Source organism: Sphaerodactylus townsendi, linkage group LG03 (assembly GCF_021028975.2).
Source record: "Sphaerodactylus townsendi isolate TG3544 linkage group LG03, MPM_Stown_v2.3, whole genome shotgun sequence".
Taxonomy (NCBI): Eukaryota; Metazoa; Chordata; class Lepidosauria; order Squamata; family Sphaerodactylidae; genus Sphaerodactylus; species Sphaerodactylus townsendi.
This window is the reverse complement of record NC_059427.1, coordinates 174,090,917-174,162,732: the sequence shown is the minus strand read 5'-3', so window position 1 is coordinate 174,162,732 and position 71,816 is coordinate 174,090,917. Positions and strand designations below refer to the sequence as shown.

Here is a 71,816-nt window from a genome sequence, read left to right as displayed (position 1 = left end):
CAACTATAATGGGGCAGTGGAGTCAAATGCCTTCTTATCAATCGATCCAGACCATACATCACGCGAAATTCGCTTCTTCGATTCTTGCAGTTCTCCATTATCATTTTATCCATCAGGATTTGATCTTTTGTACCCCTGCTCCTTTTTTTGTTCCCTTTTTGCTCCACTGGCAGGATGCTATTTTGCTTCCAAGTAGTCCATGATGTTATCTGCTATTATGCCAGTGAGCAGTTTGCGAACTATCGTGGGTAAACATGTTTATTGGCCTGTAGTTTCCAGGTGTTGCTACTTTTGGCTTGGATCTTTTCTGAAACAAAAGTATGTCTTCCTTTACAGTTGTTGCTAGCCACTGGTGATCGATTTCACCATTTTGCATGGCTTCGATTTGAACTGCTTGGCCATTGCCGGGTGCAAACTGGTTAGGTATTTGAGCCAGAAGCTACATGCAATTGATCATGTCCTGGTGCCGTCCAGTTTTTCACAAGAATACATTCTTGCTTTGAGTTTGTTATCATATCAGTTGTTATTTCCGAGCTCTTTAGCATTTTGTTTTTTTGGCCAACATCTTTCTCAAAATCTTTTATCCACTGTGCCTCTACTGTTGTAATCTTTATCGCTTTTCCCACAGATCTTTCCAAAGAGCTGAAGTGTTGCATTTTCTCTCTGGCTTTTTGCTTCTTCAACAATGATCTTTTATTGTTGAGTCTTTGGTGAGAAATGCCTTTGGTCTAAACAGAAATTGCTGATTTTGTGTCCTGTACCTGGATAGTTTTCTTGCTTCATATCTTTCAATTTTTTCGTCACTGTGGAAACTGTTATTTGTTGTTTTGTGGTCTCCAGTGCTTCTTCAATTGTTCTAGAGTCTAGCCAATACCCATTTCTAATTACTTCTTTCATGATCTTGCCATTCTTTTATCTTTGTTCCTTCATATTTTCAGGTAACTTTGGCATCTGATCTTGGTTTTCTCTGATCTTCTGTTCCAGTCCTAATTTTTTCCACTTTGGTTTTACTTCTGGTTGATTTCGATCCTGGGTTTAGGTATTTCAATGCGGATTCTCTTAGCGGTGACCACTAGTGCGCACTGTACGCAGGCTGATGAGTTTTGTTTTGATGGATGTTGTTTTCAGTTGTCATCAATGCCATGTTTACATCCCTCGTTATGGTTGCAGGTCTTTTGAGCTTTAAATCATAGCCGTTTGTCTTTCCTCATTTGATTATCCATACTGGATGATCTTGGTTCCCTTGGATTCTTTTGTCTTTCTGTCCAGTCCTATCAGTTTTTTTTTTTCTATCATGGGGACTTTCTGGTAACATACTATTATTTTTTCTTCTATTGCTGGCGTTTTCATCTAGCAGTTCTATTATGATCTCTCCTGTTGTTTCTAGGTTAATATACTGTTCTTTCTTTTGATGTTACAGTTGCTTTCTTTCACTGAATTTTCCTGGACTTCTTCCAGTTCTATCTCTGTAAACCACTTTATTCCATTATAATGGAATGCATGCCTTTGATCTGCCAGTCTTTTGCTCGATTGATATTTGAATCTGATGGTAGATTGTTTCCACCAATTCAGTACATCCGGCTTCAAAGTATCTCTCTTTCTGGCTCTGAGTTGTACTAACAAGAAAGCCATGATGCTTACGATTTTGCCTTAACTATAGCTCTTTCTTTTGGATGGATTTAGTCCACTTGTACGCTGCACTTATGGCCTTAAGCCCAGGACCCCAGCATGCAGCCTTGACCCTTCAGGTAACCCAGCAGCGGCGACCGATGCGGTATGGAATAATTTTTCGTTTGTATCACCTTGTTGTATGGGTTGGTGGACATTCTTAGACTGGTTTCTCAGTTGAGACCTGTCTGGCATGGGAGACCCTTCTAATTGGCATACCCTACCTCCAGCATATAGCTCTCAGCGATCATCGAAACGCCACAAGCCCTTCCCACGACAAGGGGTGCGTATTATTATGTGTTGTTGTTATTTGTTGTTGTTGTTGTTGTTATTGTTATCGTAGATTGCACAGCTGCCAGATCTTTACCTGGGTGTTGGCCTTCATTACAATTCGAGCCTCACCCAGAGGCCTAGGAAGTTGTAATGTATCGGCATAGTATTCATGCGGATCACAGCAGGGCTGCTTTCTGAATTTGACAGATGCTAATTTTGTCAATTCGAAGATGTTTCAAGTGCTGCCCTAGTGTTGATGATGATGATGATGATGATGATGATGATGATTCTTGTTCTTGTTGTTATTATTGTTGCTATTGTTATTGTTATTGTTATTGTTAATTCGACTTATTAGACCGCCCTACCCCCGAAGGGCTCAGGGCAGTTTACAGGCAACCAAACACAATACATTGCAGCTAAAACAATTGAATAATCCAAATTAAAACAATAAAAACAGTAGCAGCAGTAACCTTTCCATAATTAATTAATTAGGTGGATGACGTCTGGTACTAAACTATATTTATGCCATCTACCCCCAGACCACTGGCTTTTTAGAACTTGCCCTCTACCTGTGTCAGGGGGATTGCATCTAGGTCCGTGGTGGCGAACCTTTGGCACTCCAGATGTTATGGACTACAATTCCCATCAGCCCCTGCCAGCATGGCCAATTAGCCATGCTGGCAGGGGCTGATGAAAATAATGAATCCATAGCATCTAGAGTGTACAGGTCGCCACCATGAATCTAGATGATTGAGATACATTCCTACCGACATTGCTTATATGCTACTAATCCAGAGTGCTACCTAAAAGATATATATAACCACCCTGCTATATGTTACCACTGCACCATCTGGGGCATTGCTTATTGATCTTCACTTTATGGCTACTTTTACTTTGCTCGATAACTGAACTTGTTACCCTGATTCCATGCGAAGCGAGTGCAGCACCTGTTATCTCCATAGGGGCAGAAAGCCAGGTGGCTTTCTCTTACTAGCTGCCACCGACCTTGGGTGTCTGCTTTTCACAATTTCTTGGGATTCAGGAGGGGATTTACGGAGACAAGGGGGGTGGCAAAGTCCAGGTTCATGCCAAGAACCGGCTGTACTACTGCCAATTGACATATGGCCGGCTTCTCAATAAACGCTACTGATCAACTATACAGAGTCCATTTATTTGACTTAGGGTTTCAGAACCTGCAGCAACCTGCACCTGAGAATTAAATCCGGGATATCGGTTTTAATTGCCTGTAGGTATGTTTTTAGAAGATACTTCACATGTCAATGTCTATATTGTAATGTTTAGATGCATTGGTGTATTGTTAACCCGCCCTGGGATGTACCCTGTTTCCCTGAAAATTAGCCCTACCTTGAAAATAAGCCCTAGCATGATTTTTCGGGATTTTTGGAGGATGCTTGAAATATAAGCCCTACTCCAAAAAATAAGCCCCTGACTGAATTCCAGTGAGAGCTGATCTCTGAAGATGTGTGAGGCATGAAATCATGGGAAAAAATAAGATATCCCCTGAAAGCCAAGCCCTCAGCATCTTTTGGAAAAAGCCAATTTAATACTCGGACCCTGTCTTGTTTAAGGCTTCCATTTGCCCAGATAACATCGCCTACAAGCTGTTGGAGTACAATGTTCCATTCAGTTTATTAGTCTTAATAGGCCACCCCTTCCCCTGCAGGCTTGGGGGTGGGGGGGCAGCTTCCATCACGCTGATAAAATACACATAAATAAAACATCTAAACTTTAGAATGTTCCAGTAATCCAATCAGCTCAGCTGCTAGTCATCTAAGAGGCAATATCACAGCCCTGTAGGGGGTGTTAATGGATCTTCTGAGCAGTCCCAATAATGAAAAAACTAAAGAAGGAAGGACGAAGAGAGAAAAGGGAAGGAAAGAAAGAAAGGGAGAAGGCAGGCGGGGAAAAGAAGCAGAGGAAGGAGAGGGAATCCAGATGGCATACCGAGTCACCCTCCAGCCCGTATGTCCAGATGGAACAGCTCCATCTTACAGGCCCTGCGAACTGTAATTACGTAAGAGCTGTTCTCACCAGCTTCTCTTGCCTGAAGTCTGGTGTGGTAGGAGGCCTCCGGGTGCCATGCTCAATGGGGCAGTGGCTTCTCAAAGAATTCAGTGCTGTAAATAATTTGATCTGCAGTGACTTGCCCGAGAAATACCTGTCAGGGTACTGATCACAACCAACTTGCTATAAAGCACAAGGTTAATACCTGTGTGAAGTCCACTGCACTGAGAGCCAGCATGGTGTAGTGATTAAGAGCAGGTGCACTCTCATCTGGAAAACCGTATTTGAGTCCCCTTGAGGTGTGGAGACTTATCTGGGGAACCGGATTAGCTTGCGCACTCCAACACTGGGTGACCTTGGGCTAGTCACAGTTCTTTGGAGCTCTCTCAGCCCCACCCACCTCACAGGGTGTTTGTTGTGGGGGCGGGGGGGGGGAGGAGCTTGTAAGCCAGCTTGAGTCTCCTTACAGGAGAGAAAGTAGTGAGTAGCAAAATTCTGTCTATTCATTATGAAAAAGAAAAAATGATCTGAATATGGCATCCCCCTTAGATATTTTTGTTTTGTCTAGTTATTTTATGCTGTTTGGTGTGTCTACAAAGTATAATGATATATAGATGGATAGTGCTGGAATACGGGAGGGAGATCTGTATTCTTGTTTTGTTGTAGATATTTTGGAGATTTGTACTATATTGGTCATTGACTGTAAATAAAGTCGTCTTCTACAGGAGAGAAAGGGGGGATATAAATCCAAATGTTTCTTCTTCTCTTTGAAGAGGGAAAACCGCAGCTGTAATTACGGCTGGAATATTTATAATCTGTCCTTCACTCTCTTTTCTTTTAGACGTGCCAAAGAAATCATTCCTGTTCAGTCTCTCTTCTCTCTCCCACGCTTCAAATATTGTGAGATCTGATATCTTTTTGTTCCACGCAGGTACGAGAATAAATACGTGAAATTCTTCAAAAGTAAACCAGAACTACCTCCAGGCCTGAATGCAGAGGTCAGTGCCCCAGTGGCCAAGCAACCTGCAAAAGGACCAGAGGCGTGAGGCCGAGGACTCTCCAAGGCGGTGACCAAGAGGAACCTAAAAGCGCCAAGGAGAGGAAGCAACAGCAGAGAAAAAAGGAGCCTTGATGCCGGTGGCCTCATCAGTCAATGAGAGAAGATACCCTGTCGGCGATGGCGGGCAGCAGCAGAGACGGCCCGCTGGCTGGGCAGGCTGGCCGTGCCAGGCCCCCGGCTAGCAGCGGCGGCAGCCTGACGTCTATAGATGCACCCTCACAGAGAACCAAGAAGGTAAAAAACCTGAAAAAAATTGCGGCAGGTGGAGGAGGTTGCAGGTGCGGATTGACTCTGGGGAAGATCAAGCAGCCGACCAAAGAGCAGTTGGACAAGCTGGCTCGAAGGAAAGCTTTGGAAGAGGAACTCGAGGACCTGGAGTTGGATTTGTAACGGTGACTGGACATTAAGCGTGCGTAGGAACAAACCGTCCCCAGGGGACCATGTTCTGAGAACTGTGTCGCACAGACCAGAAGATGCTGTCTTCAGGCTCTCCTCGCTTTGCCACACCTGTTTTATTTTTTATGTTGGGTGCTGTGGAATTTTTTTGAAAGCCATAGCTCCCAGCTGTCGATGTGTTAGATACTCAAGGACTACTCTGCCTCCTCCTGACTCCTCTTCTCTTCCCCCTCCCTCCAGTGGTGTGAGTGGCTGTCTGGGAGCATCCCAGTGTAAGGTGCGGGGAGAGGGGGACGGCTTTCGAAGGCACCAGAGCGGGTGGAGTGTCCCATGTCTTCTCCCCGCTCCCATGTAGGTTTTTGGACACCATATTTCTCTGTAACTGACACTCCACCCTTACACCCATCCTTCCACTCCTCATTTTAAAAAAGATGCAATAAAAAATTGCAGTAGTGATCTCTCTGAATTAGGGATTTTTTTTTCCCACTTTGCCTTTAGCTGACCTTCCTCTTGGGATCAATGCAGGAAAGCTCTGTCCACCTCTCCATTCTTTAGGGCAGGGGTGTCCAACTCTGGCGCTTCAGAAGTTCATAGACTACAGTTCCCATCACCCCACTGGCCATGCCGTGAACATCTGAAGCGCCAGAGTTGGGCACCTCTGCTTTAGGGGCTTATCTAAGCACAGCTGCTCAGGAAAAACAAACCAGCTATACTCTTGAGTCAAGTTATCAGTTTGAGTCAAGACATTCTTTCCTTTTTTTTGGTTTAACTAGCTTTGTCTGTTGAATCAGTTTCTTTAGCACTCAACTGGAGGATTCTGGGAATGCTAAGAAGGAGCCCCTGGAGGGTTCCCCCCCTTATTATTTATTTATTTATATTTATTTCTTCAATTTTTATACCGCCCGATCCCCAAAGGGCTCTGGGCAGTGAACAACATAAGAAGAGGAAGAGTTTGGATTTATATCCCCCCTTTCTCTCCTGCAGGAGACTCAAAGGGGCTTACAATCTCCTTGCCCTTCCCCCCTCACAACAAACACCCTGTGAGGTAGGTGGGGCTTAGAGAGCTCCGAGAAGCTGTGACTAGCCCAAGGTCACCCAGCTGGCTTGTGTGGGACTGTACAGGCTAATCTTAATTCCCCAGATAAGCCTCCACAGCTCAGGTGGCAGAGCTGGGAATCAAACCCGGTTCCTCCAGATTAGATACCGCAGGCTCTGTAACCTCCCCTCGCCTGCTGCTCCTAATTCAAACAACGTAATTCAAACAACAAGCAGGAGCAGGTAATACACAAAATATAAATACATAGGCTCCATCCCATAATCATCGATAAAATAACCTAAAAACTCATATAAAACAGCGAGTAACAGTTAATACATAAATAAACAGGCGTCAAAAGAGCTGAATTTAAAACCTACCCCAGAAGGGATTGTGCAGACCCCCCTCAATATGGGGACCCTGATGTAATACCAACTTACCAAGGCAAAGAGCAGTAGGGGGGCACCATATCCAGCTGGACTGGTTTCCAAGGCCGGTGGAGACAGCTGCAGTCTTACAGGCCCTGCGGAACTTCGCCAAAGGTCCACTTGGGGGGGCCGGACAGCTCAGGAAGGGTGTTCCACCAGGCCGGGGCCAGTGCCCGGTGGTGGTGGGGGGGCTCTGTTCTATACTGGGGTGCTATGTAGTGTGAGTTAAGCTCCACATCCCTTTAGCATCTGAAACAGCCCTGGGATACTAGTAGCCCTGTGTTTGTTGCAAAGGGCCTTTCGCCTTATAGAAAAATTGTCTGGGACAGCTTCCCCCCTTGAGTCATACTCTCTCTGTTGAAATCCACTCTCTCATGATTTCAAAGGGGGGAAAAGTCCCCTTCTAGGGACTCCGTTTCTAGAACTCCTAGAAATTCCATCTCGATCTTCTTTTAGTATTTCTGAACTAATTATACTTTATTCCATCTGAGCAGGAACAACGCAGCCATGGAAGAAGTCTGAGGAAGAACAATTGGGATGTAGGACATTAACATTCTTGTTTGCCTTTAACACCTTTTAAAAGTTAAAAACTTATCACAGAATAGTGAGCAAGCTTCTGGGTTCTCCAGAACTCTTAAATAGGGTAAATATTTAGTACAAACCCCCTCAAAAAAGGGGAAAGAACAGTATATTTCAGGATGTGATGGAGAAGTCCACAATCTGTAGACTGTCCATCATTTCCAGAAACATCTGCCCCTTCTCCTGAACTTTTGCTTTTGGTCTACTGAGCATCCAGTTTGCTGAAAAGTTCTGGAGAACTCAGAACTTGCTTCTTGTTTCATTATTATTTTTGTAGTTCCTAGCAAAAAGCTATTATTTTTTATTGTTGTTTTTGGAGTCTTTCTGGCATTACCCGCCTTCTTCCTCATCCAGCAGGTGGCCGCTAGAAGTTACTCATTGGTAGAACTGCAAAAAAAACCCCATGTTTGACGCTCTCCCTGTTCCGTTGTTGGCAACATTTGGAGCCGCTATTTGCGGTCGGAGGGTGTGTTACTAGCAGCCAGAGCTGTCTGGTACTTTCAGAGGGAGAGACCGGCACTAGTGAATAGACTTGCAGCTGCTCTTTTTAGGTCAGTGTGGCTGGCAGTGGATTTGGGTGGTTGAAGCTGACCGGCTGGTTCACGGCTTGATCTGGTTTTTTCCACATGCAGCGTGCCACCCGTTCGCTTCAAGAGGCCGGCGGTTGCTCCATGTTCCTCGGGGATTATTTTGGCCAACCAAGGCCCTGGGGATGCTTCCCGTGAATAAAAACTGTAATTGCAGCACTGTGGAAAAAGCAAGCCTGTCAGTTTTGCACCCGTTTCACCCAAGGACGCCTGCAGCGGTTGCGGAAGAAAAGCGACACCGAATCCCCTTTCTTAACGCTTGCCATTAGCGCTGGCGTAGTGGCTGACAACTTGAGCTCGTGGAGTTGCTTTTGTTTTGTGTCAAGACCTTGGACTATCAAAGTCAATAGTGGTTCTTTCCACTGAATCCCCTAAAGAACTTATTTCCTAAAGTGAACCAACCCGCCCCGAAGTTTACGAAAGCAATGTCACGTGCATTTCACCTCAAAAAGAGGATTCCTGGCTGCCATTCGTGATCCCCCTCCCTTTTTTGAGCTCTGTATTTGCGCGGTACTAATTGGCTGCTTCACAACCTCATGCTGCATTCTCTACTCATATTCTGCGGCTTAGGCTTAAGAACGCTAAGCGCTAAAGCCAGCTGGATCGGACCAGAGTCCATCTGGTCCAGCTCTCTACTACTCGCAGTGGCCCACCAAGTGCAACTTTGGGAGTTCACATGTAGGATGTGAAAGCAATGGCCTTCTGTGGCTGTTGCTCGAGCACCCTGGAACTGTTAAGGCATTTTACGATCTCCAGATCAAAGAGGATCGAGATTGGTAGCCATAATCGACCTTCTCCTCCATAAATCTGTCCCAAGCGCCTTTTAAAGAAGCTTCTCCAGGTTCGTAATGCCATCACCCGCCACCTCCATAAATGGCAGTACATATTCCAAACACCAATCACCGCGTTGGCATTGAAGAAGTGTTTTCAGCACAGTAGTTCTAATTCTTCCCCAGCATTTTTCAATGAATGCCCCTGGTTTCTAATATTTGGCGTGAGAAAGAAAAATTTCTCTCTGTCAGCATTCTCTACCCATGCATAATTTTATGGAGCTTCAATCATATCCCCTCAAGCGTCTCACTCTCCAAAACTAAAGAGTCCCAAAGGCTCTAGCTGCAGCCTTTCCTCGCCAAGGAAGGTGCTGCAATCCCTCAATCATCCTATATTAAGCCCTTCTCTGCACTTTTTCTATCTCTTCAATATCCTTTTTTTAGCAGTATGGCGACCAGAGACTGAATTACAGTACTCCAGGGTCGCGATTCTGCACCACAGCTTTATATAAGGTGCATGACAATGATCTTTGCAGTTTTAATTCTCGTTCCTTTCCTGGTATCCCCAGCACTTAAGAGTTTGCCTTTTTCACAGCTGCCATACATTGAGTTGACATTCCCATGGAGCTATCAGCTAGGCAGCCCAAATCACTTTCCTGGTCTGTGACTGATAGCACCAGCCCTACCGCCTCATACAGGGTGCGGTTTGGATTTTGCCCCATCCACTTTGCATTTTGCTACATTGAACTGCATTTGCCATTTCTTGGCCCTTCACCTAATTTGCTCAAGCTAAGCTTGGGCTCCTCGCCAATCCTTTGTGGTTCTCACCACCCTACATAATTTGGTATCATCTTTTGCAAACTTAGCCTGCAGCTACCCACCCTGCTTCCGGGTCATTTATGAATAGGTTAAAGAGCACTGGTCCCTGTCTGGATCCTTGGGGGACACCACTCCCTACATCTCTCTCCATTGTGAGAATTTCCCATTTACACCCACTCTTTGCTTCCTGTTTCTCAACCAGTTTTTTAATCCATGCGGAGGACTTCCCTCTTATTCCTTGTTACTGAGTTTCCTCAATAGCGTCTGGTGAGGAACTTTGTCGAAATATGCAAATCAAGTGAATAATGTCCGCTGGTTCCCCGCTTATCACATGCCTGTTTACATCCTCAAGAACTCTGTAATTTAGTTTGTAGAAGATTGAGTTGCCTCTGCAAAAACCATGCTTGTTGACTCTTTCTCAGCTGGAGTCTTGCTTTTCTACATGTTTTATAATTTATCTTTAATGACTGATTCTGCTAATTTACCAGGAACGGATGTCAAACTGACTGGCCTGTAATTTCCGGGTCCCCCAGATCCTCTCTTAAAGATTGATTGTGACATTAATACCATCTTCCAGTCTTCAGGGATGGAGCCTGATTTCAGGATAAGTTGCATATTAAAGAGTGAGAGAAGATCAACGCAATTTCATGCTTGAGCTCTTTAAAGAGCTTCTTAGGTGGATACAATCTGGGCCAGGGGATTTGGTAACATTAGTTTATCAATGGCTGCCAGAACTTCAACTTCCTTGTCTACCACTATATCTTTGTTGATTTCCTCGGATTAAGCCTCCTAAGAAGCTTGGTTCCAGGTTTGCAGAATTTTCCTCACACTCACTCTTGGGTGAAGACAGATGCAAAATTCATTCAGCTTTCTTGCAATCTCTCATCATGCTTGTTAGCACCTTTGTTCCTTTGTCATCTAACTTGGGCTTACCTTCCTGCACAGCTTCTTTTTGATGCGCTTGAAGAACTGTTTGTTGCTGGTTTTTGATGTTCCTGTCATGTGTTCCTCATAATCCTTTTGCCTCACTTACAGCTAACTTGCTTCTCTTTTGCCACCGTTTGTGTTCTCCTCTGGTATTCGTGTATCAGTTAAGTTGGACTTCACTTTTCCTAAAAAGACATGCGCCTAATAATAATAATTTCCTCAAGCGTCCCTTGTTAACCGCATGGTACGGCTTTCTTTTAGGACTGGGCTCTGCCTTTCACCACAACCCTCACGGAACACATTCAAGCTCGCGACTTTTGCGTGACTGTGTTTTTTTAAATAACCTTCAAGCATCATGGACATTTTTTGACTCTCTTGATTTTCCCTTTTCAGCTTCCCTGTACTATCCCCCTCATCTTTGAAAATTTCCCTTTCTGAAGGAAGGCTGAATGTAACTACATTAGTAGTTATCACTTGCCATCGCATGCCGGAATGCTGAAAATCTGACAGTATTTCGCGAATTGCAGCTGTTCCCTAACAAATCAACAACTTACTGACTTCCCGCTCCAGGTCCTGGGTCCACATAGAATTAGATCTAGGATCACATCTCCCTAGGTTGGTTCTACAACCATCTGCTCATAAGCCACAGTCGATTTAGCGTATCAGGAATGTTATCTCTCCACTATGGCTGAACATGCATTTTCCACCGGTTATATGGGGGATGGATTAAAATCTAGCCCATTACCACGACGTGTTTTGCTTTTGTTTAGCCTCCTCTAATTTCTTTTTTTCCATCTCAGAATCACTCTTGGCTTTGGTCGGGGGGGCGATAGCCATATATCCCCTAATGATAGAAATATGGCTTCACCCCTGGTATTGTTGATATCCACAGATTAGCTTACCAGCCAGGAATCAGCTCCCCTGCATTGTCTATTTTATGTAACGACACTATGCTCTCTTTGATGTAGAACCACTCCACCCCATCGCCCTGTCCTATCCCTTCCCTGTAGAGCCTGTAACTTATAGGACAACAGCATCCCACTAGTTCTCCTCATTCCACCATGTCTCTGTGATGCCCACTACTTACCATCAATGTCCTCCTTCAAAACTCTGCTACTCCAGCTCTCCCATTTTAGGTCGAATGCAACTGCAATTTAGCATAGAGACACTTGTATACTCTGTCTCTGGCCCTAACCTGGGATTTCTGTGTTTTTGCCCTCTAGCCTTTTGTAGACACTATCACTTATCACTTCGCTGTAACTTCACTTGTATGTGGTTGATTTAAAAACCTCCTTCTCTGTCTGCATCCCCATGGACTCCTGTACTCCAGACGAGAAGTCACCTCAGCTCCTCGCGGCTTTCCCAGGGATCAGTTTAAAAGCATTTCTGCCTTACCTTTTTTTAATATTTGACGCCGCCAGCCTGGGTTCCTCTTTGGTTGGAATGAAACCCGTCCGTCCCGCTTTTACATACCGACCTGCCTTATCCCAAAAGGTTCCCCTGATTCTAACAAATCTGAAACCCTCTGCGCGCCGCACCACCTTCTCATCCGCGCATTTGAGACCCTGTATCTCCGGCCACCCTGCTTTCGCCCTCGCGTGGAACAGAGTAGCATTTCAGAGAATGCCACCTTGGGGGGTCTAGTTTTAACCTTTTTTCCTAGCAGCCTAGAGATTTAGCTTCAGAACCTCGGCTACATTTCCCAATGTCATTGGTACCAATGTGGACCACAACTGCTGACTCCACCCCAGCACTGTCTAACAGCCTATCTAGACGTTTCAAAGAGTTTCCGCCAATAAAAGAACAAACAGAGAAATGCTGCAGATAAATAGGTGAGGGAGAAACAGAGGCCCCTTCCGCACACGCAAAATAATGCATTTTCAAACCACTTTCACAACTGTTTGCAAGTGGATTTTGCTATTCCGCACAGCTTCAAAGAGCACTGAAAGCAGTTTGAAAATGCATTATTCTGCATGTGCGGAATGAGCCAGAGTGACCTCAGAAAATGGCGCCGAAGAGGAAGCAGAGAATCGTGGGAAACGTCAATAGATTGCACAGCAACTGAAGACGTTTTCAAGACATTTCAGCCAGAGAATGCGCATTCATTAAAAACATTTTGAGGTTGGAAATAAAAGGTTTGTGAGTAAAAACAATGCGGAACTCCACAGAGGAAATGTTTTATTTTCTGCCTCAAAATGTTTTAAAAGGTTTGGGCGGAAAGAGCCACTGTCCATGCTGACTGCCAGCCCTTCTCCAAGGTCTTGGGTCTTCCACATTGTGTCCAGCGTATAACAGTATAACAGACTTTTCTTTGTGGTGCACCTCTGAAAATGAAATAAACGCGTTGCAACCACCGCCTTTCAGTGCTCAGTTTAGTGTATTAAATCATAAAGTGCATGTGTATATTCGACATACAATACGATTACAATACTCTAAACTATATACTCTAATATTGAGAACCGTAGCCTTCCGCTACAACCGTAGCAATAAAGTATCCGTTCAATTTCGTCGCGCCATCAGTTCTTTGTTGACTTGGTTTCTCCTATGCCGATATAATAGTCTCCTGGTTCGGTCTCTGAAGATTCCAAAATTCAAGCAACTCCGTATATAACAATAAACGGACGGCGCTATTCCTTAACCGTTTTCGAAAAGATCTTCATCCATCATAGCAGCCATAATCGGGGTAAATATCTACTGGTGAAATTTTCACATACATCAACTTCCCCGTCTGGCTTTCTAGAGTATTGTGAACCGATACTTTATTGCTACGGTTGTAGCGGAAGGCTACGGTTCTCAATATTAGAGTGTATAGTTTATAGTATTGTAATTGTATTGTCAATATATCTATGCACTTTATGATTTAATAAACTGAACACTGAAATGATGAATTCTATGGGTGCTTATTACATCTGAAAATGCCAGCCACAGATGCAGGCAAAACGTAAGGAACAAGATCTACCAGACCACGGCCACACAGCCCAGAAAACCCACAACAACCAGTCACTTCTTAGTGTTTTAAAACATTTGCTTTAGAGCAGGGGTTTCTAATATGGCCCTCCAGATGTTCATGGACTGCAATTCCCATCAGTGCTGCCAATTTGTCATGCTGGCAGGGGCTGATGGGATGAACATGAATATCTGGAGGGCCATAGGCTGGAGACACCCGTTTTAAAGCAATGTTCTGCCTTGTGTTATGCTTACTTGCAGTTTGCCTGAAAGCATGCTCATCTGTCTGTATTTTTAGCCCACCCTATACCCGAAGGTCTCAGGGCAGGTTACAACACAAGACAAAAATATTAAAATATCGATACACCTAAGAACAATCACAGTATACAATACTATAACAATAACACTTATTTAAAATGCTTAAAACCTAGTAAAACCTACCAAAATTCACAAAACTTATTCAAATTCATAAAAACCCATTTAAAAATTCATAAAACCTACTGAAAAAAAATCATGTTGCCAGAAGGGAGAAACAATCTGTTCATCCGAAGTCCCAGGAAAATACAAACATCTTCACTAGCTTTCTACATGCATATAAAGAAGATGCTTGACGTACCTCAGGGTCAAACAATGAAGAAGAAGAATTTGGATTTATACCCCACCTTTCTCTCCTGTAAAGAGACCCAAGGTGGCTTACAATCTCCTTTCCCTTCCTCTTCCCACAACAGACACCTTCAGAGGTAGGTGGGGCTGAGAGAGTTCCGAAGAAACTGAAAAACATGTTGGGTGCTGTGTGGTTTCCGGGCTGTATTTTCAGAGGCGTAACAACTGAAAAACAGACCCCCAAGAGCTGTGACCAGCCCAAGGTGACCCAGCAGAAATGTAGGAGTGCGGAAACACATCTGGTTCACCAGATAAGCCTCCACCACTCATGTGGAGACATAAGGAATCAAACCCGGTTCTCCAGATTAGAATCCACCTGCTCTTAACCAATACACCACGCTAGAGGGATCCAGTGCCCCATAAGCTCCAAGGTGTGTGAGAGCTTTCTCCTTCATACACTAAGCAATTTCCTTCACTATTCATGAGCAAAGAAGATGGATCCAATCATTTGTATGAATCTAAAAGTGAGCACGTGCTACCAGAGGCGTTCCTCCCATTGGGCAAAGTGGGCAGTTGCCCTGGGCGCAGCCCTGTGGGGGGTGCAGGTTTGTTTGTGGGATTTTTTTGTATTTTCAGTGTTTTTCCATTTTTGGCCTGCAGAGGGCACAGTTTTTTAGGCTAGCAGCACCAAAATTTCAGGGATGTTTCGGGAATGTCCTGAGGCTATCACCTGGTTTGGTGAGGTTTGGTTCAGGGAGTCCAGAGTTATGGACTCCCCCAAAGGGGTGCCCCATCCCCATTGTTTCCAATGGAATAGGAGATGAGGCTACACCTTTGAGGGGTCGATAACTGGACCCTGAACCAAACTTCACCAAACCTGGGAAGTATCATCAGGAGAATCATTTACTGATACCACCCAGGTTTTGTGAACGGTCCAGGGGTCCCAAAGCCAAAGGGGTGCCATCATCCATTGTTTCCAATGGGAGCTAACAGAAGATGGGGCTACGCACCTTTGAGGGGTCCATAACTTTGAACCCTAGACAAACTTCACCAAACCTGGGTGGTATCATGAGGAAGTCTCCTAAAGATACCCTGAAAGTTTGGTGCTGCTAATAACTAAATGCACCTCTGCCAGCAGGCACACCTCAAATTTCCAATTTTCCTTTTTTAAATCGTGTGCCTTTGACATGGATTTAAAGGAGAATCTGAGGTCCCCTTCAATTTAAACATTGCAAGTGATGCTGTTTCAGCAGGGTGGGGGAGAATCAGCCCCAAAATAGCATCACTTCCAATGTTGTTTAAACTGAACCCCAGATTCTCCCTTTAAGGTGGATTTAAAAGGAGAATCTGGGCTCCCTAGTTTAAACACCATTGAAAATGATGCTGTTTGGGGGTGGATTCCAGCATCACTTGTTTAAACTAGGGAGCCCAGATTCTCCTTTGAAACATTGAAAGTGATGCTGTTTCCCCCAATTGGGGGTATTGGATACAACACCATAAAATGTTTTCATATCAGTAATAAAACATTTTGAAAGCATTTTAAAAATGTTTTCAAAAATTATTTCTGCTGTGTGGCGTGGCTTATTGCTGTGCTCAGATTTGTGAGTTGGGGCATGTTCTATAATGTGATGGTGACTTTGAAACAACCTGGTGTAAAAAATCATTGCTTGGTCACAGTGGGGGAGGGTGGCTGCCCATGGGGGGCGCCAAACTCCAGTTTGCCTAGATACGCCACTGGGCGTAGCTGTAAGGAATTCCGAAAGAAGCAGAAATAAAAGGCATTGGTTCAAAGTCCGTTTATTCAGACACTTCAGAAAGCACACATACACGGGATGGCAAGACTGCCCGCTCCCGCCTAAACTACAGATTATAAACGTTGAGGAATCCTTCCCCCCCTTACCACCCAGTCCCATTCTCATGGGAACGGAATGCTAGTTTCAAACAGCTAAGATAAGGCCACTAGCAAGGTTACTATAGCAGAATCTGGCTTCTCGCCCGGCCGAAGGAATTCCGTCAAGGCCGGACGGCAGTCAGGAGGGCGAATTCAACCGGCATCTTTACAGTAGCTACAAATGGAGGGTGCGCGTTGCATTGGGCATGCGCCTGGGGGGGCATCAAACTCAGGTTTTGCCCAGGGCTCCAGTTTGCCTAGTTACGCCACTGCGTGCTACTCATGTTAATGGCATGACAGTAACTAGTCTGTAGAGCAGACCTGGGCATTATACGGCCCGCGGGCCACATCCAGCCCGCCAGATGACCCTAACTGGCCCCCCTGCCGTACTGGGGAGCGAGGCGTCTTTGAAAGCCCCGCAGAAGCCGGTTGCCTTGGCTGCCGGCTTCTGCGGGGCTTTCAAAAGCACCTCGCCCCCCTGCCTTGCTGGGGAGCGAGGCGCCTTTGAAAGCTCAGCAGAAGCCGGTTGCCTTGGCTGCTGGCTTCTGCTGGGCTTTCAAAAGCGCCTTGCCCCCCTGCCTTTTGGCCCGGCCCTCCACAATATTTTCTGTTTCTTATGCGGCCCCATGGAAAAAATAATTGCCCACCCCTGCTGTAGAGATGGCCTGTGGCAAGTAATCAGAATTTGTAAACTGGAATAAAGCGCTCTAGTTTCCTTTCAAGCCAACACAGTATCACAAGGTGCTAACGAATGTACATGGTAAGTAAGTAGGCTAATGTATTTGTATGCGAGTCTCTTGCAAAGACTGATTTGCAAGACTGTGTTTGGGAATGAATGCATTATGTTAGGTTATGCAGCCCTTCTAAGTGTCCCAGAATTCCTTAGTGTTCTTGAAGACATAATCTTGGTCCTCTTTAGAGGTTTTGATTAATTCCAGATTATGATGAAAGCAAGCCTGGGAGAGCCAATGTTTGTTTCAGTAAAGACCTGGGTCCTTTTCTCCAATAACTCCATCAGGGGTTTGTCCAGAAAGGATCTCTCTACCAGAAGAAGAAGAAGAAAAGTTTGGATTTATATCCCCCCTTTCTCTCCTGCAGGAGACTCAAAGGGGCTGACAATCTCCTTGCCCTTCCCCCCTCACAACAAACACCCTGTGAGGTAGGTGGGGCTGAGAGAGCTCCGAGAAGCTGCGACTAGCCCAAGGTCACCCAGCTGGCATGTGTGGGAGTGCACAGGATAATCTGAATTCCCCAGATAAGCCTTCACAGCTCAGGCGGCAGAGCTGGGAATCAAACCCGGTTCCTCCAGATTAGATACACGAGCTCTTAACCTCCTACGCCACTGCTGCTCCTGGTGAGAGAGGACAATTAACCTCTAAAAGGAACCTTCTGCTAAGGGAACTGTACTAAGATTTTATTATTTTCGCTTGAAATAAAAAACCTTGTGAAACTTAGCAGGCTGCAGTGCTGGATGGGAAAAGAACTCACAAGCGATTGCAAGATTGCACCCCACAATCAAGGGAAAGGTCACGACACAGATGTGAGAAGAGCCAGCTGCGAAAGCACAACAGTTAATGACCTGCAGCTCATAGCCACGTCCTTGAAGAGGGTTTTTGTTTTAGTTCTTCTGTAGCAACAGTACCATTTAGGAATAATGTTTGTGACTAATTAGAAAGTCCATACTGGCGGAACGGAAGGAGGATTGGGAACGAGTGGTGAGTATCTTCGGGGATACTGCATGGTGACTAGTGTATGACTAACCCATCATATGCCAAAAGGAGACGCGGTTCTGATATGGTTGAGGCAATGCTTCAAAACCAGGAAGAGGCGGGGGTTTGATAAGACAAAGGGGTATCTGACTGAGCCGTAGCAGCCAGTTTCTGCAAATGAAACAGTGAAGCATTCATTTCTGTGTGTCACATTTCTGAATATGACTCCTGACACATGCAGAGACACAACGGGTGTCCTCTTCTCATTGAAAACTTCTCAGCCTCCAGAATGCATAGTTCATACACAAGTATGGCAGAGTAAGCTACCCCCAGCAGAAGTTCAGTGGAAGGAGACAAAATTTTAATCAGTAAATCACTGAGATATGTAGCAGGCGGCCTCTTCAATAGACAGGGTTCATAAAAGCCTTTAATTATTCAGTTCATTCAGTTCTTATCATGCCCTGGTACCCTGGCACAGTTTGGGAATCAGGGGCCAACTTTTAACTCTGTCCTCTGGCAACCTCAGATAAAAAATGAAAAATAAATTGAAGGCACATAACTTTAAAGGCGGACAGACCTTAACAGTTGTCAAAAGCAAGGAAATTTCAGAAAATACAATTTATCTCACCCCCTCCATAGCAAACACCAGCTGCTAAAATTTCTTGTATACTAATATTAAGTGCACAGAGGGCTCGCTCTCCTTTCCAGCTGGTAGTCCTATAAATCAGGAGTGTCCAACTCTGGTGCCCCAGATGTTTATGGACTACGATTCCCATCAGTCCCTGCCAGCAAGGCCAATTGGCTATGTTGGCAGGGGCTGATGGGAATCATAGTCCATGAACATCTGGGGCGCCAGAGTTGGACAACCCTGCTATATTTCAACTTTCCAAAATCTCCCAACAGTTTCCACATGCAATAATTCAATAACATGGGGGGGGGGGGGGAGATCACCAAATAAATACAATTCTGGCTGGGCTAGTGAAAATGCCAGTTTTTAATATAAATTTAGACAGAAGTTTGGGTTCTCTAAAATCATTTGCTGAAGCAAATAAAAAGGTTTCGTTATTCATATATACCCACCCAGGGGAGGGGGGGGGGGGGGGAAATAAAAAGTTCAGAATTTCTAGTGTTTGCTGCCCTGCAGATTTCTATTTGACCCTGGATGAGTCACTTGCCGGATGTTTCGCTGCTTCATGCTCTGTAACAATAGAATTCTGATGAGTGGGCTGCAATTTTTTTTAACAATGTAGGCGAATGTCCACTTTTACTCAGCAAGAGATCTGCATGCATAATACTTCCCAGCATACCCGTGCAGCAGGCCATGAACATACTTACAAAGAAAAAGCCTCTCAGAGCGGGGGGAAGTGGGCTGGAGCCGGAAAGAGACCCTGCTTGTGCTGTTCCTTTGCAAAAGTGAACTCTGGCCCCTTCCACACATGCAGAATAATTAATTTATATTCTGTACTTTGTCCCTTCACAGCCCCTGCGTTCGGCAGAGGCCAATTTGTTGGTGGTCCCCGGCCCTTTGATGATGCGGCGGGCCTCCACCCGGGCCAGGGCCTTTATGGCCCTGGCCCCTGCCTGGTGGAACTCTCTTCCTCCATCTGTCCAGGCCCTGCAGGATCTTGGTGAGTTCCGCAGGGCCTGTAAGATAGGCTGACCAGACGTCCCGCTTTTGGCGGGAAAGTCCCGCCTTGAAACAGCTTGTCCCGCATCCTGCGGGTTTTTTCAAATGTCCCGAGTTTTGGAAGGCTGCCGCACTGCCTTCTGGGGCGCAAGGCAGTGCGGCAGCCTCCCACGCAGCCGAAGGAGCGCACGGCCTTCTGGGGCGCTGCTGTTTCCCGCCCTATCACAAGGCAGTGCGCTTCTGCGGCTGTGCGTGCGCGGCTGCCCACGCGCCCGCCTGTCCCGGTTCGCGAAGTCACCTTACTGTAAGACTGAGTTGTTCCACCGGGCTTTTGGAGGGGCCAGCTGCTGATTGGTGCCCCCTTCTTCTTTCTGCTTTATCCTCTTTTACATCTTGGGTCCCTAACATCTTGGGACCCACCAATCCCCCCTCTTTGGGAGGGTTTTATTGTGGATTTTAATGGACGCCAATAATTCTGTACTGTACGCTGTATTTTAAAGGGTTTTAATTTATAGTTAATATTTAATTTATATTCTGTATTTTGTGTGTTTTTATTGTTTGTTGTTTTGTTGTGCACCGCCCAGAGCCCTTTGGGGGAGGGGCGGTATATAAATTTAATAATAAATAAATAAAATTTTCCAATCCATTTTCAATGCACTTTTCAGCTGGACTTTACTGTGCAGAATAGCAAACTCCATTTTCAAACAATTGTGAAAGTGGACTGAAAGTGCATTATTCTGCATGTGCGGAAGGGGCCTCTCTGTCATTACTATATTGATGTATTGATACAAGTATTTAGAGAAGTGGGAAGCAGTCAGCAACAGGGAGGAGGGTGAGGGGGGAACATGCGATGGAGTGGGGGGGGTGAGATTAAGACAGGCTAGCTGTGACTGGAGGGAAGAGGTCTGGGGCAAAGCTGGGCCCACTGGCAAATCTGCCTGCTCCGGCTGTGAAGCAAAATTAAATTAGTGCTAGGAGTGGTCTCACTTGCTGTGGGGAGAATAGAAAGTCAAAGCGAGGCTTGAGGAAATATGTCAATACAAGGAATCTTGCAACGACGCACATTTGCCCCCATTGTGCAGCAGATGCCTTGTTTTCGTAATTGTCTCAGGGTTTATTAATTAGGAGATAGAAAGTTTCCAGTAGAGGCTTGGAATTTATGTAGATTTGTTCCTATATATATGTGGGGAATTCCATCATCAGTTTACTTCCTTCTGGTATTCCTCAATGGGGTCTAAAAACAGTAGCACGTTTAAAAAATGATATTAGAGCACTTTCTCTTGTCCTCCTGTTATGTAGTCCAAATTGTTCATAATGACAACATAGTTTGTCATCCTTTTTTAATACATTAGGATTGTTTTTTAAGGTGTGTATTGCATCACAGCTGTTTAATAGCCCAGACTAGCCTGATCTTATCAGTGTGGAAGTTGAGCAGAGTTGGCCCCGGTTGGTACTTTGAGGGGGGAATCACCAAACAAGACAACTTGCTATGAACAAAATGGCAACGGCAAACCACATCTGCTTGTCTCTTGCCCTAAAAAACCATCATCCTGGTGTTGTCATGAGTTGGTTAGGACTTGACAACACACATTTTTAAATTGTTTAGCATTGCACATTACGTTGTGATACTATGTCTGCTGATAATTTCCGCTTGGGCATGGGTAATTAAGGCATTCTGTGCACTATTTGAAGCTGAATCGATTATGTAAAAATAATAATAACTGGAAGGTGATTAACTCGCGAATGATTATGATTGGAGAGATTGTTTAGTAATGAGGCTGGCAGAGCCAGTGGATAGAAGGTAGTGAATTTAAAGACTTCGTAATAGTTTCTCTGATAATACTTACTAGATTTGTTATTTTAAAATCCAACATGTTATAGCTACCAGCTTTTGGGTAGATATATTACTTTTTTTCTGTTTGGTCTCTGTTTTGACATTTTTCGTTGTTTTCTTCCAGTTTCATATTTTTCTTTTTTGACTGTCAATTATACTGTGAAAATAAATTGAAAAAATATTTTTAAAGGCATTCTATTTTTTTTTAAGTCTTCTGGCTAGGCTGGCCAATCTTATGAGATCTCAGAAGCCAGTCGGGGTTGGCTCTCATCAGTATTTGGATGGGAGACCACCTAGGCCAGTGATGGCGAACCTTTTGGAGGCCAAGTGCCCAAATTGCAACCCAAAACCCACTTATTTATCACAAAGTGCCAACACAGCAATTTAACCTGAATACTGAGGTTTTAGTTTAGAAAAAATGGTTGACTCCAAGGTGTGCGTTACTCGGGAGTAAACTTGGTGGTCGTCAGTAGCTTTGCTTTGAAGCAACCATGCAACTCTTCCAACGGGCAAATCACGACCCTAGGAGGGTTTAATCAGAAGCAAGCCCCATTGCCAGCAACTGAGCTTACTCCCAGGTAAAGGATCGCACTTTAGTTCAACGCATGAAAATCAGTGGAGTTAACAGCGCTTAACAGGGTTACCTACACTGCTTCCTGAAAACTAGGTCTTAGGTTTAATGCTAATAATCGAGCCCAGTGGCCCAGGCCAGCCTAGATGTGTGGGGGAACACTCTGCGTGTGCCAACAGAGAGGGCTCTGAGTGCCACCTCTGGCACCCATGCCATAGGTTCGCCACCACGGACCTAGGCATACTAGAGTCACTACACAGAGGCAGGCAACGGCAAAACGCCTCTGAGCGTCTCTTGCTTTGAAAATCCCATAAGAAAAAAATAGTAAAAATCTAGCATCAGAAGGGACCCATGAGGAATTCTTCTTTACACAGAATTGAGGGAAAGTTTGCTGTTTTTCAATGCCCTGTTCACTGGAATGCAAAGTGGATGATGACCTTCAGTCAATTATCTACTACTGTTCTCTGATGTGAAGGAAGTATTCATTGAGTCAAATATCAGAAATAAGTTTCCTCGTAATCATATTATTCACCTGGCTCCAAGTGAATTAATTCTATGTTTTTATAGTTAGTTTAAAAAAAACCCTCAGTCTCTGTAGTTAAGAACATAAGAACTAGCCTGCTGGATCAGACCACAGTCCATCTAGTCCAGCACTCTGCTACTCGCAGTGGCCCACCAGGTGCCTTTGGGAGCTCACATGCAGGATGTGAAAGCAATGGCCTTCTGCTGCTGCTGCTCTTGAGCACCTGGTCTGCTAAGGCATTTGCAATCTGAGATCAAGGAGGATCAAGATTGGTAGCCATAGATCGACTTCTCCATAAATCTGTCCAAGCCCTTTTTAAAGCTATCCAGGTTAGTGGCCATCACCACCTCCTGTGGCAGCATATTCCAGTTCTAGTGAAGGGAAAAGATAATGCAAAACAAAAAATCCTTCTTCATGGCTCAGGGCACAGTTAATATTATTAATGCTGCTCAGTTCTTTGAGGACCTGCAATGGACACATCTGCTTTCTACTAATATGTCTTTGGAGGGAAAGTGGCATGGTATATTGCCCGATCTCATCAGATCTTGGAAGCTAAGCAGGGTGAATAGTTGGGAAGGGAAACCACCAAAGAGGATTCTGCTGAGGAAAGCAATAGCTTCTCATTAGCCTTGAAAGTCCCTTGGGGGGGTTGCCGTAAGTTGGCTGCAACTTGACGGCACTTCACACACACAATATGCCCCCCTTCCAAAAAAAGGCTGTATGTTTTCCCAGTTGATTTAGTTGTTATGCATGGGAAGGCGCTGAAGTTGCCAGCTTTTTCAACCACTGTCCATAACTGAACCTTTAGTAGCAGCTTTATCTGCCACGATTAATCAGTCCGCAAAAATTCTCTCCATGCAGTGAAAAGCTTCATCGGCTAAGTTGTGTTGTAATTTGGAGGTTTGGAAGCATTAAAAACGTTAGCGGTTCCCAAAAGCTCAAAATGATTGGTTTTTTAGTTCGGCTTTGTGGCCACTCATCCGGACTTTGGAGACATCTAGAAGATAACTCAGTGGTGGCGAACCTATGGCACTCCAGATGTTCATGGACTACAATTCCCATCAGCCACAGCCCAAATTGGCCATACTGGCAGGGGTTGATGGGAATCGTAATCCATGAGCATCTGGGGTGCCAGAGTTGGATACCCCTGTTCTATCATGTATCGTATCATATATTTAATTTATACACCGCTCTTCCCCAAAAGGCTGGCAGGGCTGATGGGAATAGTAGTCCATGAACATCTGGAGTGCCATAGGTTCACCACCACTGAATAGCCTCTTGAGATCCCTTCCAATCCATACATTCTATAATTAGAAACTAGGAGTGATGGTTGCCAGGTTCCGTGCTGGAATTATCAGACGTCATCACTTTTCCAGCACAAGAACAATACAGGAAAGGCTGAAATAGATCACTGCTGGGAGCCTAAAATGTTCTCAACTGAAAGTGGTGTTGTGGTGGGTGATTTGCCCAAGTGACAAATCCAGCTGTTGCTTGGCTATAAATAGGATAGCCTTGCTTTCCCCTCTTGATGAAGTTGGCACTTTTAATACTTTCGTTGGCACTGTCAGAGCCGTGATTCAGTTCCTTGCCTGCCATCATGTTGGTTAGCATTTCCGGACTGTTGGGCTACACAACAGCATCGCTCCGCTTCTATGCCACCTGCCCCAGTTTCACTCAGCAAGATTCATGTGGGATTCTTGCCACTGTCTGCTGAATCATTTTGGAAAGCAGCTGAAAGCCGTAAAGAGAATATGAGAGAATATTAAGCTGCCTTGCAGTGGTAAAATTAAAGTGCTCTCTTTTCTCCAGGTCAGCCTTAGCTCTGGTCTACGTTATTTGTGATCATTATTTGTAAGGTTTATCATATGTTAAATGCTCTGAGCACCTGAAGGTGCTAATATAAATGCTAAATATTGATCTCATGATGGAAAGGTAAGTACTGAGTAAGGCTCTGGCTTGTGATATTTTGGTCCTTCAAATCCCAGTAATCTCCTCTGTTCCCCAAACTGGACTGAACAGGCTTCCTTGAGCAATCAGCTAGGCATCAAGTGTTAGAAAGTGCAAGTATTAGCAGGGTTGCCATCCTCCAGATGATGCCTGGAGATCTCCTGGAATTATGTCTGATCTCCAGACAACAGAAATCTTGACTCCTAAAAAAAATAGCTGCTGGGAGTGGTGTGTGTGTTTCTATTGCAGGGTTCCCACTATGATTCCCATCATAACATAAACATCAATTAGGCGTAGTCAATCAACATTATGAATAGCAAGACATCAAAAAACATAAATAATGGTTTACATATTTTCAATTGAGAGAATTCTTTTTTAAAGATAGAGCAAATTGGGGAATAGCAGTAATCATAACATTACACATTATAAAAATATCACAAGCATACTTTCACGAAATGGGAAAACAATAATAAACAGAGCACATTAGCATATAATGTAACAATGTAAACAACAAGGTAACAATAATCATAACAGTTCACATAGCAAAGAATAGCAGTACACATACCAGCATAATAATACCACCATTTAACAAAAATATGGTATTATACCTCCCAAGTCCCTCCCCTCCCCAAACCTTGCCCTCTCCAGGCTTCACCTTTGGTCAGGTGGAGCTTGGGGCCAGGGCAGAGGCAACAGTATAAAGGTAGAACTGACCAGCCCCCAGTGCTCAGTTTGATCCTGGCCTCAGCAAGGTTTGGATCAAGTTTTATACTGCAGACTGGACGCAGGCAAGTTGAGGTGAGCATCAAACAGGCCCACGTCACTCCCAAAGTCCACATGGAGATTGGGGGCATGACAAACCAACTCCTGCACTTCACATGGAGATTGTCAGGACCATGCCTGTCAGTACCTAGATGTCTTGCTGTGTCTGTGTGGGAATTTGCAAATGTTTCCCTGTAAATGCTTTCCTGTTTCCCTCTTCCCTTCCTGGCAACCTCCTGGCGCCAGCTCATCTACAAGAAGGTGTGAACGGTTCCCAGGTTCTTTGAAGCTCTGTAGTGCAAATGTTGTAGAAACTGTAGTGGACATTTGGTGTGGGGCGAAACGGGGGGGTTGAAGGATATAGGTCCTGGATCTGAGCTCTCTAGCTCAGATCCTGCTTTCTATTGTTACTCTACACGTTGCAAGAAATAAACTGCTTTAGGACTTTCCTACGGTCTCTGTCGAGAGTCTGACAGAGATCAGGGGTGGGGTGAGCCCCACTCACCGGTGTTCAGCCACACCCCTGCCCCAAACGCCACAAGACATCCAGGGGCGGGGCACAGGTGAGCCCCGGGTGCCATTTTATAAAGCTACATCCATGTATGCATCCCAATGCTTGTCCCATTGAAAGCGATTCCATGCAGTGGAATGACTTCTGCATTCAGACATTGTGGACATACATACATTCAGATATGGTTACGCTCATACCACTTAATGCTGCTCCTCAGCTTTGCATTTCTTGAAGTGGTACACACACCCAAATGCAAGAGACCGTCAGCCTGGTCGCCTTGGCAACAAAGATGCCCCAAGAACCCCCTTCCAAGTAACACCACACCAGATGGTTGAGGTCAGGGCTGAAAAGAATCCATGAAAGTGTAAAAAGTAGCAATGGTTTCCACAGAAATAATTTGGGGGGGGGAGGCAGGACAAAGTCTAGGGATGCCAGCCTCCAGAGGACCTGGGGACCCCCTGGGACTAAGGTTCATCTCCAGACTATATTATTATTATTATTATTATTATTATTATTATTATTATTATTATTATTATTATTATTATTATTATTATTTATTTATTTATTTATTTATTTATTTATTTATTTATTATGTGATTTATAAGCCTCACCCGAAGAACTCGAGTGACTCACAAAATAACTGCGTTCAACAACAATCAACAAAACATATCAATTACAAGGGTGCAGCTTAATTAATTAAAACTAACTTAAAACTTTAAAACTTAATAACAGTTACAATTACATACCGGTTAAAACATCAAGCGCCCGATCTACAGGCCAGCGGAGGGAGGGGATAGGTCGGGCCCAAGATGGAAACCAGGGCCCGGCCAGATAGAAAACGGCAGCTTCAATGGGGGGTAATAAAACCGCAGCCAGCCCCCCCAAAGGCCCGGTGGAATAGCTCAGTCTTACAGGCCCTGCGGAACTCACCAAGGTCCCGCAGGGCCCGGACTGCTGGAGGTAGAGCATTCCACCAGGCAGGGGCCAGGGCTGTAAAGGCCCTGGCCTGGGTCGAGGCCAGCTGCACCATCGCAGGGCCAGGGATCTCCAGTAGCTCTGTCGCCGCCGAACGCAGCGGCCTGTTTGGGACATAAGGGGTGATGCGGTCCCGCAGGTATGAGGGCCCCATGCCGCGTAAGGCCTTAAAGGTCATCACCAACACCTTGAAAATGATCCGGAACTCCACTGGGAGCCAGTGCAGGCAGCGCAGCACAGGGGTGATGTGATCTGAATAACCACCACCTGTCAGAAGCCGGGCTGCCGCATTCTGGACCAGCTTCAACTTCCGGATCAGTCGCAAGGGAAGGCCCGCGTAGAGCGAGTTACAGTAATCCAACCTCGAGGTGACTGTCGCATGGATCACAGTGGCCAAGTCGGACTGGGAGAGATAGGGAGCCAGCCGCCGAGCCTGGCGGAGGTGAAAGAACGCAACCCGGGTGACATGGGCCACCTGGCCCTCCATCGATAGTGAAGAGTCCAGGCGGACCCCCAGGCTGCAGGCCAAAGATACCAGGGCCAACTCAACCCCCTCCAAGACCGGCGGCCGAAATTCCCCTGGTCTCTCCCCCCGGCCCAGCCAAAGGACCTCCGTCTTCGTTGGATTAAGTTTTAACCTGCTCTGCCTCAACCAACCAGCAACCGACTCCAAACAGTGCTGTAGAGCTACAGGGGCAGAGGCCGCCCCCCCTCCATCAACAGAATGAGCTGGGTGTCATCCGCATATTGGTGACAGACCAGCCCAAAACTCCGCACTAGCTGAGCGAGGGGTCGCATGTAGATGTTAAATAAGAGCGGGGAAAGCAAGGCCCCCTGAGGGACCCCACAACTAAGTGGGGCCCTATGGGAGGCCTCATCCCCGCACCATACCTGCTGACCCCGACCCTGGAGGAACGAGGCAATCCACTGAAGGACAGTGCCCCGCACTCCAGAGGTAGCCAGGCAGTGGATCAAAAGGTCATGATCGACCATATCAAACGCTGCTGTAAGATCTAATAGGATCAGCAGCGCCGATCCGCCTCGGTCTAGCTGCATGCGGAGTATATCTGTGATGGCGACGAGGACGGTCTCTGTCCCATGTCCAGCACGGAAGCCGGACTGGAAGGGATCGAGCGCCGATGTGTCCTCCAGGAAACCCTGAAGCTGCTCCAACACCACTCTCTCAATTACCTTCCCCAGAAACGAAAGATTCAAAACAGGGCGGTAATTGGCCAGATCACCAGGATCTAAGGATGGTCTTTTCAAGAGTGGGCGGACCACTGCCTCCTTCAACCCACCCGGAAACACTCCTTGCTCAAGGGAGCAGTTGACTATATTCAACAGGTGGGGTCGTAACTCCTCCCGGCAGGCTTTTATTAGCCAGGAGGGGCACGGATCCAGAGGACAGGTAGTAGGTCTAACAGCAGCTAGGACCCTGTCAACATCGGACTCAGCGGGCAGGGAAAACCGGTCCAAGCTTGGACCTGAAGACGGCGAAGGAGCCTCGAGTTCCCTTACTGTATCAAATGTGGCTGGAAGGTCCCGGCGGAGTGACATGACTTTGTCTACAAAAAAGCTCTGAAATGCCTCACAGCCAATAGCCAATTGAGAATTTGTGGATCCCTCCACCAAAGAGGTGAGGGACCGAACAGTCCGAAATAATTGTGCCGGGCGAGAGCTAGCAGATGCGAGGGAGGATGAAAAATAAGCACTCTTCACCCTCCTTATCGCCAACTCATAGGCCTTCATAAACGTCCTATAAGTTGTTCGTGCCACTTCGTCGCGAGACTTTTATTATTATTATTATTATTATTATTATTATTATTATTATTATTATTATTATTATTATTGTTGTTGTTGTTGTTGTTGTTGTTGTTGTTGTTGTTGTTGTGTTTGTTTGTTTGTTTGTTTGTTTGTTTGTTTGACTTTTGTGCCGCCCACCCCCGGAGGGCTCTGGGCGGTGTGCAACATTTCAATATAACATAAATAAGCAAAAGGAGCCTTCTCAATAAATTAAATACAATATAAAATAAAATAAAGGCTCTAAGCATCGAATTAAAACCATTTAAAATACAGCATACAAAATGTAAATGTAAAAATATAGCGTCCCGTCATCTAAAAAACCCCTCTTAAGATGGAACGGAAGGCCCAAGATGGAAAAGGGCAACAGATGATAAAGGGAGGAAGGGGCGCCATCAGCGGCCGGCATCTCCAAAGGCCTGGTGGAACAGCTCAGTCTTACAGGCCCTGCGGAACTCTCCAAGATCCCGCAAGGCCCGGACAGTTGGAGGAAGAGCGTTCCACCAGGCAGGGGCCAGGGCTGTAAAAGCCCTGGCCCTAGTGGAGGCCAGCCGCATCATTGAGGGGCCGGGGACTACCAGAAGATTGGCCTCCACCGAACGCAGGGGCCGAACTGGGACATGCGGGGTCAGACAGTCCCGAAGGTACGAGGGTCCCAGGCCGTGTAAGGCCTTAAAGGTTAGAACCAACACCTTGAAGATGATTCGGAACTCAACTGGGAGCCTATGCAGACGACGCAACACTGGCAAAATGTGATCTCTAGCGGCACCACCAGTGAGCAGCCGAGCTGCTGCATTTTGGACCAGTTTCAACTTCTGAATCAGACGCAAGGGCAGGCCCACGTAAAGCGAGTTACAATAGTCTAACCTGGAGGTGACCGTTGCATGGATCACAGTGGCTAGGTCCGCTTGGGAGAGGTAGAGATCAGTTTCCCTGCAGAAATTAGATGCTTTGGATGAGGCTGAAGTTGGTTCCCAGTTCCTAGTTGATTCCTAGCTTCCAGTTCCTTATCCGCATTTCTTAGTTCCTAAATACTGATTTGGAAATTTGAACATTCTACACATGGAAAACAATTGAAAACATACATTTAAAACACAGATGGCTTCCTATACAAATGACCCTCCATGGACTTCACAAAGATCTTTCACAATCCCTCTGCTTTCGCTGAATTGGGGGGGTGGGGAGGCCAGGACCCAATTTACAAAGTTATTTCACAAGATGCTTTAAAACGGGCCTTTTACAAAATGAGTCAAAGCACACTTTCAACTTCTCAACTGTTTGCAGACTGATTAAACTGCAACATAGCCCTTTGTCAAATATTTGTTTGGAAAGAGAAGAGGAAAGGACAATGAAGCCGGAAAAGCGTAGGCCCATTGAAAGATACACCTTGGAGTTTCACTGGCATAGAGCACACCAGGAGATTATGTGGCTGGCGAAAACACGTACACAACTGGCTACATTCATTAAACCAGGTTCGCTAGTAGACATATAGGAAGCTGAACCAATGGCGTATCTACCTTCCTTGTCCCCGGGCGCCACTCTTCTGGTCACGTGGGGGGAGCAAAATCGGCCCCCCACGTGACCAGGAAGTTCTGCTGCCTGTCAGGATGATGTTGATCTGTGTTCTGTTCTTGACTTTTTCCCGCCTGTCAGCCCTGGCTTTCTGCCTGGACTGGGGCTGTTTTGCTTTCACGTTATCTCGGCTTGACTGTGTGAAACTATGCACTGTTGAATTTAATTTGGTGGGAAGGGGGCTTGCTACTGTGTTAAAACTATTATCAAAGTTCTGAGGCTCTCAGAACTCGCATCGCCTGTATTCGACTATGACTGCCAGTACAATAAAGAACTGAAAATGGTTACTTTTGCCTGGACTTTTGCCTGTTTATTATGGGGTTTGCTTTCTGGTTGTTGAGGGTGGTGGAATGGGTTAATTGCATTTCTAACTGACTTTTCTCTGTCTTCTGTGTGATGCTATACGGTACAAGGAAAGAGCAGGGTGAGCCAACCCCCCAAGAAAAAACTTGCCAAACCACAAGGAAGCAATAAAGAATGATGAGCTATATTAAAAGGTGCTAATTAGACTAGTCAGCAATAAAAGAACAGATAATAAACATATCATGAGTCCATGAAAGACTTCTAATCGACTATACACATCTATTCATTCATAGTTCATTGAGAAAAAACACATCGCAATGTAATGGAGCCGCAATCCACTTGCCGCACCGCCAATAAACATCGATTACTGGAATGGTATCCCCAGCTGAGCGGAATTAGAGCAGCGCAGCATTGAAACGGCGATGATAATCCAAGGATGCGGCGTAAAGGGGTGACAAGAACAACAAACAGCAAAATGCCTATGCCCGTGGTGGCGAACCTTTGGCACTCCAGATGTTATGGACTACAATTCCCATCAGCCCCTTCCAGTATGGCCAATTGGCCATGCTGGCAGGGGCTGATGGGAATTGTAGCCCATAACTTCTGGAGTGCCAAGGGTTCGCCACCACTGGCCTATGTGCTAAAGTGCGTTTTTGCAGGTCTTCTTCAGTGCAAATATGTTGCAGTAATGTTTGTTTCCAACCAGTCATTCATTATTGCTACTAGCTACCAGTCTGTGCTACGAATCCTTCACTGGATGTTACCTCTTGAATTCGTAGCAGCCAGTCAACCCCGTCCGAGGCACACAAAAACGACGAGGCAGCAGTACTTCCTGCTGCCTCCAAGCGCCCTCAACCCCACCCTGGACTCCCCGGAGGGGAGGTCAGAAGAGACTGCAGGCTGCCGGCTGGGAGTCCAGCCGGCAGGGGAGGTCTGGGGGGGGTCGAGGGCAGTGGGGGGTGGAGCCTGGGGCATCAGGGGGTGGGGTGAGGGGGCAGAGCCTGGGGGGTGTCCTGGAGACAATTTGTCTCTGGGCGCCATTTACCTCGGTACGCCTCTGCTTGGAGGACAGAGTTTTCTGAATGTTGGAATGTATTTTGGGGTGTAGGGCTTTTAAACTGTCCAAATCAGTCTTTTGGAACAAGGAAATGCGAATAACGAACTGGGAACTAGCAACCAACTGGGAATGAACTTCAGCCTTGTTTGCTTTGGAGGGTGAACTCTACGACATTTTACCATGCTGAGGTCCCTAACCCAACCTGGATTTAGCACAACCCCACCTCGCTACCCCTTGCTGATGACCAGGGAGTATGTGGCAACCTGAAATTTGAATTTTGAGCTCCTTCTAGCAAGGCCTATAAATTATAACGGCAAATTATCTGATTCTCATCAGTAAATTTAGGATTGGGGGCACTTGCTCCCTTCCAGAACCCATGAAAAATAGGATGTTTTCTTGGGTGCTGTGTGGTTTCCGGGCTGTATGGCCGTGTTCTAGCAGCATTCTCTCCTGACGTCTCGCCTACATCTGTGGCTGGCATCTTCAGAGGATGTTTTCTGTTTGCTTGCATATTTGGGCACAGCACCTCTCCCTGCTGGCAACTATAGGTTGAAGTCTATAAAATTATGCATGGGGTAGAAAATGTTGACAGAGATAAATTTTTCTCTCTTTCTCACAATACTAGAACCAGGGGGCATTCACTGAAAATGCTGGGGGGAAGAATTAGGACTAATAAAAGGAAACACTTCTTCACGCAACGTGTGATTGGTGTTTGGAATATGCTGCCACAGGAGGTGGTGATGGCCACTAACCTGGATAGCTTTAAAAAGGGCTTGGACAGATTTATGGAGGAGAAGTCGATCTATGGCTACCAATCTTGATCCTCCTTGATCTCAGATTGCAAATGCCTTAGCAGACCAGGTGCTCAGGTGCAGCAGCAGCAGCAGGCCGTTGCTTTCACGTCCTGCATGTGGGCTCCCAAAGGCACCTGGTGGGCCATTGCGAGTAGCAGAGTGCTGGACTAGATGGACTCTGGTCTGATCCAGCAGGCTAGTTCATATGTTCTTATGTTCTTATGTTCCAGCAAAATCAGATCTCTGGACCATTTGACACAATGCCCGTTTAGCTTGTACAAAAGGGATATCCTTGTGACTCATGATGAGTCACCGCGTATGACTAGGCAACGAATTGTGTAAACTCTGTTCTCTGGCTTGTGTCAATCGCTGTCTGAAATATATAACGAGACCAATAGGTGAGAAAAAACTACAAAGATGCAAGCAGATTCTTGGCATGAAGGATGGGAATAAGGGATGAGTTGCTCTTTCCTGACCTATGCCTTTCGTTTGTTGTTGTTGCTATTGCAAACATTGTGGAAAAAGGGATGGAGTCTGGCAGAATGGCCTGCTCTTGACATGAGATTAAAGCTGAAACATGGCCCCTGGGACATGGGAGGAACCCTCTGTTTGGAAACTGGAATCTGTGTTATATAGGAACCATTGCTAGTAAAACTGTTCACTGCTAGATTAAACAGATTGCTGCCAAGGAGGGGAGATCAGCCGCCTGCCCCAGGGGCGTATCTGCCATGGGGACACGGGGAGTCAAATGTCCCCAGGCACCCCCATTTGGTCACACAGGGGGTGCAAACATTTCAGGTTTGCTTGCATGTTTTTTTGTGTTTTTTAGTGTTTTTTCAGTTTTTGGCCTGCAGGGGGTGCAGTTTTTAGGCTAGCAGCACCAAAATTTCAGGGCTTTGTTGGGAGACTCTCCTGATGATATCACCCAGGATTGGTGAGGTTTGGTTTAGGGGGTCCAAAGTTATGGACTCCCAAAAGGAGTTTCCAATGGGAGCTAATAGAAGATGGGGGTACACCTTTGAGGGTCCATAACTTTGGACCCCCTGAACCAAACTTTACCAAACCTGGGTGGTATCATCAGGAGAGTCTCCTAAAGATATCGTGAAAGTTTGGTGCTTCTAGCTTAACAATTGCACCCCTGACAGCAGGCATCCCCCGATTTAAAAGGAGAATCTGGGTTCCCTAGTTTAAATACCATTGAAAGTGATGCTGTTTGGGGGTGGATTCCACTGGAGGTATTTTGTGAGAGATGATGCTGATATTTGTTTGGTAAATGTTTTGCTGGGGGTGATTTGTGAGAGATTTACATGCTTAATACCCACTTGCTTGGAGCTGTTACTCAGGCTAACGACCTACCTCATAGGGTTGGTGTGAGGACAAAATTAGGAAAGAGAGTTGGTGGGGAGAGAGCCATATATGTTTTGCTGTGGGTGGGAGGTGTTTTGTGAGCTGGTGCAAAAAAAATTGTTTGGTCGTGGTGGGGGAGGGTGGCCACCCATACCAGGGAGGGGGGCGCCAAACTCAGGTTTTGTCCCTGGGCTCCAGTTTGCCTAGATACACCTCTGGCCTGCCCCCCAATAAAATACGAAGGACACCGAATATGAGGTAATAAAATTGGCCACAGCTTGTTTAATGATTGCATTGATTGTAGGATAGGATGTGAGGGCGATCTGGCTGCGACATCTGTCACCCCATTGATCGCCAGGGTTGATTTGGCTGATCTGGCTGGCTAGACGGGTTTCCCCTACCTCCCTCGCCGCTCCATGTGCATCCCTCGCGAAGCTGCGTGCTCGGTGGAAGAGGACAACCATCTCAGATAGGAGTGTACCATTCTTCGGTCAAGGGTATACAGTTGTATGGAAAGGAAGCAAAGGTGCCACCTAGGGGCAGGGGTGGATCCCTGCACCAGGCAGCTTGACTGCTGAACGCAGTGCCAATCTTCCTGCACCCCAAGTGCTGGAGGAACCAGGAGCAGCCAATCGATGGGAGCTATCTGGCCGCTCTCTTGCTGCCAGGGGGTGTGGGCCAACCAGCAGCCCCCATTGGGCATGTGGCAGCAAGGCCTAACCCACTCCCTAGACCTCTTAAAGGGACCCCCACTAATTTAGGGGGGGTGGAGGTATGCAGGCTCTGACCCCCATTCAAAAGGGATCAGCCCCCGTGTGTAAGGTGACCAGATGGTCACCTTGTGAACCCGGGACGGGGGTAGGCGGCTGCGTGTACATGTGCGCGTGTGCGCAGCCGCAGGAACACACTGCCTTCTGGGGCGCTGCCGTTTCCCGCCGAAACGGCAGCCCAGAAAATCTCAACTGAACCGTCGCATCTTGTGGCCCAGGGCCTCCTCGGGCGCGGCGGTTTCCCACCCTCTGACAGGGCAGGCGACGGCAGCACCCCTGAGGCCGTGCTCCCTGGTGTTCTTGCGGGCTGTCGCACTGCCTTGCGCCCCAGAAGGCAGTGCGGCAGCCTCCCAAAAATCGGGACAATGGAAGGAACCCGCGGGACACGGGACAAATGTTGCAAAGGCAAAATTTGTCCCGCCAAAAGCAGGACGGCTGATCAGCCTACCCATGTGCAACCAGCCAAGCTGTGACAAAATAAAATAATAACAAAGCCAAACTCATAACAACAAAACCATGCTAAACCATGCACTAGAGGGAGGGCAGATGGGAAGGGCTGAGGAGAACAGCGCCTAGAAGTTGCAGTCCTCCTCACCTGGCTGTTTTAAAGCCACATACCCCTCCTCCACCTCTCAGCCATGCTGGGAGAACTCTTACGGCCTGACCAATTAGCTGCACGTGGCCAGTGCAGGAAGGGGAAGTAATGTCTGAACTTCTCCCCCTCCGAGGCAGCAACGAAGGCACAGATAAGTCCGTCACTATGCTGCTGGCAGGTGTCAGCTATGCCATAGTCAGGCAGTCTGAGGTCAGGGCAGGCAGAGACCAGGGCAGGCAGGTCCAAAGTCAGGTAGTCCAGGAGCAGACAGGCAGGAACTGAGCAGGAAGCCAGGTGTATGGAACTTCCCTGTCAAACACACATGTTGCACCCAGACAGAGCCAAGCCCAAGGCAGGGTTTATATAGGAGACCAGGATCCTGCAAAGACTCAGTTCTCCTCTGATGTTGCTGTTCCTAGCTCACAGAGCCTTTTGCCACATTGAACTGCAGTGTAGGCACTTGCAGGCCCAGCAATTAAGGAAGGGAGGGAAGAACAAGGAGGCAGAGCTGTGGTGGAGCGCCAAGGGGACAGGGGGTGCATCGTGCACCAGGCCCACACCTGGGGTGGAAAATTGCCCCTGGCTCCTCCTCCTGTTCCCCGCACCCCCCGCAGCCCTCCCCCATTGCGCCCCCCCCCCCCGGCGGCACACACACATATTGCCCCTCTTCCCACACTTACCTACATTTCCTTTTCTTTTTTAGTACTTTTTGAGGCTGAAAAAAGCGGCCTCTTTACAGTTCAGGCTAAAAACTGCCTGAGGAACTACAGTTCCCAGGAGACCTTGGGGCTCACAAGGTCTCCTGGGAAGTATAGTTCGTCAGGCAGTTTTTTCCCTGAACTGTGAAACTTTTTTCAGCCTCAAAAAGTACTAGAAATAGAAAAGGAACTTAGGTAAGTATGAGAAGGGGGATGGGGGGCACTGCAGGGGGGGCCATGGGGGGTGGAAAAAAACACACTGTGCACCGGGTGCAGTTTGGCCCAGCTATGCCTCTGAGGCTCTCCTGGCTGCCCTGCATCTGGCTCAGCCTTAGCTGGCAGAGAAGGGCTTGACACACTAATGCAGATCATATATATTTAAACATCATTTCATCAGGTGGTAACGATAACTTTTCAAGTTTTTGTTTAATTTTATTAAATTACATCAATTTAATGTTGAATTGTTTAATGTTAAATTACATCAATTTAATGTTGAATTGTTTAATTTAAACTATTTAATGTTTAATGTAGGTCTGCTTTGTGGGGGTGAGGGTGGGGAGGTTGCATTGCTTTACGATGTCTCCACGAACAGTTCATACTAAATTTCCCCCCCAATAGTGCTATGAGCCCATTTATGGAAGAAATTTGTGTTCCGGGCTCTTTCTGCTTGGATAGATTATTAAACCTGACTTGAGTAACTTCTCTCTCTAGAAACCTGAGTTTCTTTTCTTTCTCAAGCAGAGGTTAATAAGAATTTTTTAAAAAAACTTCAGAGGCTTGACGGGAATTTCTGTCTTTGAAACTGTGACTTTTGACCTGGGATGCCTTTTCTCCCAATCCACATTGCTCAACAATACTGTGGTCTACGCTACCACCAGTGGTTTGGCTCCTCAGTGTGAGTCACCTTAAACTATTTGCCCAATCAGCATCTTTGTGCACTACTCTAGACTTTCTGAGCTTATGGAAGTCTGTAATCTGGTCTGCCTTAGATCTGAGGTATTGTTGGCATTTTGGTCTTTCACCTCTACAGTGTAGAGACCATTATTATTCAGTCATATGGCAAATGCACTCTGCACATGTTCTGTGGTTCACATGCTTCAATTATTACGTGACCTCTTTTTCAGCTCTGACACAGGCCCGGTGGAATGTGAGATCTGTCATAATTCTGCAGAGCTTGCTAGATGGGTCCTGTGAGATCTGTCATAATTCTGCAGAGCTTGCTAGATGGAGCTATTTTTCAGGTCAGTGGTTAGCAACAGTGTTGGACACAGCTGGCCTTTCTTTTCCCCCTCCCTTCCATCTTCCTCTTCCCTTTCTCTTCCTTCACCTTCAATTCATTCCCCTTAGTTAGAGACTGTTTACTGAGGCACCAGAGCAAATTGGGGAACTGGCAGTTTTAACTGTAAATTTATTGTTGAAGGCTTTCACGGCAGGAATCATTGGGGTGCTGTGTGGTTTCCGGGCTATATGGCCGTGTTCGAGTAGCATTCTCTCCTGTCGTTTCACCTGCATCTGTGGCTGACGTCTTCAGAGGATCTGATGATCAGATCCTCTGAAGATGCCCCAACCACAGATCGCAAGCGCTTTATCAAGGAGAGGCCAATGCTCTGATCCTAAGCTACCTTCTACAGGCTCTAACAACAACTATCTCATTGTTGTAAGCCACTTTGATCCATTTACGATATAATGCATCTAATTACACATAAACAAATAAATAGAAACCTAATATTCAGAATAGTCCTGGCTCATAAGGTAGCCAATATCAAGGGGGGCAGGGGGGCGGGCGGGCGGGCTGGAGATCTCCCACAATTACAGCGGATTGTCACACTACAGAGACCAGTTTCCCTGAAGAAAATGGCTTCTTTGGAGAGTGAACTCTATGGCATTATATTCCTCTGAGATCCCTCAAACCTTGTCCTCAGGATCCATCCCCAAATTCTCCAGGAACGTCTCAGCCTGGAGTTAGGCACCTGAGGCCTTCTCTGATAAAGTAAAGGTAAAGTTTCCCCTTCAGTCATGTCCAACCCTGGGGTACCACTGCAAGCAGTGATTTTATAGGCAAGCTGTTTTTGTGGGGTAGTTTGCCATTGCTTTCCCCGGCTATTCTTTACCCCCTAGCTATGAGCTAGGTACCCATTTACCGACCAAGAAATGGATTATCCATCTGAGTTGACCATGAGCCAGCTGCCAGGATATCTGACCCCCAGGGGGCTCGAACTCCTGACCGTGTGAGTGGCAGTGCAAGCACTTAACCACTACACCACGCGGCTCCTCTTCCCTGATAGTGTAGTCCAAACTGTCTACTAAGGAAGAAGGAACTGACAAACAAAAATCTGAGTACTTTAACCACGTGACAGCGGCTACACCGAGGAGGCAGCATTTGACTGCAGATTTTGTTCATGCAAGCTGGAGCACAGAGCACTGAAGGTGCGGCTGTGCTTGAAGCGCAGCTGCCATTGCAGAGGGGAGGGTTTGAGCAAGGGCCGCATTGTATGAGTGAAGGCCGGGTCCTGATTGGTCGAGCTCATCCGGCGATGCTTGCCCAAGAGTTTGTGCATCATCAGGGGAGTGGAGCCAGATGGGAACCTATATAAAGGCCCTGCCCGCCGTGAGTCTAGGGCCCACTCTGATCTGAGATGCTGGAGAGTGAACCCACCCGCTGGGTCCCGGTATTGCAGTTAAAAAAATGGTTTGTTTGCATGCTTTGTCATAGCCTGTTGGTGGGTTGCACATGGGGGGGTGATACGCTGGGAAAGAGGAGCTGGAGGAGCTCCCCTGTTATGATGCCTCCTTAAGAGGTAGGGGTGGACTCAGCCAGCGGTTGGAACGGCCAGCGGGGCTAAGGTGGCTTGCGCCCCTAGTGGCAGTTAGGGACAGGCACCAGACAGGATTGCCCTGGATTGCCCTACTCTAATCTCCAGCAGGTGGGCTCGAGGAATTCGGTTGACTCTGTGGGACATCACTCTGGCTGCCCAGAGGCTTGGATCACCCCTCCCATGCCGCGCCATTTGCTTCCTTCTACTCTGTGTCAATAAACACCTCTGGCTATGTACATACATAAAACCTTTATTAGGCATAAAACCAATATAACAACCAGCATTATCCAGACAGATGTTCCATACATAAAACCACCACAGGTATTATTCCAAAGTTCCTGAAAGGAACCTAGCTACAGAATTTAAAATCACAGAAGAAGAGTTGTTTAGTAGGAATGCAACCTTCCCAGCAACAGAGTATTCCTTAAACTTAGCAGGAAGAAGAGTCAAAAGCCTGGTCCTAGATTTCCCTTTGATAAACCCAATTTGTTCCTGTCCAATGATCTTATTCTCGTTGGCCCATAAGGTCAGTTTGTTCGATAGATATTTAGCATATAATTTACCTGCAATAGATAACAAACTAATGGGCCTATAATTAGAGGGAATGGTTGGGTCACCCTTTTTATAAATAGGGACAAGGATGGCATTAGTCCAAGCATCAGGTATTTTAACTATATTATTCACAGTAGTGAAAAGCAAAGCTAATAGGGGCGGCCACCATTCAGCGAAGCCAATTTTTTACCCACACAAAGTTGTTCTGTGTTTGTCTTTACGGTTTATATGAGCTAGCCTGAGCGGAAGGGTCCACACTTCAACCCGCAATGGGTTTCTCTGAAAGAAGTTGTGCTACTGTGGGAGCAAAAACTTGCAGCGACAGAAATTTCCTTTGTCGGCCTAATATGATTCGAGTTGCCAATTTTTTATCTCTCTATTTTTCGCCTGGACCAGCTCCAGTACTACAACAGCCTTTCTGTTCTTTAGGGGCCTGCATGAAGGCCGGTGAGAAGAAGTTTTTGGGGATGGGCTGTCCCTTGAGAGAATCTTTATTCCGCAAAGGGTTAACACTTCCAAAAGGGGCTCCGGGCTTGGGGTTGCAACATGTTTGGGTTGGAAATGACTCACTTCTGCTGTTGGGAGATTTATAAACTTGGGAAACGGGGAGGAAAAGGCTGGATGGCTTGAGGGAACAAAGAGGGCAGAGCAAAGCGTGAGCCAGCGGAAGAAGAGAAACAGATCCCGAACTGCTTGATCAAGCTACAAAAAAGAGAGGAGGGAAGATCAGTAAAGCATTCAGGGTTTCCTAAGGAACTGTTCAAGCCGGCAAAGACATTAGATATGAAAATGCCATGGCCAAAGCTGCTCTTTTTAGTTTCTGCTTCTTTCTTGTCTGCCAAAGGTGTTGCTGTCAGTCGGGTGGAAGAGAAAGAAGCTCTGGTATGTAGACCTCTGACGACCTCTTTTCCTTGCAGGACCCAGGCTGCGGTGGGGTTGATTTTGTGTGCAATGATGGGGCCAAACAAAAGTCTGTGGGCAAGCCTAATAGGGTTTTCTGACTTGCTACCCTAACCCCGAACTTTTCTGACCTTGGACTTTCTCCCAGGCTTCAGCACTGACACTTTACTTAAGCTTTCTCCTCTAACCTGGAACTTTCCTTTGTTTGTCAATCGCTGTCTGTTTGAAGGGAGGTTTTCCTTGGTTCCAGTGGAAACAAGATGCCCTGGGCAAATATCCTTAACCAAGGGAAACCCTGGTTGTCTGGGCCTTTCTATAACATCAAAAAAATCAAGCTGATCGTTCTGTGTGCATGAGCAGTAATAGCGTAGCTCTGACAGACAGGGCCCCTGGTAATTTTGTGGTTTGGGTGGGAACAGAAGATTGGTGGAGCTGCTGAAAGACCAATTTGTGAGCTAGATTAACAAGCCACTCTGGGCTCTTTTGAGGTCTCTTGCAATGAAGGACAAGTGAAGGAGTTGGAGCTATGGAGGAAAAAATAAAAATAAAAATAGACAGACACTATTTTCTTTCTCTAGCTACCTGTACCACTGCACTGCTTAGAGCAGGGGTGGGCAATTATTTTTTCCATGGGGCCGCATAAGAAACAGAAAATATTGTGGAAGACCAGGCCAAAAGGCAGGGGGGCGAGGCGCTTTTGAAAGCCCCGCAGAAGCCGGCAGCCAAAGACGCCTCGCTCCCCAGCACGGCAGGGGGGCCAGTCAGAGTCATCCGGCGGGTCGGATGTGGCCCGCGGGCCATATAATGCCCAGGTCTGGCTTAGAAAGACCTCTTTTTTTTTCTCCTTCTGCCCTTGGGGCCCCCTTGCTTGTGGCAATCTGACCATCCAGATGATTCATAATTATAAAACTTGAAATTTTCCACCTATTGAGATCACAGCGAAGGAGATCCAAGTTTGGTATGAGCAAGGAGAGATGGGGAGCAGGGGGTCGCATACAGTTACCCTTGCCAGCCCTGACTGCTAAACAAATGGTGCAGTGAATTCCTGCAAAGCAGGTGTTTTACTAAATAAGAACATATTTTAAGGGATAGTAGAAGGTATAGAAACCTTAAGAGGGAGGCACTAATTAAAATCAGTATTTGAATATCTAAACAAAATTAGATATGAAGGCAGGAAGCCAGCAGGGGGAGGGGGGCTTTCCAGTGTTTTGCACTGACTGTCACATGTATGACTATCTGCCACTAGGACAGAAGTTGTGGGTGTGCCCTCACTGCAACGAGCTCCTGGCACTCAAGGAACGTGTGCGTTCTCTTGAAGCCAAGGTGGCAGACCTGGAGAAGCTGAGAGAGGCAGAGAGGGTGACAGACGAGGCTTTCAAGGGACCCTGCTTGGCAGCCGGGTCCCACTCCCAAGGTGACATCTCTTCAGATGTCATGGAGAATAGAGAGTCTAGGGGGCCAGGAGGGGTGCCAGTCTGAGGTTGTGGAAGATGCTCCCTTAGATGGGACCCCTTCCTTAGCTGGTGATCAGATATCCTCTCGCACTGAGGATACCCCTCAGGGAGGTGGGGGGCTCCTTGTAGTGGGTGATTCGATCATTAGGAATATAGAGAGTTGGGTTTGTGAGAGGCATGATGACCTCATGGTGACTTGCCAGCCTGGTGCGAAGGTTGCTGATGTCACGCTTCATCTAGATAGGCTGTTAGACAGTGCTGGGGTGGAATCAGCAGTTGTGGTCCACATTGGCACCAATGACATTGGGAAATGTAACCAGGAGGTTCTGGAAGTTAAATTTAGGCTGCTAAGAAACAGGTTAAAATCCAGGACCCCCAAGGTGGCATTCTCCAAAATGCTACCTGTTCCACGCGCAGGGTGAGCTAGGCAAGCGGAGATACAGGGTCTCAATGTGTGGATGAGAAGGTGGTGTAAGGCAGAGGGTTTCAGATTTGTCAAGAACTGGGGAACCTTTTGGGATAAGGCAGGCCTGTACAAAAGAATTTGGCGGGCTTCATCTGCTAACCAAAGAAGGAACCAGGCTGCTGAGCTCTCAACATTAAAAAAGTGTGAAAGAACAGCTTTTAAACTGATCCTTGGGGAAAGCCGACTGGCAGAGCTGGGGTGACTTTTGGTTGAGCGAATACACAGTGTAATCATGGGGATGCAGACAGAGAGGGAGGAGGTTTCTAAATCAACCACATACAAGCGAGGAGCATAGCAATGTGATAAGTGATAGTGTCTACAAAAGGCTAGAGGGCAAAACACATAAACCCCAGGTTAGGGACAGAGACAGAGTATATACAAAGTGTCTCTATGCTAATAGTAGAAACCTTTGACCCTAAAATGGGGGGAGCTAGGAGAGTACAGAGTTTTGAAGGAGGGACATTGATATAGTGGGCATCACAGAGACATGGTGGAATGAGGGAGGAACCAGTGGGATGCTTTGTTATCCCAGGTTTCCAGGCTCTACAGGAAGGATAGGACAGAGGCGTATTGAGGGTGGGGTGTGCCATCTACATCAAAAAGATCATGAGTGTCACATAAGAATAGACAATGCAGGGGAGCTGATTCCTCTACAGAAGCACTGTGGATATCAATGCCACCAGAAGGTGAAGGATAGTTTAACAGTGGAATATATTATCGATCCCCTATGACCAAAAGTGCACAAGAGGATTCTGAGATGGAAAAAAAAAAGAAATTAAGAGAAGGCCAACAAAAGCAAAAACATAGTGGTAATGGGTGATTTAACTATATGCCCATATAAAGCTGGAAAAAATGCATGTTCAGGTCATAGTAAGGAGAGAACATTCCCTGGATATGCTTCTAAATGACTGTAGCTAAGAGCAGATGGTTTGTAGAACCAACGAGGGAGAAAGGTGATCCCAGATCCTAATTCTATGTGGGACTCAGGACCTGGTGCCAGGAAGTCCAGTGTTGTTGAGCGATGGGGAACAGCACGACCACAATTCCTGTCCAGTTTCAAGAATCTCTGCATCGCGAACAAATGAAGCAACTACTAATGTAGTTATATTAAGCCCTTCCAGAAAGGGAAATTTCTCAAAGATGAGGGGGGATAGTGCTTTTCCAGGAAAGAGAAAATCAAAAGAGAGAGCTGAAAGGGAAAATCAAGGAGAGTCAAAACTGTCACAAGATGCTTGGAGGTTATTTAAAAAAAACACAGTTATACAAAAGCTCAGCTGGAATGTGTCCCACTTGGGTTAGGAAAGGCAGTGCCCAGTCCAAAAAGAAAGCCACCATGAGATTTAACAAGGAAGGTTGAGAAATTATTAGGAAAAAAAAAAAGATGTCTTTTAGAAAATGGAAGTCCAACTTAACTGATAAGAAGAATACCAGAGAGAACACAAATGGTGGCAAAAGAGAAGCAAGTTAGCTGTAAGGGAGGCAAAAAAGGATTATGAGGAATGCATGGCTGCAAACATCAAGACCAGCAACAAACAGTTCTTCAAGTACATCAAAAGCAGGAAGCCAGCTAGGGAAGCAGTAGGCCCATTAGATGACGAAGGAACAAAAGGTGTGCTAAAAGATGACAGGGAGATTGCAGAGAAGCTGAATGAATTCTTTGCATCTGTCTTCACCCAAGAGTAGGTGAGGAAAATTTCTGCACCTGAACCAAGCTTCTTAGGAGGTGAATCCGAGGAACGAGCGAAGATAGTGGTAGACAAGGAAGAAGTTCTGGCAGCCATTGATAAACTAAATGCTACCAAATCCCCTGGCCCAGATTGCATTCACCCAAGAGTTTTTAAAGAGCTCAAGCATGAAATTGCTGATCTTCTCACTTTAATATACACCTTATCCCTGAAATCAGCCTCCATCCCTGAAGACTGGAAGATGGCCAATGTAACACCAATCTTTAAGAAAGGATCTAGGGGGGGACCCAGGAAATTACAGGCCAGTCAGTTTGACATCTGTGCCTGGTAAATTAGTAGAATCTATCATTAAAGATAAAATTATAAAACATGTAGAAAAGCAAGACCTGCTGAGAAGGAGTCAGCATGGCTTTTGCAGAGGCAAGTCCCTGTCTTACAAACTTACTAGAGTTCTTTGAGGGTGTAAACAGGCATGTGGACAGGGGTGAACCGGTGGACATTGTCTACTTGGATTTCCAAAAGGCTTTTGACAGAGTTCCTCACCAGAGACTGTTGAGAAAACTCAGCAATGAAGGAATAAGAGGGGAAGTCCTCCTATGGATTAAAAACTGGTTGAGGAACAGGAAACAAAGGGTGGAGTATAAATGGGAAGTTCTCACAATGGAGATGCTGTAGGGAAGTGGTGTCCCCGAGGGATCCGTCTTGGGACCAGTGCTCTTTAACATATTCATAAATGACCTGGAAGTGCACGGGAATTGGAGTAGCGTGGTGGCCAAGATTTGCAGAGTGATATCAAATTATGTGGTGAGTGAGAACCACAAAAGGATTCTGAATGAAGAGCTCCAAGCGGACCTTGATAAATTAGGTGAGTGGGAGCAGAAATGGCAAATGCAGTTCAATGTAGCAAAATGTAAAGTGATGCACATAGGGGCAAAAAAAAATCCAAACTTCACATACACGCTACAGGGGTCAGTGCTATCAGTCACAGACCAGGAAAGGGATTTGGGCATCTTAGTTGATAGTTCCATGGGAATGTCAACTCAATGCATGGCAGCTGTGAAAAAAGGCAAACTCTATGCTGGGGATAATTAGGAAAGGAGTTGATAATAAAGAGCTGCAACAGGAGTTGTCATGCCCTTATATAAAAGCAGAGTGGTGCGACCACACTTGGAATACTGTGTTCAGTTCTGAATTGCATACATCTCAAAAAGGATATCGAAGAGATAGAAAAAGAGGTGCAGAGAAGGGCAATGAGGATGATTGAAGGAGGAAGTTGGAGGCACCTTCCTTATGAGGAGAGGCTGCAGTGTTTGGGACTCTTTAGTTGGAGAGGAAGAGCGTCTGAGGGGGGATATGATTGGAGTCTATAAAAAATTATGCATGGGGTAGAAAATGTTGACAAGAGAGAAATTTTTCTCTCTTTCTCACAATACTAGAACCAGGGGCATTCATTGAAAATGCTGGGGAAAATTAGGACTAATAAAGGAAAGCGTTTCTTCAACATATAGCGTGTGATTGGTGTTTGGAATATGCTGCCACAGGAGGTGGTGATGGCCACTAACCTGGATAGCTTTAAAAGGGGCTTGGACAGATTTATGGAGGAGAAGTCGATCTATGGCTACCAATCTTGATCCTCCTTGATCTCAGATTGCAAATGCCTTAGCAGACCAGGTGCTCAGGTGCAGCAGCAGCAGAAGGCCATTGCTTTCACATCCTGCATGTGAGCTCCCAACTTGACACCTGGTGGAGCCCACTCTTGCTTGAGTAGCAGAGTGCTGGACTAGATGGACTCTGGTCTGATCCAGCAGGCTAGTTCTTATGTTCTGTATGTATAACGACATTCAGCCTATAAAATACTGTATTTAAAAACACCCTATTCTGTTTATTCAAACAGCATTATAAAATTAGGGGGAATCCTGTAATTGTCAAATGTACAATTAAACAGAGAAACAAAAAAGACAGCTTTAGAAATAATTTCTATGAAATGCCTGAAGCTAAACATCTTGTCAACATGAAACCAATGGTTATGTTGTTAAACTGTTAATTAAAATAAAATGTAATTTTGTCTCCATACAGATTTTATAGTAAGTGGCAATTAAACTGAGATTGAGCATGAATACAGGTTGTTTGCCGGTCTTCTGCACTCTACTCTTTCATCTCCTTTCAAGAGGGAGCTTTGATTCAAACACTTTCTGAGCTTAGATAAAACACTTTATCAGTCTCCAGCTCAAACTGACTTCTGAACATGGGCACCTCAATGAAAAGTGATTTGTTTACACCCAGCAAAGAGAGATTCTGAAGTGGGGCTAAGGTTTAGAATCCAACATTTGTTAGGAGCAATCAGCCTCTAGTTCATCACTGAACTTGCATTTAGATGTCACGGCAGCTGTGAACCGGATCAAACCAGTGAATCTTGAATGGAGCTCGACCCAAAGAGGGAGGGGAAAGAGCAGACATAGCAACGGGCTGTGTTTCTGCTTGATCTCAGTTTAACTGCAGTTTATGGCATCTGAACGCAGCCCTAATAAAATGAAATCATTATCTATTTTGAAAAATCACATATGGGAAAAATGTCCAGAACTCTTTTTGCTGGCTAAGCTAGATGATATTGGGAATTTTCCAATGCATGGCTAGAAATAAAGAGCCCATGGAAAGTGAAGAAATGTGGCTTTTATTAATAAAAAGTGGAGGACTGCAGAACTTGGGGAGGCATATCCTTTCCCATAAGCTCCAAGGGTTCCTGGATGATGCAAACGTACTGGATCCCCTTTCAGTCCGAAACTTCAGCTGGTCATGGAACAGAGACGGTGTTGGTTGCCGTTGTGAGAGCGATCTCCAGCTGCACTTGAATAGAGGCGGGTCAGCGCTGCTGGTGTTGTTAGATCCTCACCGCAGCATGTCGTACGTAGTAGATCATGACCTTCTGGTCCACCACCTCACTGGTATTGGGATTCGGGGAGTTCAGCCTTGCAGTTGGCTGACCTCATTTCTCCCAAGACCGGGGACAGCAAATAGCGTCGAGAGTGTGAGATCTCTGGACGATGCCCCATCATGTGTGGGGTGCCACAAGGAAGCGATATTCTCTCACCGATGCTTTTTAATATCTATATGCACCCCCTGGCAAGATTGGTCCGGAGTTTTGGGCTGCGGTGTCACCAATATGCTGATGACACCCAGCTTTTGTTCACAATGGAGGGCCACCCGACCTGAAATCCTGATGCTCTCCAGTGTTGTTTAGATGCATTAGCTACGGTTGGTTGAGTCGCGAATTAGGCTGAAGTTGAATCCTACAAAGGCCGGAGGTCATGTGGCTAGGTCGAGGGGAGTGTCCGGTGGCCTTTAGTCTCCCTACGCTGCACGGCGAGGCATTAACATTAGCCTCGTCTGCCAAAAACCTCGGGGTGATACTGGACCCATCACTATCGTTGGTTGCCCAGGTCACGCAGGCCGGCTAAGGTGGCGTTCTACCATCTGCGGCAGGCTAGACAACTGGCCCCCTACCTCTGGCTCTGATCTGGCCACTGTGATCCATGCCACAGTCACCTCTAGGTTTGACTTCTGTAACTTCGGCTCTGGCGGGGCTGCCTTTAGCCATGATCCGGAAAGTGAAGCTCATGCAAAATGCGGCAGCGTGGACGCTGGCGGGAACATCTATTAGGGACCGAATTACTCCGGTCCTGTACCAACTACACTGGCTGCCAATCGAGTACCGGGTCATGTTTAAGGTTCTGGTTTTGACCTTTAAAGCTATTAGGCGCTTGGACCAGCATACCTCTGGGACTCTCCCTATATCGCCCTGCTAGGCCCCTCCGCTCCTCGGAGGTGGACCTTCCTGGTGATCCCTGGCCCTAAAGTGATCCGGCTGGCCTCCACAAAGGGCCAGGGCACTACGGAGGTGGAACAGGCTCCCAAGTGAGATCAGGGCCCTGCGATTTTTGTAGAGTTTCCGCCGGAAGGGCCTGTACTTCGGACCTGTTCTGCCGGAGCGTTTGGCCTGGCAGGATAACATCTCACTTCTGTGGAAAAAACTGGCCTCCTGTGGGGGGTAGGAATGGGGAAGGGGAAACAATTTTAATCGCCATCTCAACTTTGAATTTTATAATTTGTATATGGTTTTAACTGGGATTGGGGTGAAATGGATTTTAATTGTTTATATGAATGATGGACACCGCCCTGAACCCTTCGGGGAAGGGCGGTATAGAAATTTAATAAAATAAATAAACAAACAAACAAACAAACAAATAAATATTTCCTCTTTCCCTTTCCCGAAAGTCCCTATAGCCGCTCACCTTTTCCTGCTTTATTCCTGCCTACAAGCCAATCTACTTTTATTTGCCTCCCTGCCTTAAGCTTTCTCTTGGTCCGTCACCCCAGCAGCTTCTGGGAGAATTTTGGCCAAACTGTGCCCTTTCAGCTGCTGGACCAGGCTCAGATGTGCATCTGCTGAGTGCTGGGCTGAGTGGCACCTCCCCATGCTACTTCCTGTTTCCTTACTTCTGGCAATCACCATATCCTCACCCATCCTGCTTTCTTCTCTTTTTCCCACCTTCAACCAACCTAGCTTTTATCTGCCCCTGAAATCTGACCGTTCACAGGATCCTAGGGTTGACAACCTCTAGGTGGGACTTAAAGATCTTCCAGAATTACAACTGAACTCCAAATTACAAAAAACTGCGCCCCCCCCCCCCCGGAGAAAATGGCTGCTATGGCATTGTATTTGGCTAAGGCCTCTCCCTTCCCCAAATCCTGCCCTCCTCAGACTCCATCATAAATCTTCAGGAATTTCACAACCTGGAAGTGGAAACCGTACCCCAGGCCACAATGAGTCCTCCCTTAGAAGCTAAAATAGACCTGGAATGGGCCCTGTCTTCACTATAGCCCATCCTTAAACTGGCAGAAGCAAACCAGAACTCTGTGATTGCTTTCCAGAGGCCACTGATGGAATCAGGTGCTTAAAACTATAGACACTCCATTTATTATTTTGTGGGGTTTTTCACCACTTTATATGTCTCTGTATAAGATTTTGCATTTTTAGAACATTAGAACATAAGATGACATTGGAAAATAAGGCCTAACAGGAGAGAAACTGGAATGATAAGTATTTGTTGTTTCCACATTAGGCTATTGTTGGGAAAAGGGGACAAGGAATTTGAAGGGGTTTTTTTTTACAATGGGACTCCATTGCTGTTCGATTACCTCCATAAATTTCTCTATAAAAGAAAAAAAACACAATAGTCAAGAGATAGCAAACACTGTAAAAAAAAAGTCAAGTCTGACTGTGGTCTACCCACCAAGCTCTCATTACCACAGAGATAGATCTCTTCACAGGAAGGGCCAGAACACTCATGTTTACCTATCAGTCAAGTTCTTTCGGACTATGCTGATAAATTTTATCACTCGATGGTGACTTATAGGTGACTTGACGGAGTGTTTTTTGGTTTGTTTGTTTTTGCTGTTCCAGGAGTACCTGATGCAGTTTGGTTACCTTCATAAGCCTCTGGAACAAGTCACAGGTTATTTTACAAAAGAAGAGATTGCAAATGCTGTGAGGTAAGTTAGAGCCAAAAGAATTCAAAGTCCAGTGCAATTGTAACCTCTAACTGTGGGTTCTGTGGGGCAGAACCTGGAATGAGTTTGCAACAACAATTTTTTTAAAAACAATACAGTTTACTTTCTTAACATATAACATGTAACATCAACATTTAACATCACATTTCAAGGTCCTGTTCAGGTTGCATTTTTAAGTCCTTATATTTACAGTCCACTGATACTGCCAAGTCCAATTCTTCTTTGCAAGTGGGTTGGCTCCTAAAGACTCCAAGGGCTTGATGAACAGGATTCAACATGATGAAGGTTTCCAGGAGAACTCTCACCCATTACAACCACAAAATAACCCCTGAAACAATAAACTCCAACATTTACAACATAGCAAAAACAACTACCTTCCCAGTAGTTCCCAACAACATTGCAGTTACCTTGACAAGGTGTTGGGGCTTATACAATAAGGTCCGAGTCATTAGCCTTGTCTCCTCCAGCTACATGAGGTCTGCTGCAGCCTCTTGCTGCTTTGAGTCTCCACCCCTTACTGGGTCAACCCATTCTGAGCATGGGGGTTACATTATCACACCATATATCTCCTGTAGAGGGTCAATTCCCCACAGGCAAATTATGCCGTGATACTCACGGCAAAAATCACAGTTTCAGCAAGGACGTCCCATGGCTTAACACAGCTTCATCCCAGTTCTGGCGCACGCTGTCCCCCTTATCACGTGATTCTTCGGAACCTGCATTGAAGCGCATCTTTTTTTGAATCACACGCTGAAGCCAGTTTGGTGGGGAGAACAGGGGACAGACGCGGCTTATTGTTCCTGTCCTTCGAACCTTCCAGCCAATCAGAGCGCAGTGGGCTAGCCTAATCTCATCAGATTTCAGAAGGTAAGCAGGGTCAGCCCTGGTAAGTATTTGGATGGAAGACCACCATGGAACTGGTTACACAGAGAAAGACAATGGCAAGCAACCTCGGAAAGTCTCTTGCCTTGAAAACTCTATAGGATTGCCCAGGGGCACAATGTGAGTGGGCAGGGCAGGGCTCTTGCCTGGGTCACCAGTTGCCTGGGGGCACACTGGTCACTGTTCCCCACCACCACCACAGTCGAAGACTGCTGCAAAACCTGTAACTGTCTTTAACTTCGTTCCCCTACCCTTTGAAAAGCCAGGATCCAGCTTTGCAAATGGAGGAGGGGCGCTATGGAGATGGGGAGAGCCTTTCCCATCTTCCCAGACATCCTACTGCAAAACCAGGATGCTTGGGTAGCGCAGTTTCAGTGTTTACCCTGGGCACCATTTCCTGTAATATGCTTGAAGTCGGCCCGCGGGGGTCGCAAGGAAGAGGCGAGACACGGTGATATCATCCGGTGGAGAGAGCCAGCGGCAGGAAAGCGCCCGATCCGATGGATCTGGCTTAACTCTGCTGTGTGCTGAATCCCTGGCACCTTTTATTAGGGTTTACAATAGGGGGGGGTGTGTATGGGAGGCGGGGAGAGGCCGGAAGTGAGGAGAATATTATATGATACATGACATCCTGGGGTGGTCTACGTGCTTGGGAGAGAAGCGTTACGTCTGGAGTCCTAATCCATACCTGGGGGGCAAGAGCCCCTTTGTCCCTTTGTCTGGGACACCTGGTGACCATGAGTCCAGGTAGTTCATGACCTGTGACTCACGGGGGGGTCTGGAGGATGGGTGAGCGTGATGCGCCCAAGAAGAACCCCTGAATGCTGGGCATTCCATGCGCTCTTTCTGAGGTTCTGCTGGGTTCGCGGGGCTCATCCCTACAATGCTCTTGGGAGCAGCAGTGGCATAGTGGCTAAGAGCAGGTGCACTCTGATCTGGAGGAACCGGGTTTGATTCCCAGCTCTGCCGCTTGAGTTGTGGAGGCTTATCTGGGAGTTCAGATTAGCCTGTGCACTCCCACACACACAAGCTGGGTGACCTTGGGCTAGTCACAGCTTTTCGGAGTTCTCTCAGCCCCACCCACCTCACAGGGTGTTTGTTGTGAGGGGGGACGGCAAGGAGATTGTAAGCCCCTTTGAGTCTCCTATAGGAGAGAAAGGGGGGATATAAATCCAAACACGTGCAGCCTTTTTTGGTGCCACGCTGGGCGTCGCTACGAAGAAACGTAAATACAAAGCTACAGGACAATGATTTTGATAAAATTGTTTATGCATGACTATGTTCGAACATTAAAATGAGAATAAGAATACCATGAACTTTCAATCAGGGCTGGAGTAGTGTTCCTGCTCTAACACAATAGTCAATCAGAAGAAGCCTGCTCAAATGCAGAGGCGGGGAAATTCTGCCTACAATCTACGTAGCAACATAGCTGCATACCAAAAAAAAGTTTTTAAAAAACTTCCTGCCCCAACACAACAGCCAATCAGGACGAGGAAGAACAGACCCCCCCGAGCAGATCACGTGTTCGTGGGGAGTGTTACATTGTTTGTAACTGCGATAGACATCAAGGTCTTCACTAGACACACACTGCAGTGGGGAGGGAGAAACTGCTATAAAAAGGTGCAGTTTCTTTTGAAACTGGGGTGTATCCCGCTTAATTTCTCAGTGGGGAATCCACCAAAGTTTACCAGAAGTGAGCCTTTTGAGTGAACAACTGTTCCATAGTGAAGATATGGGTTTAAATGTTGCTAAACTTTTCAATATTTACCTCAGTCATTTATCAGACATTTTTGTCAATATTGTTACATGTTGTCAGATTGTAATATTTTGAAACATTATTTTTGACCACTGAAGGCCAATGGACCAAAACAGTGGTGGAGCGGCAAGGGGAAGGGGGGTGCGTCACGCACCGGGCGCACGCTTGAGGGTGGAAAATCGCCCCCAGCCCCTCCCATCTTTTCAGTGACTTCCTCACAAGAGCTCCCCTCCCCATCGACAGCCTTCCTCCTCTCTCACTTCCCATCTTCTCTTTCATGCTTAGTACTTTTTCAGGTTGTGCAGTTTATTTACAGTTCAGGCTCAAAAACAGTCTGAGGGACTACAGTTCCCAGGAGACCTTGGGGCTCACAAGGTCTCCTGGGAAGTATAGTTCCTCAGGCAGTTTTTAGCCTGAACTGTGAAGAGGCTGCTTTTTTCAGCCTAAAAAAGTACTAGAAAAAGAAAAGGAACTAAGGTAAGTGTGAGAAGGGGAGCGGGAAGGGGGGGCACCGCAGGGGGCGTTGCGGGGGGCCATGGGGGGTGGAAAAAACACACTGCGCACCGGGTGCAGTTTGGCCCAGCTACGCCTCTGGACCAAAATGCATTTGGATCTAAATGTGTTGCATAAGATTTTTTGTGTTACAATTTTCATTGATGTATATTTGGAAACCTATATGGGGCCTTTTACTAGGATATTCTGCTTTTAATTTAAATAAACATATTTGCATTTTTGCTACGTAGCAGTTTCTCTTTTTAAAGCACCAATTTCATCTTCAAAACCAAGTGTTACATCACCCACTGCAAAATTGAAAATAGAGTTCCTAGCAAAAGTTGGTTGCTCATCAAGGACGTACCCTTTCCAAGCAAGGATGTTGTGCTTCTGACTGGCATGGCATGTGCCTAGTGACTCATTTATACTTCTAATCCTTTAAAAACTCCATCTGTGTTCCTGACTGTTATGACCTTCTGCGGAACTGATTTCTGAAGGCTAATTATTGTATTGGGTGAAGGGGATGAGTGGTTTGGTTGGTCCTCCTCCATCCCTGAAAACTACAAAACCCTTCACAGCAGTGGCATAGTAGTTAAGAGCAGGTGCACTCTAATCTGGAGGAAATGGGTTTGATTCCCAGCTCTGCCGCCTGAGCTGTGGAGGCTTATCTGGGGAATTCAGATTAGGTTGTGCACTCCCACACATGCCAGCTGGGTGACCTTGGGCTAGTCACAGTTCTTCTGAGCTCTCTCAGCCCCACCTACCTCACAGGGTGCTTGTTGTGGAGGGGGGGAGGGAAAGGAGTTTGTAAGCCCCTTTGAGTCTCCTATAGGAGAGAAAGGGGGATATAAATCCAACTCTCCTCCTCCTCCTCCTCTTCTTCTTCTTCAGGCTCCCCCAGGATTTTGTCTTGTATGGAAGCGAGGAACCTAGCACCAAGATTAGAACTCACTCCCCTCCTCTCCCCTCTTCACCTCTCCTAGGTCCTTCCAGATGGCCTCAGGGCTGCCTGTGACTGGTCAAGTGGATTCAGCAACCCTCACCCAGATACGGCAGCCCCGCTGTGGGGTTGAGGATCCCTTCAATGAGAGAACCTTCAAATATCAACTTTTGGGTAAGCAGTCCTCAAACCACTGTTCTGAAGCAAAAGAGAGAGTCTGGTCAATGTATTGTCGAAGGCTTTCACGGCATGGTCCTGAGATTAGGATCATCAGGTCAGAAACAACTTAACCACACCTAATACATACATTTGGGCTCATCACAAAAGCACTAATGAATGTTTACAAAGACAAGGCAGAGACTAACTAGCTGGTGCTGCTTTCCCAAATCTGGACAGAGAAATTTCTGGAGATTTTATGGTGGAACTTGGGGATGGGAAGGAAGCTCAGCAGGAATTTGATGCTATAGACTCTACCCTCCAGAACTGTTCTTTTCTCCAAGGAAACTGATCTCTGTGGTCTAGACATCAATTGTAACTCTGGGAGAACTCTGGACCTCACCTGGTGGTGGCAGCCATAACCCTGGTAGCTTCCCACCCCCATCAGCTAAGGATAGTGAGGACTAGCAATAGACACTAGGAGGAAAGTTTGAGTTGGTGGGATACTGCCCCATTTCCCTTAATGGACATCATCCACTGTCCTGCAAGTTGACTGCATTATGAACCCTCCTTGAGTCTTGAATTGAGATGAGGAGACAGTGACTACAGTTGTGATAGCTTGGGTTGATCATAGACTAGAAGGCAGAGGACATTCGTCCAATGCTCTGCCAGCTGTGTTGGCTACTGGTGAAATATCGAGTCAGATTCAAGGTTCTGGTTTTAATCGTTAAACCTTGAAAGACCTAAGTGGTCTGGGGCCATCATATCTATGAGACTGCCTCTCCAGGTACACCCCCCAGGCTTCGCCTGTTGGGGATCCCTGTCCTGAAAGATGACCAGCTGTCTTTACTTTATATTTACTTTAATTCAATTTCTACCCCACCCTATTCCAGCCAGAGGCCGGGCTCAGGGCGGCTCACAACATATGCGATAAAATGCAATATTCAACACACAATATACATCATTAATAGCATAAATCAACAGAAAACAGCAAAAATACATTGTCTATTAGACAACTGTCATAATACAAAATTTTTGTGCCACCCTATTCTATTTTGCACATTTCAAACGGGTCTTGTCTTCAACCAGGACCAGAACATTTTCGGCTCTGGCCTGGCCTGGTGGAATGTCCTGTCGGATGAGACCCAAGCCCCGTGGGACCTGTCTAATTTCCACAGGGCCTGTAAGACAGAGCTATTCCACCAGGCCTATGACTGAGGACAGCAACAGCATGTTCCATCGTATCTAGCCTCCCTTTCCCTGCCCCTGTTTGATTTTTCTTGCCTTTCGCTTTCCCCATTTCGTTTCCCAAGCCCTTAGGTTAACCCGGGACGGGGGTCGAACCCGAGGGTAGACAGGTTAGTAAGCGCACATTTATCGCCAAGATGTTTCTGCAAGTAATACGCACAGCCGGCAAGCGCACTGCCTTCTGGGGTGCTGCTGTTTCCCGCTGAAACGGCAGCACCCCAGAAGGCAGTGCTCCTGAGGCTGCGTGTGCATGCCCTGTGACAGGGCGGGAAACGGCAGCACCCTCTTAGAAGGTCGCGCAGCGCATGCGTCACAAGATGGATAGCTGGCCGCGACTGCCTTGCCCCAGAAGGTAAAAAAGCGGCAGCCTCCCAAAAATCGGGACAATGGAAAGAACCCGCAGGACGCGGGACAAATTGTGCGAAGGCGGGACTGTCCCGCCAAAAACGGGACGGCTGGTCAGCTAACCTTAGGTAGATTATTTTAGGATGCCACTGAAGTTTGAATACCGTATTACTGGGTTTTAAATTGGGGTTGTTTTTTTTTTGGTAAGCTGCCCTGAGCCAATTGTTGGGGAAGTGTGGCGTATAAATAAATAATAAACAAGCAAACAAACTCATCCTCTCCCTATAACCAAGGACGACCTCTTGAACCCTGCAGAGCTTCTGTCCAGAACAAGCGGGTCCATTTCTGTCACCTCTTGGCCTGGTGTCTTCCCCTGCAGGTCGCTGGCGCAAGAAGCATCTAACGTACCGGGTCCACAGCTACAGTGAGGACTTGGGGGCTGCAGCTACACGCACAGCCATCCAGGCTGCTTTCAAGTACTGGAGCGACGTGGCACAACTGACCTTTCAGGAGGTGCGGGCCGGCCGTGCTGACATCCGCCTCTCCTTCCATGGTTCAACTCCTTGGGGCTGCTCGCGGCCCTTCGATGGGAATGGTATGAATCCTAGGCATGTTGGGGGGAGTTACTTGGGGTTTGGGAGGGGGCTGGTGGGGAGAGAGATTGGGCAGTATTGTGGAAAGGTTTGGAATTCCAGAGGCTATAAATTTTGATAACGGAGCAGCCTTCATTGGTCAGGTGGTTCAGTAATTTGTCTCACAATTCCACAATTATTCCACAGTATGTTGCAGGAACCACAGTATGTTGTGTTCAGTTCTGGTCGCCACATCTCAAAAAGGATATCGAAGAGATAGAAAACGTGCAGAGAAGGGCAGCGAGGATGATTGAGGGACTGGAGCACCTTCCTTATGAGGAGAGGCTGCAGCGTTTGGGACTCTTTCGTTTGGAGAGGAGATGTCTGAGGGGGGATATGATCGAAGTCTATAAAATTATGCATGGGATAGAAAATGTTGACAGAAAGAAATTTTTCTCTCTTTCTCACAATACTAGAACCAGGGGGCATTCATTGAAAATGCTGGGGGGAAGAATTAGGACTAATAAAAGGAAACACTTCTTCACGCAACGTGTGATTGGTGTTTGGAATATGCTGCCACAGGAGGTGGTGATGGCCACTAACCTGGATAGCTTTAAAAGGGGCTTGGACAGATTTATGGAGGAGAAGTCGATTTATGGCTACCAATCTTGATCCTCTTTGATCTGAGATTGCAAATGCCTTAACAGACCAGGTGCTCATGAGCAGCAGCAGCAGAAGGCCATTGCTTTCACATCCTGCATGTGAGATCCCAGTGGCACCTGGTGGGCCACTGCGAGTAGCAGAGAGCTGGACTAGATGGACTCTGGTCTGATCCAGCTGGCTTGTTCTTATGTTCTTAACTGCAGAGGATAGTTTAGTGTATGGTTTGGATACAGTGGCTGTCAAGGAGATGTTGTAGAGAGAGAAACTGGAGGGAGAATGTATTGCAGGTGCATATCATTATACTCTGTTTCACATGAAGATGTCAATAGATTATATATACCTCCGCTACAAAACAAAGCATGCCAGATCTTTGTTGTAGAATGCTCCGCCTGGGTCCTAGTACCTACCTAGCCCTGCTCCTCCCATCCGTTTGAAAGTAAAAATACATTTTGGCATAAATGCTCACGTCAAAGTACCAGATTCAAGAATGCACAAATAATGGTTTTGACAAAGGCAGTGTGCAAAAATGAATGATAATTCTGTTATTCATTCGGGACTATATTCTAAAGCGGAAGCGTACAATTTTCTCAACTGCTGTTCCTCAACTGAATGGACTAACATCTTTATGTGCAACATAGTAAGATGTGAAATGGGAATTCCTAGCAGGCCTTGTGCCAGGATGGATTGGCTTTCAATCAAGATGTTTTCAATCGGGACTTTAAATCAAGGAAGACCTAGCCTAAATAATTGACTCTAACCTGGTCATCGTTTGCAATGGATTTCCCATACTGTCTCATTTAATGTTATCATTCACCTGTGTCAAGACACAGTATACATGGAACCCTCTGTATGGATGCAACATTCCAGTTTTAGTATGTAAATATCAAAGAGTTAGAACAAAGCTTTGCCTTTAAACTGCCCCCACAACACCCTTCAAGTGGTGGAACAAATTGCTGATTGGTTTAAGTTTAAGAGCCCTCCGGGGATGGGGGCGGTATAAAAGTCTGATAGATAGATAGATAGATAGATAGATAGATAGATAGATAGATAGATAGATAGATAGATAGATAGATAGATAGATAGATAGATAGATAGATAGATAGATAGATAGATAGATAGATAGATAGATAGATAGATAGATAGATAGATAGATAGATAGATAGATAGATAGATAGATAGATAGATAGATAGATAGATAGATAGCAAATTTTCTGGGTGGATCCTCAATATTTCCAATGGAACCATATAAGCCAATAAGAAAGGAATAAGGTAGAACTCAAGAAGCCCTCTGCATGGCACAGGCCTGCAATAACTTTGCTCAGCTCTTCTCTGTGGCTAGCAGAATTAAGAGCCCATCCAAAGCGGGGGTCAACCTGCTCATGGGAGCGGTGAGTCACCGCACCGGTGGTCTCACCCTCTCCAGGGCACTTACTCTGGCGGAGGGGCTTAGCATTGGTTGTGTTAAGTTTGAACTGTATGGATGCAGTTATCTGCTTGAAATCAAGCTAATTTAATTGATAAATGGACATTCAGCCTAACTGTTAAATCACAATGAAATTGTGCCATATTGCATGAGATAGGAAACTGTATGCTGTGGAGACGTTTAGCAGAAACAGCCTGACTCATTGCCTGATAAGATGCTATGCCCTAGGGCAGGGGTGTCCAATTGTGGCGCTTCAGATGTTCATGGACTACATTTCCCATCAGCTCTGTGGTATAAGCACACTAAAACCAAGTAAGTCTTCACGAGGAATTTTCTCCTGCAAAAATAACCCAGATATCTCAAAAGATGGCACCTGTCAAGTAATATGATATCCAAGTGTGAAATCACTTACTGGTACATTTTAAGTGCCAGAGCCAGTTTGTGGATGTGGCATATAAACATCTCCTCAGATAATGTCCTGTGATGTCTGTACACTGATACATTTCACATTCATGGAGAGTTTTGCAAATTGGAACCTGCTGTTTTAGTGTTTAGTGAGTTTAGGCATTTTAGTTCTCCAACTCATTCCAACTCATTCAAAGCTGGCACATGTATTTTCCTCTTACTGGAGCATAATATTTTGTGTTCAAATAATATCATAAGAGTCAGGAATATAGTATTAGAAATGTCATTTTTGCCCTTACATGTAAGGATATCTTCAGTTTCTCATGCCTATTATTGCAAACTGAGTTGCCCTATTTTGAGTTTTCAACTGTGCTTCTTACTTAAGTTAATCAAAGCTGTGATTCTTTTTCTGCACCATTTTCAATTGGCCATGCCAACAGGGGCTGATGAGAATTGTAGTCCATGAACATCTGAAGCGCCAGAGTTGGACACTTCTGCCCTAAGGAAAGCAACGAGTAAAAAACCTCTGTAGTGTACATGGCACTGTTATTCACGAGACAGTCGCCTTTTCTGCACAAATCTCTTAAAACGTTTCTAAAACATTTTCATTCCCCCTCCCCCCACTTTACAACAATGTATGTATGTCTGCACTCATCCCCTCAAAACAATTCCTGGTCCCCATTATATGTTTTTTTAATGAGTTTCTATGTTGAATTGATGCTTCAATGCTTCACAGCCTTGTGCTGAATTCTATACTCTTTGTATACTCGATGTTTCATAGATTGGCTCCCCAAAAATAAAAGAACAAACAGAGAAATACTGCAAATAAACAGGAAAGTGGGAACGAAGTGAGCTCAGAAAATACAGAGTTCAGGGAAGCAGAGAAGCCTGGGAAATGTAGTCAATAGATCACACAGCAACTGAAGACACTTTCAAAACATTTCAGCCAGAGAATAGTTTTAAAAGGGATTCATTTAAAACAGGGGTCAGCAACCCGCGGCTCCGGAGCCACATGCGGCTCTTTCATCCTTGTACTGCGGTTCTAGGTTTAGGGGAGCGACGCTATCGATGAGTTGCACTTGGGAGGTAGATCGGTCTTCACCCCCTCCTTTCTTCCTTCCTCCCTCCGGCGTCCTTTCCCCTGCTTCCCTCGTCTAGCGCCTGGGAAGGAGAGGAAAGGACACTGGAGGGAGGGAGGAAGGAAGGAAGGAGGGGGTGGGGAAGGAGGCGTGCTCGCCACGTCCCAAGTGCAACTTGCCATCATTGGCGTCGCTGCCGCTGTCTATACCGCCCTCTTGACTGAAGGCAGGGCTTGGGGGGGCTGGGGGGGGCTTGGGGAGGTGGGGCCAAATGGCTCTTTCGGTGCTAAAGGTTGCCGATCCCTGATTTAGAACATTTTGAGGCTGGAAATAAAACATTTGGAGCAAAAACAATGTGGAACTCCATGGAGGAGACATTTTATTTCCTGCCTCAAACTGTTTTAAAAAGTTTGTGTGGAAATATTACAGCGAGCCAGGCAGTTGTTTAGAACAGGGCTCCACCGTAACAAGATTTTTGTGTGTACCTCTAATCCCTCCCTTCCTCTTCCTCAGGACATGTGCTGGCCCATGCCGACATCCCCGAATTAGGCACAGTTCACTTTGATTCCGATGAGGACTGGACTGAGGGGACCCCACGCGGGGTCAACCTGCGCATCATTGCTGCCCACGAAATCGGCCACGCGCTGGGACTAGGTCATTCTCGGCACCCGGCTGCACTGATGGCACCCACCTACACCGGGTATCAGACACGCTTCCGCCTGCACCCTGATGACATCAAAGGCATTCAGGCCCTCTACGGTATGGGTTGAAAGGGATGGAAGAAGGCACAGGAGGCACTCAATTCAACAACAACAGCAGCAACCTTTATTTGGCATTTAAAATAGATTCTAGAGCGTTGCCAGACATTTTTGAAATACAAATCAAGAGTACATTCAAAACGCAGACAGGAAGACTGTATATAGCAGTATACATTACTTAGAAAGTTCTGTCACTTGTAAAAGAAATTTTGCTACTTTTTCCAAGAGCATGACATCTGTGTTGTTTAACAGAAACTCCACAACAGAACAGTCAGAGTCACTTTCAGATTTGTCTAGGGCCAGCCTGGGAGAGAAATTCCTGATGCCCACATATCTCGGACAGTCAAGAATAATGTGAGAAAGAGTCTCCACTTGATTTTTACAGTGTGGACAAACCCGATCCTGGAGAGGTATGGATAAGTAACGACCCTTTGTAATGGCCGATGGGAAGGTATTGGATCTGGCCCTTGTGATAATCCATCTCTGTTGGGGTTCAGTTAATAATTCAAGATATTTGGCTATGTGCCCCCTGTTCGCATTATTCATTGCAGAAAGGGGTGTGAGCATGATTTATTTGCTTGCCCCAACAAGATAATGACATTCTGTTCTAAAAATTCTGCTTTTTAAGGTTCGGAAAGCATCTCTCTGGGTGTCAAAGCATACGGAGATCTTCAAAATAATAAACCTATTGAGTAAATTTTTGATTTGAGAAGTTGATACCATTCGGAGGCAAATAGGCCTGGGCGCGCAGTGTATATTAAACTGCACACATCAGAGTTAAAACATAATTTGATCCAATACTTGAATGTATTCAGCCATGCTCTTGTTTCAAGTAGGTTCTGACCAGTTTCTAAGCATAATACAGCATATGGTACAGAGTGTGGTAATCCGAGTATTTTATAGAGGAAATCAGATTGTATTCTTTCAACGGAATTGTTCCATGCAGTTATCCATAAAGGAACTTCCTAGAGAAGTTGCTGAACTACCTTGGAGTTGAAAACCTTTAGAGCTGCTGGGACATATCCCCTTCCCCTGGTGTGAAAAAACTGTTGTTGTTGTGAGTAGAGAGGGAACCTCATATTGCCCTAGTCCTAATCCAGTGGTCTAACCTTCATGCCACCATGCTTCTCTAAGCCAGGGATCCTGACCCTTGTTAGCCCATGGGCGCTTTTGGGATTTTGAGATGTATTAGAACAAAATGGTGGCCACAGGGGCTGAGTCTAATCACAAAATGTAGGCAGGAACTGAGGGCATCACATCCAAATCACAAGATGTCACAGGTTGTTCCGGCAGCACCTGAGGCATTGTGTGCTGTTTTGGAGGCCTCACTTCAAAAAGGATGTGGACGGAATGGAGCAGGTGCAGAGGAGAATGACAAGAATGATCAGGGGTGTTGGGGAAATTGCTTCCCTGTTTGAATAATTAGCAGAGTGAATAAGAGACCAAGAGACTATTGCTGTGATTATGTACAAAGAAGAAAACTTTACTTAACTAAATCAGGGTAGGGTATACATGGAGTTTAAAACAATAAATCCTTACTATCCTAGTACAAACCTAGTTACAGAACTTAGGCCCACGTGAGCCCACATGTGGCCTAGGCATTCACCTCTTAAGGTGAATCCATGTTACAGGTACAAAAGAAAAACCTTGTGTGCTCTCTCTGCTGTGAGACAAAGAACACAGTTAACTTTTATAACCCCTGACCCACATGCTCTGTCTCACATAGGTGATGTAGGATTAACTGCCCAATGGCCTAATCAATGAACTGGTCACAAGACACTGACCTCACTAGCTAATTAACATGCACACAGTTAACCCCTTCTTGTCAGGATTGTGACAGACACTTGCAATTCCTAACAAGGGGCCTGGAGACCAAGCCCTATGAAGGAAGGCTGAAGGACGTGGGAATGAAGATGCGGTGATTGAGGGGGGAAATGATGGCGCTCTTCAAATATTTGAAAGACTGTCACATAGAGGAGAGCAAGGATCTGTTCCTGTTGGCAGCAGAGGACAGGACTCGCAATAATGGGTATAAATTACAGGCCGGAAGAGACCAGCTAGATATTTGGGGGGGGGGGGGGTCACAGTATGGGTAGTTCAGCAGTGAAATGGGCTGGAGAGTTGGTAAGCTGTGCATTTATTCTTGACCTTTGGGTACTTAATGCTGTTGTTTTAGGGCTAAGTTTTTTGTTTGTTTGACTCGTTATTGTTGCCGATAGTGGACACAAGTTAGCCTTTCATGCATATCATTTACAGAAGGGTGGATGACTCAGTAGGAAAGATGTAGAGTTCTCGTGACAAACTGTACATAATAATCCTACACCTTTCAAAAAGAGTTCTTGCTTTTCTCCCTCCCTTATTCCTTTTCCCAGCTCTTGTGTTTCTTTTTTCCACTTGTCTGCCTTCATGCTCTGCCTTGGTTCGTGAATCCCCTAGCAACAGGAAGGCCTGTTTCTCATTATGAGAAGCATAGGTCTGGGCCGGTGGTTTTCAAATCATGAGGAAGGCCTCTGCTTCCTCAGATCAGTTACTAGGCAAGGTTTGAGCAGCTTCTTCCGGATGCCTGTCAGTGGTTGGGCAGTAAAACGGAATACCAAGACATCAATGCCATATTGGTTGTTGACCAAATATTTTTTCCACTTCCCTCATTTCCTTTATTTTTCTCTGCCTCTACCCTTCCCCCACCAGCTTGACCCATAACGAGAGTCTCTGTTCTTCCATGCAGGCAAAAGAACTATGCCAACAACAACAACAGCAACAGTGACCTCTGCTCTCACCACTCATCCTGCCACCTCCTTGCGGCCCAGTAAAGTCCCTGATCCATGTAAAGATGGGCTAGATGCCATTATGCTGGGTAAGTCTCGCCTGCCCCAACCTCTAAATCCAAACGTAAACTGAGAAGAAGACCGCAGGCACAACCGGACAGAGGATTTGGACGGGCAAGGGTCTGTTCTGCATATCACTTTAGCCTCTGTCATTTTCTCATGTGGAATATTTAATTTGCCTGAAGGATTTTTGAGAAAGCAAAATATAGGGGGAGAGGAGCAATTCAGAACTGTTGGCAACATGAGGGATCCCCCACCCTTGAAGCCTGCAGGAAAGCTTGCCAAACATGGCGGCTGCTGCAGAGAGCTTTCTGAAGATGGAGTTGAGAATATTTATGGTTGAGTGGAAGTTGGCAGGGATATTTGGTTTGGATCCTTTAATGAAGTGATTATGGGATACTTTTCTGTATGTGTCCCCACCCTACTCATAATTCTTTGAAGAATATTGTTTCTCTTCGCTTTTTCACAAGCTGCCCTGAGCTTGTTGTATGGATGGGATGTAAATATTTTTGTTACATTTAAATTCATAGCTGAGTTGGGAAAGGAACAGAAAGTTCTGAAGATAATATGATAATGGGGGAGCAGTGTGGTACAATGCAGAGTGCAGCCATATGTATTGACAGAAGAAGAATTTATGCTAAGAGTGAAGATTAACAGGAATATGTGTATAATCATGTAAGCACAATAACAAGCAGAATGTAGCTTGTGTGCCACTTTAAATAAGAACAGTTAAGACCAGCCTTTTTACCTCAGAAATCATAAACAAAAGAACTTTCCTTATACTGAGAGAAAAATATATATAAACAAAGTAACACTTATATTTTGATATGTTTACAGTTCATCATTTGGTTACAATTTAATCATTTGGTTACAGTTTGGTTACCAATAATAAGCATAGTTTACAGTATTAGACTTTTAGTCAGAGGCTTTTACATAGCTTGAGTTAACAGAACACTGAACAACATCTTTCCTCAGTCAGAGTCAGAGAGCTATAGTCTCCAACTGTCACTTTTAGAATGTTTGCTGAACGCTTCCAGAATTCCTTGCCTGCTGCATGCAGGACTGTCAAAACCAACAAAGAGATCTATTATGATACATCTCCCAAGAATCTTGTGAGGTAGACTTTTCCATGTAATGAACTTGACCCTGAGAACTGCTAACTTGTCTCATGCAGTTTCATGTACTCATGTGGCTGAACAAAGATTGAAATCGGATCTTCTTAAGGCTCTTTCAAACATGTTGAATAATGCACTTTCAGTTGACTTCCAGTACACTTTACAGCTGGATTTTTCTGCGTGAAAGGGCACTTTCACACGTGCAGAATAATGCACTTTCAATCCACTTTCACAATTGTTTGTAAGTGGATTTTGCTATTTTGCACAGTAAAATCCAGCTGCAAAGTGCATCGAAAGTCTCAATATTCACAAGTTGACAAACACTACCAAGTGGATTGAAAGTGCATTGTTCTGCACGTGCAAAAGGGTCTGATTGGCAAAAAAAATCTACTTGCAAACAATTGTTGAAGTATGTTGAAAGTGAATTAAAAGTGCATTGAAAGTAGATTTTATTCAGCATGTGTGAAAACCCCCTTAGTCTTAAATCAGTCGTTGGTTGCGGAACAAAGTGCCATGCCCACTTTATAGAACTGAGGGAATCCAAGTGCGTTAAGTTTTCACCATTTAACTTTATTTATTTGTTAGTTAGTTAGTTAGTTAGTTAGTTAGTTAGTTAGTTAGTTAGTTAGTTAGTTAGTTAGTTAGTTAGTTAGTTAGTTAGTTAGTTAGATTTTTATACCGCCCCATCCCCAAGGGGCTCTGGGCGGTGTCCAACATAAATCTCGATACAATTATTTATATTTATTTATTTATTATTTGATTTAGTATACCGCCCTATCCCCAAAGGGCTCAGGGCGGTAAACAATATAAAAGCATATATAAACATAAACATATAAAAGTTTAAAATTTTCATTCTAAAACAGTATCCCACTTAACTCCATATGCAACCCCTCTCCCAAGAAGAATTTGGGATGGGTCCCGGCGATGTTAGGGGACCCCTATACAGCAGGAGGATGAAAGTAGGGCACCCCTCAGCTGCTGGTCTCTCCGAAGGCGTCCGGTGTGGAACACCTCTGTCTTGCAGGCCCTACGGAACTCTCCAAGGTCCCGCAGGGCCCAGACAGCTGGTGGTAGAGTGTTCCACCAGGCAGGGGCCAGAGCCGTAAAGGCCCTGGCCCGAGTGGAGGCCAGCCACATCATTGAGGGGCCAGGGATCTCCAGTAAATTGGCCTCTGCTGAGCGCAGAGGTCGACTCGGGACATATGGGGTAATGCGGTCCCGAAGGTTATAATTATAAATATCATTTCTAAAACCTTTAAAAACAGCAATAAAATAATATAATTTTAACCCTTTTCTAGGACCATATGACAAGACTTATGCCTTCCGTGGGGATTATGTGTGGACAGTGACAGACTTTGGTGCCAACCCACCTTTGAAGATCCAATCTCTATGGAAGGGGTTGCCCGGATGGCTGGACGCTGCTGTGCATTCTCCCCGTACTGGGCGCACCTATTTCTTCAAAGGTATGCATTCTGTTCCCCAAGTGATCTAATAACAGGTGCCTTGCATTCAGCCAGAACAGAATGTGAGACCCATAGACTAATGAGTAACAGTTCAAAAACGGTTTAATAGTATTGAAAGTTTAGGATTCTGACTCCTCCCATGAAGTCTAATTAATAAGGAATACTTGCAATGCTGGAAACAACTGGAGACTATTGAAGAGCTTGCAGACACCAGCTCTTCCTTGCTTGCTTCCAAGAAAGTTTTGCTCTGCTTCTTGCTGCTTCTGAGTTCTCCATGTGTCCTCCCTCCCACAGAATACTGCACAAAAACAATTAAGCCCATTCTAACTAAAGGTATAACTAAGATTTAAATAAACAAAATAGCAAGGGTGTCTCTAGCCATGGTGGCGAACCTTTGGCACTCCAGATGTTATGGACTACAATTCCCATCAGCCCCTGCCAGCATGGCCAATTGTAGCCCATAACATCTGGAGTGCCAAAGGTTCGCCACCACAGTCTAGGGGCGTGACAGTATGTAAATTCAAGAATGGGGCTGAGGAGTAAGCTTTCCCCAGACTGCTTACTCTGTTTTAGAAAATAAGAAAATACACTCAAAATGAACATTATACCACAGTTTAAATATGTTTTACATACAATTCTTATACATAAAGCTAGTCTATATATTTATCAAATTCATACTTTGCTTCAGAAATGTGTTTGGCGTCCATGGTGCATTCAGCCATTGGATTTTTAAAAAATGCATTTCATGGAGGATTTGGGTTTCCTAATCTTAATTTATATCATCAGGCATAGCTGTTAATCTCTATCAATTCTTGAGATTGCTCCTTTCAGTTTGACTATCCATCCTGGGCTATTTGGGAGGCTTTTTGTCTGGTATCCCTCTTTAACTGGAATGCATTAGGCCTGGTCTATTAATGCCAAAATATATACTGCTCTTTCAGCATTTTCTACAGTTGGGAATTATGGTGTACTATGTCACGACAGTATCAATTCGACCCATTGTCACATGCTAAATTAGCGCTGTGGTCCAATCCAGATTTAAAAATTGGGAAGAAATATTTTTATGGGAGGCTTAGAAAGATAGGGTTTTTTAAACTTTGAACTAATTAATGGACTATGATGATGCATTGTTATTTTCTCAGCTTAGGTATAGATATGATCTGTCAACCTCTGCTGATTGGCAGTATAGCCCTGCAGCACTAACAGCCCAATCTGGATGGGGGGGGGGGGGAAACGACCACAGGAGGCAATGTGGGCTTGCACCAACACCCCTGCCCACCTGGCCAGTGTTAAGTGGCTCTTACACTGGCTGGGGTGGAAGATGGTGCCCCTTTCTGCACATATCTCCTAAAACATTTTAAATGAATTGTGCAGAAAAGGCCACAAAAGCAACTCCTTAGAAAAGGACTAAGTAAAGTCTAATTGATTGGGCTGTAACTTACAAGACATGTCTCTTAAAAAACAGCTTAGCAGCTGATTGTTAATAAAGTTTTCGGTCATTTCAAACGCAAATGTTCGGACTCCGGGCGACTAACAGATTTTCTTTTAACCTTTTCTTACAAAGCTGTTTGTGTCCTGTTTGCAAAGTGGGGCAGAGCTGTTTTTGAAAAGACTCCTTTCTTTTGTTTTCAAGTCCTCTTTGTGTTTCCAAACTGCTGTAGCATGTCTGCGGCATTTCTGAAAGTGCTTCTTTTCGCTCCACTTTTTCATAGTGCGTTCTTTTTGTCTTTTTAAAAAAATGTTCTAACTTTTGCGCTTTCAGCACTATACCCATGTATCAATGGCTGAATGCACCAAAGCTGGAATGTTAAAAATAAAAGATGAAAAAGAATGTGCCGCGAAAGAGCCGTGAAAAAGAAGCAGTGCTGTGAAACGTGTCACAAAAGAGCCGGTGAAAAAAGGCCCGTGTTCTTCAGATGTGGCTCATTGACAGATTTAAGCACACTGTATAAAATCCCCATGTAAACCTAATAGGAATCTGGCCAACAATAGATAATTGTTGAATCCTCTCCCTTGCATGCCACCCCTCCCCTCACTCCACTAGGGTGAATGGGCCATGTCCAGATGACGGGCTCCTTTCCCCTCCCTCCCCTCCCTTGCATGCCACCCCTCCCTCCCCTTCCCTTGCATGCCACCCCTCCCCCTTCCTCTCCTCCCTCTGCTAGGGTGGGTGGGTCATGTCCAGATGCTGGGTCCCCTCCATCCTCTCCCTTGCATGCCACCACTCACTCTCTCCCCTCCCTCCCCTTCCCCTCCCTCCGCTAGGGTGGGTGGGCCATGTCCAGATGCCGGCCCCTCCTTCCCCTCCCTTGCACGCCACCTCTCACTCACTCCCCTCCCTCACTCCCCTTCCCTTGCATGGCACCCCTCCCGCTCCCTTCCCTCAACAACAATAGATAATAACAGGTTTAGAATGGCAAAGAGAAAGGGGCCATGTGCTTTTGGCCTGTCCAGCTAATAGGTCCCTTGGGGAGGAAGTAATATTTGATTATACTTTTTATTTCTTTCTGTTTGGGATAATTAAAGTTTTACAGATAATTAAAAATACTTTCTCTTAAGGGACCTTTTCCTGCAAAGGGCATTATTCTCTGTAGAAGCGTTTAAAGATTATTGTTTCTTGTCCCTCTCTTGTCCTTTACTTCCAGGTACCCTAAATAGTCAAAATTTAAACCAGTCACTAGAGTTGAATATAAAGTGCATTTATGTTATCAGTTATTAGTAATCTAGAGGCTTACTTTGCCTTACTTCCTCTTTCATTCATTCTGGCTACTAAGGTTCTAAACTGTGGCGTTACCGGGGTTTCAAAATGGATCCGGGCTATCCAAAACTCCTCACCCGTATCCCACCCAAGATAGATGCTGCTGTTTACTGGGCAAGAAACAAGAAGCTCTTCTTCTTTAAGGTATCCCTTCCACATATGCTCAAGTGCATATCCTCATGCATAATTATATATCTTATCTTATAGCCTCCATTACCCCAGTGACCTACAGTTTTTCCATATCACTGAAACAGGAAATCAAAAATGATTTGAGAAAAAGATGGTGAGTAGTTTGGACAATGAAGTTTGGACGGTGGTGGTGGTGGTGGTGGTGGTGGCGGCGGCGGCGGCAGCGGCGGAGGCGGAGGTGGAGCAGCAGCAGCAGCAGCAGCATTCTGGGCACTTTTTAATAGGCATCACAGAAGTTTTCTAAATACTTGACAGGTTGGGAGGATGAGAGCGAGGCAAATAATGTTACCGCTGCTGCTCGGGTAACATTAAAGTGATTTCAGCTCAGGCAACGTAGTGAGGCGCAGGAAGCCGGTGTTCTTCAAAAGCAAAGCATTTTATTCGGAAGTGGTTGCCACAGCTCAGACAGGGGAATCGCGCTCTTGTAACTAAGGGCAAGAACTTTTATACACCCAGATCAAAAGGGGGCAAAGGGCCAGGTAAGGGGGCAGGTCCCTTACCGTACAACAATAAAGAAACATCAACACATAAAAGAAAACATACAATTACAACTTTGTGAATGGGACCATGAGATCTCGCTGTCAGGCGTCTTCGTGCGAGACTTTACAATAGTGCTGAAATGGAGAGCAGAGAGTGTCCATTCATAAAACTGGGTGAGCCTGTTTAACGCACCCAGGAATCTGGTTATCAGATGGGCTGTTTCTTTGAGTTATGACCTGAGGCTCCCACGCCTCAGTCTCGCAACAAAAGAAAGTTCAAATGGTCCAATGGTGATCTTGTCACATTCTTCAACGTCTGGAATATCTGGGGTGCCGTCATCAGATTCAATTTGTAAATCCAAAGGGGTCTTTGTTTCTGCTAAAGAGATCTACCGGGTGTTGACCCAAACTGAATTCCAAGGCTAGCTTCCTTGGCTCTTAATATCAGCTGCTACAAGCTGCTGCTTTTTCCAACAGATACAAATATCTAAAATAACATTTCTAAACTTAAACATTAGAGGAAATAACCTCCAATACAGTACAAGCACATATACATATAAGCAAGAGTATCCTAAATTAACTGTATCAAAACTTTAAATCAACTGGAGAACCTAGCTAAAGTATAATCCTAGACATTGGGCAAATAATAATTCCAACGCTAAGGGGCTTATATTAAACCTTAAAAGGGATAAAAGGAAGAAGGAAACCATGTAAAACATTGGCACAGTCACCTATATACGTCCTTTCCAGGCCCTATGGAGACTTTTGGACAACACTGGTCTCTTTGCTCTGCTCCTTAGCCAGTGTAGTTCAGCGATGGGCTCAGGAAAATATTTTTCCTATTTTCCTTTTGGTAACAATAACATCCAATTGGATTAAACACCAAAATATGTAAGGCACCGGCTGAGGGGTGGGGGTTTCTAGGGTGAATGGAATGTCATGCCATTATCTTGTGGCAAGCAGGATGACCTTCAAGATGTTAGCAGATTTACAGTTGGCATCATCTAGGCCAGTGGTGGCGAACCTATGGCACAGGTGCCAGAGGTGGCACTCAGAGCCCGCTCTGTGGGCACGCACAAACAGAGTCCCCCCCCACACAGCTAGGCTGGCCTGGGCCACTGGGCTCGATTATTAGCATTAAACCTAAGACCTAGTTTTGGGGAAGCAGTGTAGGTTACCTGTTAAGCTCTGTTAAACACCACTGATTTTCATGCGAAGAACTAAAGCGTGATCCTTTACCTGGGAGTAAGATCGGTTGCTGGCAATGGGGCTTGCTTCTGAGTAAACCCTCCTAGGGTTGTGATTCACCCATTGGGAGAGTTGCACGGTTGCTTCAAAGCCAAGCCACTGACTACCACCAAGCTTACTCCCGAGTAACTACCACCAAGCTTACTTGTTTTTTCTAAAGTAAAACCTCAGTGCGATCTGGTTATAAGAACGGTTGTTGTATACCTTTAAGCGACAAATAAGTGGGTTTGGGGTTGCAATTTGGGCATTCGGTCTCAAAAAGGTTCGCCACCACTGATCTAGGCTTAAACTGGCCGGTTTTAAAAATATCCTTTCTTAAAACATGCTGTTGGCTCCTTTAAATGCAATTAATTAATGTATGTAATGTATATTCTTTATTGGACTGGGAAAGGGGATAGCCCCCAAGCTGAGAGCACCAGGGGGTCAAATCCTACAGCAGTTTTTATTGTCACTTCCAGGGCTCTGTGGAACTGGTTGCCAACACAAGGCATGTTATACCCTGTATCAGAAAAAGATGTTAGTATGGTCAGTCGAGGTGCAGCGGTTGAAAAAATTGTATGCTTCTGCATTTGAATATAGCCCTGAATGAATTTGAGAATTAAAAATTGTATGCACTGCCTTTGTCAAAACCATTATTTTGTGCATTATTGAACATGGTACTTTGATACAAGAGCGTTTATAATTCATTGAACAGCTCTCAAACATGAGGAGAGACCAGGATTAGGTCGGCACTAGGACTCAGCTAGAGCATTCTACAACAAAGAAGGTCCAGCATGTTGAGTTCTGTGGTGGAGAAATATACAACCTTACTAACACCTTTTCTAGGCTTTGCCCCCCAAAGATGCCAGTCCTGGCTGTGGCTTTTGATGTAATTCCAGAAGTTCAAGCTCTGCCTTTCCCCCTCTTTTTCCTCTATTGAGATAATACAGAAGGAACTAAACTAGGGCTCTGACCAGAAGTGCATTTATACTTCCTCTGTCTTTTACCTTAGGGTACCGAATACTGGCAATGGGATGAACTGGGCTGGAGTCCTTTCACCTCCCACGCAAGGAAGATCTCCAGCCTTTTCAGTGGGGCCCCATCTCACCTGGACGCTGCATTCACCTGGGAAAACGGCAAGATGTACCTTTTCAAGGGACAGAAATACTGGCGGCTCAACGACCAGCTGCGAGTGGAGAGGGGCTACCCACTGAGTACAACTGAACGCTGGATGAACTGCTAACACCACCCACCAATGGCCAAGAATGTTCTCTGGGACTTGGAGCAAGTGGCAACTAAGCGTACACTAAAGCAGTGGAGGTTTTTTAAAAAACAGACCCAACAGCTACCCCTAGAGGTGGCTTGTATGAACTACATCTGCTCTGGAAAGGACCGAGTGGAAGATGCGGAGACGGAAAATAATTCGATCTTTTCTCTCCTCTTTTTTTGTAATGCCAGCGTCTGTAATGCCAGCGTCTGTAAGCACCCCATTTCCTTTGGCATCAGCATGAATGGCAGCAGGGGCTAGCTGGTTTCAGCAAGAAACAAGGGTGCATGGGTGATAGGGAAACTCGTTTAAGAGTCCGTTGTTCTTAAGAGCAATGAACGGGATGTGATAGAAGCACCATGTGTGTGCTCATCTCTCATCAGAAAACAGTGCAGGTTTTTGGAGCAACACATTAACAGCCCCCCCCCCCCTTTATATACCATAAAGGGCTAGGCATTTTTAAGGCAGGCTAAAACTTCACCAAAAGGCACCGGAATCCACAGGCTCCTGCAAAACATACGGACACCTTTTCTCCCCATGTTTGCAGATAGTAGTACAGAACCAGCAGGATATTACATATTGAGTAGCATGGAACACCATTGTACGGACTTATGGATCTGGCCATATGTGAAGATGCCAGCACACAGGATTTTGGTATATGTATCTGTGTGGTGGCCTCATGCCACATATCTTTTCAATAAAAAGTTGTGATCTTTGAAATGTGGTTTTAAGGTTGGGGGAAGCAGAATTCAGTACCCTGACTCTTGTCTATTGTTCTTCTCCATTCTGCCTTGCTTATGCAAGCTTCTATTTATTTATCTATTGTCATTTTGTTAGATTTCTATCCTGTCCTTTCCCAGCCAAAGTTGGGTTCAAGGCAGTGTGCAGAAATTAAAACACAATAATTTGTGCGGAAATGGTTATAGCAAGGGG

The 71,816-nt window shown here is 45.8% G+C and overlaps 2 protein-coding genes across 2 annotated transcripts in view; both read left to right on the top strand.

Annotated features, from left to right (window-relative positions):
- PYM1 (PYM homolog 1, exon junction complex associated factor) overlaps positions 1-5,883 on the top strand; it is a 17,181-nt gene extending 11,298 nt beyond the window's left edge. The window contains 2 exon segments of the mRNA XM_048487338.1: positions 4,898-5,112; positions 5,115-5,883. Coding sequence (XP_048343295.1) covers positions 4,898-5,112; positions 5,115-5,416 — 517 coding nt within the window. The 3' untranslated portion in view covers positions 5,417-5,883.
- A 33,490-nt stretch (positions 5,884-39,373) lies between these two features.
- On the top strand, positions 39,374-71,597 carry MMP19 (matrix metallopeptidase 19). The gene is made up of 9 exons (XM_048490087.1): positions 39,374-39,650; positions 48,735-48,823; positions 52,955-53,085; positions 55,040-55,255; positions 59,316-59,561; positions 62,286-62,414; positions 64,799-64,963; positions 67,738-67,865; positions 70,629-71,597. Exons 1-9 carry the CDS (start codon positions 39,552-39,554, stop codon positions 70,857-70,859), a joined length of 1,434 nt encoding a protein of 477 aa, XP_048346044.1. The 5' UTR covers positions 39,374-39,551; the 3' UTR covers positions 70,860-71,597.
- Positions 71,598-71,816: the final 219 nt, after the last annotated feature.

Excerpts from the sequence above, each read along its gene's own strand:
- MMP19 (XM_048490087.1), top strand. The coding sequence starts at position 39,552 with ATGAAAATGCCATGGCCAAAGCTGCTCTTTTTAGTTTCTGCTTCTTTC. Across the intron at positions 39,651-48,734 it reads TGGAAGAGAAAGAAGCTCTG|GAGTACCTGATGCAGTTTGG; the intron begins GTATGTAGACCT and ends TTGCTGTTCCAG. Across the intron at positions 53,086-55,039 it reads CTTCAAATATCAACTTTTGG|GTCGCTGGCGCAAGAAGCAT; the intron begins GTAAGCAGTCCT and ends CTTCCCCTGCAG.